Source organism: Lactuca serriola, chromosome 2 (genome assembly GCF_051521515.1).
Source record: "Lactuca serriola cultivar US96UC23 chromosome 2, Lser_US96UC23_V15, whole genome shotgun sequence".
NCBI lineage: Eukaryota > Viridiplantae > Streptophyta > Magnoliopsida > Asterales > Asteraceae > Lactuca > Lactuca serriola.
The window spans coordinates 76,579,417-76,651,505 of NC_136409.1; the positions used below are offsets into that span (position 1 = coordinate 76,579,417).

General features: G+C 38.8%; 1 protein-coding gene and 1 pseudogene across 5 annotated transcripts; one reads left to right on the forward strand and one right to left on the reverse strand.

Moving 5' to 3' along the window:
- Nucleotides 1–7,983: 7,983 nt before the first annotated feature.
- On the reverse strand, nucleotides 7,984–9,209 carry LOC145089346 (E3 ubiquitin-protein ligase AIP2-like; annotated as a pseudogene).
- A 2,266-nt stretch (nucleotides 9,210–11,475) lies between these two features.
- Nucleotides 11,476–39,416, forward strand: LOC145086426 (uncharacterized). Of its 5 annotated transcripts, none has more exons than XM_079024177.1 (5): nucleotides 11,476–11,875; nucleotides 11,999–12,083; nucleotides 12,233–12,340; nucleotides 12,951–13,020; nucleotides 17,886–18,656. In XM_079024177.1, exons 1-5 carry the CDS (start codon nucleotides 11,658–11,660, stop codon nucleotides 18,518–18,520), a joined length of 1,116 nt encoding a protein of 371 aa, XP_078880303.1. In that variant the 5' UTR covers nucleotides 11,476–11,657; the 3' UTR covers nucleotides 18,521–18,656. The 5 variants fall into 5 exon arrangements, 4 of the variants coding, with proteins under 4 accessions (XP_078880303.1, XP_078880305.1, XP_078880304.1 ...); XM_079024179.1 differs by lacking the exon at nucleotides 17,886–18,656 and adding an exon at nucleotides 39,314–39,416 and having other exon boundaries at nucleotides 11,486–11,875; XM_079024178.1 differs by lacking the exon at nucleotides 17,886–18,656 and adding an exon at nucleotides 24,650–24,810 and having other exon boundaries at nucleotides 11,486–11,875.
- Nucleotides 39,417–72,089: the final 32,673 nt, after the last annotated feature.

Consider the following 72,089-nt stretch of genomic DNA (forward strand, 5'->3'; position numbering starts at 1 on the left):
TCATGCCGCGATAGCACCGGTCGCTGCTACTCCGATAAAGCAGTGTGCGGGGAATTTGCCAAAGTGCAACAAATGTAGCTTCCACCACAATGGACCCTGCCGGGAATTGTTATGGATCTGGTGTGACCCAGTCTTATTATGGATGTGGCGAAGTGGGCCACTACAAAAGAGACTGCCCTAAGGCAGGAAATGTCGGTGGAGCGGGAAGAGTTTTGGCTATAGGCCACAAGGAAGCAGTTGCTGACCCAACAGTGGTGACTGGTATGTTTCTCCTTGAAAACACTTATGCATCCATACTGTTTGGTAGTGGACTGGAGAGAAGTTTCATGAACCATAAATTTGCACACTTACTTAAACAACAACCACGCACACTTAAACAACCATTCACTGTAGAAATGGCTAGTGGGAAGACTGGGAGCACTAGTAGTATATACATAGGACGTACCCTAACTCTAGATAGCCATTCATTTCCAATCGACCTCATGCCCATCTCGATTAAAAGTTTCAATGTCATCATCAGCATGGATTGGTTGAGTCTACACCGTGCCGACATTATGTGTTACAAAAAGGATGTTCGCCTTAATCTCTCGTCTAACGAAACTTTTATTATCTACGACGACAAACCCGACACAATCCTTAGCATCATCTCAAGTATTCAAGCTCAAAAGGACCTACGTAAGGAATATTGTGCATTCCTTGCACACGTTGTTGATACGAGCCAAGAACCCAAAGACCTAAAAAACATCCCCGTAGTATGCGACTTTCTTGACATCTTTCCAAAAGAACTACCAGGATTACCCCCGCAGCGACAAGTCGAGTTCAGAATTGACCTAGTTCCAGGAGCTACCCTAGTAGCCAAATCTCCCTATTTTCTAGCACCAGCTGAGATGCAGGAGCTATCCGGTCAACTTAACGAACTACTCAGCAACGGCTTTATTAGACCAAACTTCTCACCCTAGGGAGTATCAATCTTGTTCGTCAAGAAGAAAGACGGATCGTTTCGTATGTGCATCGACTACAGGGAGCTCAACAAGCTAACAGTTAAAAATCGTTACTCTTTGCCTCGAATAGACGATTTGTTTGACCAACTACAAGGGTTGTCGTACTTTTTAAAGATTGATCTGAGGTCTGGATATCACCAGTTGCGAGTGTTAGTGGAGGATGCTCAAAAGACAGCATTCCAAACTCGTTACGGACACTACGAGTTTGTGGTGATGCCATCCGGATTGACAAATGCTCCAAAAGTGTTTATGGACTTAATGAATCGAGTATGTCATCCTTACTTGGATCAGTTCGTCATCGTCTTCATCGATGACATGCTTATCTACTCTCGAAGTAAGGAGGAACATAGTGATCATCTGCGGCAAGTCCTAGGAACCCTGCGAACAGAGAAGCTTTACGCCAAGTTTTCTAAATGTGAATTGTGGATCCGGAGGGTTGAATTATTAGGACACGTGGTTGGTGAAGAAGGAATCCACGTGAACCCTTCCAAAATTAAGGCCATTGAGAATTGGTCAGCACCAAAGGCGCCTACCAAAATTCGTCAATTTCTAGGCCTCGTTGGCTACTACCACGGATTCATACAGAACTTCTCCCAAATTGTGAAACCTCTTACAACGTTGACCAGAAGGGTGTGGCCTTTGACAGGGAAGAGAAAAGTGAGAAGGCATTCCAAATGCTAAAACGAGCCTTGTGCACCGCGCCGATACTATCCCTCCCCAAAGGAATATAAGACTTCGTAGTCTACTGCGATGCGTCAAATCAAGGTCTCGGGTGTGTTCTGATGCAATGAGGTAAGGTCATCGCCTATACCTCAAGGCAGCTGAAGACATATGAAGTGAACTACACTACACACGATCTTGAGCTAGGAGGAGTTGTGTTTGCTCTAAAGATCTGGAGACACTTCCTGTACGGTACAAAAAGCACTATCTTTACAGACCACAAAAGCCTGCAACACATATTCAACCAGAAGGAACTCAATATGAGGCAACGACGGTGGGTCGAGCTACTCAATGACTATGAAATTCGTTATCATCTGGGTAAAGCCAATGTAGTAGCAAATGCCCTAAGTCGGAAAGAATATTCTGGCCGAAGAGTCAAATCACTGACTATGACTATCCATTCGCATCTATCCACACAAATTAAGGAGGCTCAGTTCGAAGCTTTGAAACCTGAAAATGTGCCGGGTATATCCCTGCGAGGGAAGGAGAAGAATCTGGAAGTCAAGGGTGGCGGAGCCTTATTTCTCATGAACTGGATCTGGACACTGAAACATGTTGGCTTCAGAGACTTGGTCGTGATCGAGGCGCACAACACTAGATATTCTGTCCACCCGGGTTCAAACAAGATGTATCTGGATCTTAAAGAGCTTTACTGGTGGCCTAACATGAAAGTAGAGATTGCTACCTTCGTGAGTAAATGCCTTACTTGCGCCAAGGTTAAGGTCAAATACCAGAAACCATCCAGTTTACTTCAACAACCAGAGATACCTGAGTGGAAATAGGAGCGGATTACTACGGACTTCATAACCAAGTTACCCAAGACAACAAGTGGATTTGATACCATTTGGGTCATCATCGATAGATTGACCAATCCGCGCATTTCCTACCAATCAAGGAGACTGACAAGATGGAGAAGCTTACAAGAACTTACATTAGGGAAATCGTACGATTTCATGGTGTCCCTATATCCATTATCTCTGATAGAGATAGTAAGTTCACTTCGAGGTTCTGGCAGTCGCTATAAAGTTCCATAGGGACAAGGCTGGACATGAGTACAACCTACCACCCACAAACCGACAGACAAAGTGAGAGAACTATCCAAACACTAGAGGATATGTTGCGAGCATGTGTGATCAACTTTGGGAAAGCATGTGATACCCATTTGCCCCTTATCGAGTTCTCCTATAACAATAGTTATCACACGAGCATAAAGGCTGCTCCATTTGAAGCTCTCTATGGCTGAAAATGTAGATCCCCTCTATGCTAGGCTGAGGTGGGTGACACACAGTTAGATAAAGGTCGAGTTCCTGACAACGCTCTCATAGGTCCGGAGATGATTCGGGAAACGACAAAAAAAGATCGTTCATATTCATGAACGATTGAAAATCTCTAGAGACCGACAGAAAAGCTACGCAGACAAGTGAAGGAAACCTTTGGAATTCCACATGGGAGACCACGTTCTTTTGAGAGTCTCACCCTGGAAGGGCTTGATACGCTTCAGAAAGCATGGAAAGCTAAATCCAAGATACATAGGGCCGTTCGAGATTCTTGCCCGAATCGGCCATGTAGCTTACAAAATCAATCTACTGCGCGAACTCAGTAACATACATTCTACATTCCATGTCTCAAACTTGAAAAAGTGTATGTCTGACGAGACTCTTGTAATTCCAGTCGACGAGATTGAGATCAATGAGAGCCTCAACTTCGTGGAAGAACCGGTAGAGATCATGGACCGTGAGGTCAAGCGAACGAAGCAAAGCCACATCCCGATAGTGAAGGTTCACTGGAACACCAAGTGAGGACCGGAATTCACTTGGGAGCGGGAGGATCAAATGAAATTGTAATTTCCTCATCTTTTGGCTTAGTTATTTGTAACTACTTTATTGCTTAAACTCTAATTTCAAGACAAAATTCCATCTAACGGGGGGATGATGTGACAACCCGAAATTTCCATTCGTACAAACCCTACAGTCAAGCACTTCAAATAAAATTCAAACACATTTCTGCTAATTTTTAGTCGGTTTAAACTCCGTTTTGGGTGTTTTATTAATATTTCTTCAAACGAATCAATAAAAGGAAGTACCTTCTAGGGTCTTGGAGTAGCAAACACACACATAACACCTTAAAAAGGAGTTCATGGCCAAACTTTTGGAGTTTGGGTCATAAACTCCCTTATGGCCGTAAACTCATGCATATAGCATGATTTTACTCTTCATTTCCTCATTTCTCAACTTTCAAACTCAAGAACATCAACTTCTCTCTCAAGTATCATAACACTTTTCTTCCAATCTTCCAAAATGTAAGTGTTTTCTTTCTTTGATTTGTTGTTATAAGCTTTCATCTAGTTGTTATACACCATTTCATCCATGAAATCTACACTTTTACATAGATCTTCAAGTCTTCTTCAAATCACCAAGAACACACATTAGTGTTCTTGGACCTTAAACACCCAAACAATCTTCTTTATTGTAAGTACTCTTGTCCTAGCTTGTTGTGTGCTTGAATGAACTTGTTTACACCTTAGAAACATCACAAAAAATGGAATGGATGAGAGTTTACGGCTAAGGCATATCCCAAGGCCGTAAACTCCATGAAGGGGTGCAATGTTGCCCTAACTTCCTTCCTAATGCTTAGAACTTGGAATAGAACCCTTCACCATTGAACTAGGGACCTTAAACTTCGATTTTATGGATTTTGCCATGGTTTTACGGCCGTAAAGCCACTAGGGCCATAAACATTAGGCCGTATACTCCATGGGGAGTGGTCCTTGGGCCGTAAACTCCATGGGAAGTGGTCCTTGGGCCATGAACTCAATAGCAATGCGTTCCATCCTCTTTTGATGTAACCCATTGGCCTTCTAACCCTTAAACCAAAGTGTTTTCCACACTTTAGGGTGTTTATACTTACTTAATTAGTGTTATAATGAGTAATTAGATGCATACATATGTCTTTATATGTTATTAGGATCATTGTGTGTGTTCAAGTCTTCACTTGACACCTAGCACCTTGTCCAACACTTACATACTATCTACTCACTACAAGTGAGTTCATACCCCTTAATCAACCTTTGAAATGTTTTTAAATGCTTTATGGGGGGGGGGGGAATACAAGTTGAATCAAACTAGTTATAATATCAATCACATGTGATTTATAATTTGCAAACAAATGGATTTACTATACTTTTAACTGTTTTGTCAACAAAACTATTTCAAAATGATTATCAAACACTTTTACATGTTAAACGATTTATAAAACTTAGTTTTAGTTACCAAATCTTTACTTTCAATTATTTAAACTTATATATTGCCAAATCATATCTAATGCATATATAGTTATATAAGTAAGGTTTGAAGGACTTAGGACTAATAACTCACTTTACTTCATGTTCCTTATTTGGTTGTAGACTTAGAGTACCTTTTTGCTTGTCCGAGTGTCGTTTGATCCTTAGTTACATATCATGTATATATGTATAGATATAAAGCTTTTACCTCAGTTCCAACACTTTGGGTAGCAAAGATGTATATACAAAGTCATTTATACAACATTACTAGTAAACTATAATAAGTATAGTTTAGAAGTATTCTACTTACTATTTCTAATACTATGGAACATACAAAGAGTCAGTTCATACATGAGTCAATACATACCGGAAACAATACATACGCTACACAATACAATTGAACATACTAAACACTAGAAAGAGAGAACATACACTATTACACACTATTCATACACACTAAATACTATACTAAAGAACATACTATGATGAGAATCAGGGAGGACATTCACTACACTAATACAAACAATACATACATACTATAACATATATATGAACCACTGTTTCGTGGCATGGCACCACCTGCCATGGCTCGATATGTATCCAGAATCTCCTGGAGGGAGAACATGAATTTGTGTATAGATCTATACTGGATTGACAATCCTACACCTTACTGCTAGCTACAGTGGGATCTGCAGATCTTCGGGTGACAAATGTCATTAATGTTCGATGTATTACAGCGTCGTGATTTCCCGTAGTCATTTAGTACGATTACAATTATATCACATTATACCTTAATTAACATTTGGTTTAAGGTAATAAGTACAACAACAATTACTATATCATAATACTAAAATACTTCGTTATTTCTCCATTACATCTACTTTGTGACCTTCTCACATAAATAGTAATGATAGAACTATATTTTAATAAATGATAGTCACATTGGGAGAAATACCTCTTTTACAATGAGCAAACGTACATCACTTGATGCCTTGGTAGAAGGCTACTTTTAATAGAAAATATAGGTTTTTGTAAGGGTTACAAGCAATTACTACAAACATTTTTACAAAATTACACACTCAATACTTATAATCATTTTCATTCAATCAACGACACTAAAATACTTATGAACTCACCAGCTTTAATGTTGATAAACTCTTTCAAAATAACTTGTATTCTCAGGTCGTCAGTAGACAGGTACCGAGATCAGCTTTTGAGAAGATGGAGCATAGTTCAAGATTCATCTTTTTATTTTGATTCATATTTTTGGTGTCTTATAAACTGTACAGAACACGCTTGTATTAAAATACATTATTAATGCAATGGATGATTTTGTTTGTTTGTTTACTATTATTCTGTGTTGTGATACTGTACATGACGTCCCTGCCCCAGAACGTTTCCGCCGTTCTGGTTTTGGGGTGTGACAGTGTGGAAGCCTCAAGTGGAATCATAAATCACCAAAACACCTTGGAAAAACTTGAGAGAATAGTAAGCACACTAGAAATTGGCCCACTCTTGTATCCTCACACACTAGTGCCATTTCATATGCCAAAGACCTCTTTATATATTATGGAGGATTAGGGTTTCATCCATGTAAACCCTAATACCCATGACCTTTCATTTCCATAGGATCCATGTGTTAAAAACTCCATGGACTATCCTTGCAAGCTTAGCCCAACCTAAATGAACTTGGCCCATACTATATATAAGAGTCCATATTTAATTAGTTTCTTTTGATCACTAAATTAATGCTAAATTAATTCTTGATCACACTAGTACAAAAATGACCTACGGTCACACTTTCCGAAAAACGGCCTGTCACAATTTTTATTAAAAGTGTGCCCAAAGGTCATTAAAAAAATTTACAAACTGTTTTTGGATACAATTAAATTAGTTTGTGTGGCCATTGTATAGATAATCAAAACTTTAACCACACTTAATTATACCAAAAGTGACAAATATTAGTCACACTCGAACATTGACGCCATAGGTCACAATTAGCCACAAGTATCGATTAAGATTGTCATACTTTTTTAATAAGAGACAATAGATAAATGTATTGTGACATGAGGCAGTTGTATGTGTGTCTATAACCTAGTGCCTTTTTAGACACATAATATTCAAAGTAGCTAAGATGTGATACATATGGTCACACTAAATATTTGTGTGTCCATAGGACGGTTTAGTACTAGTTCTACTTAGTTAACACATGAAAACAAAGCAAGTTAGTATTAGTTGTTTATGGTCATGTACCTTTTATTATGAGTGTCAAAATATGTTGAATTGGCTTTAAGAAGAAACAAATATTGTGAGTGTAGGTAGCATTTAGTTATGATTACAACTATTATATGTGTCTATATGTAAATATATTTATAAAAAAACAATAACGTATTATCAGTATAATTAGGGGTCGTTCATTGATTATGTTACTATAATTATGAAATGTTCATTTTGGGTGTACTATTGTATTTGTAAGTTTAAAGAATAGTCCTCATAAACTAAAAATTTGTTGCTATAAAACTGAAATTGTTTCCTAGTTAAGTTATATTGAATGGTGGAGTTTCAGTAACAACCATAATAAAGGTCCGAATTGCCCTTTTTTGCCATGTACTCTTTTAATTGCACCAGATCATACACCATTAAAAAAAAATACAACTTTCTTTAACAGAAAAGTATGACAAATAAATGAAAAGAATACAACTTTTTCTAACATTGCATAACGAAAGTACATTGCTATAATATGCAGTTTATGTTATAAAATGTCATCCAGAATTACAGTAAAAAACTAAAAAAAAATTAGCTTCGTGTTATAACAACATTACAACAGAAAATTTTGATGGTATAATATGGTAAAAAGAGATTAACGAAAGTATTTTGTCATTTGAGTACAAAATAATTTTTTATAACAATATCAAACATGAATTGACAGCAATGTGTGCTTGAAATAGTACAATTAAAAGAATAGAAACATTTACTAAAATATTATACGTACATATATCTAATAAACTCCAAACTGGCCAAGATCTCATTTGTAATAACAATATCTAGAAGCTTTGCAACCACCTCTTTACTTGTTGGTGGTGCTCTCGCTGTTGAATCCCCTTATGGAAATTGTATATAAACATCAATAAAAAATTACTATTATGCCCCTCCCCTGGACCAGACACAACATGAGAGTCGTATACTCCGTTTGTCATGCATTGGACTGGGACTAAGACCGATATCAACCGGACAATATTTGTAACTTTTTGTCCGACTGAAAAAGGTGGAACAAGGTGAGATAGGGACTCGCTCCCGGTATCTCATCTGTTGGGCATAAGCTCTTGAAGTCTATCCATGAGCTCTCGTGGGATATTGGTGTGCCCATCTGACATGTTGTTTTCAGATGTTTTAGCTTGATACATTGTAGCAGCAAGGGCAATCATCAGATTTGATTGAACCAACCACTGAGGCTGTGGAGGCTCTTGGTCCACAGTTAAATGTTCTTCAAAAAATACCCTGCAAAAAATGACCATTTTACCCTTTCTTAGAAGTGACCAATCTATATACAATTTATCAAGAACCAGTTAACTACGTAAGTCTTCAGATGTTGATTTTCAGAAGATTTAGCCACCGTTTGTTCAACTTCTAGAAAGAGCCCTAATCCAGCATTCCAAAATTCGGGTGAGGTGTATCTTGTCTTTAATATGGTTGCAACACGAGATATGATTGTGAAAAACTGTGGCATCCATAATTTTTTTATAAGTAATAAATCAAAAGCTATGAAAGATGAATTTTTTCAATCCATTGATTATATTCAATTAAAGGCCTAAAGTTCTTAAACCTTTGCCTAAGGGTAACTTGATCATCAACCCTTGATTACAACTAAAGCGGATTGAAGGTTCATGTAGTGATCATTAGTTCATAGTTCATACTAATGTCATGGAGCTTAATCATTATCGAACATCATAATACTATTTCATCATTGATTTGTGTAGATTTCAAACGTAAAGTCGTTAATTTGTTAAAACAACAAAAAAAAGGAAAACGATAAAGAGGAAGCCTGATCATTATATGTATATTATGTTAGCTAAAATCCACACAATTTTCAAAATAACCAGACAAAATTAAAATAACAATAATAGATAATGATCTACAAAAGAAATGTTTAATGTTTAACTTACCGATTTACGAAGAGAAGGGGAAGCAGAAGGGTAAAATTAATGGAGCAGTGATCACTTCTATCATTGTGGGTCGACCTCCACAGTAGAGTCGGTGGGCGTTGCCTCCTCCCCCCACCAATCTTGTTCTTTCTCTATTTAAATCTATATCTTTCTCTTTTGATTTCTATTTATTCCTCACCCTCTCTTATCTTAATCTCATATCTCCTATCTTTTTCCTACTGAATTTATCGAACACACACGCCCAATTAGTGGCGGTGTATGTTGTTGAATATAGCGGGAAAATGAATTTGGGGGTAGCTGATGCCTGATGCTTAAATTTTTGTTTGAATGTCTTTTAAATTAACCACCTAAAAAGGGTTAAATATGGTTTTATTATATATATATATATATATATATATATATATATATGTATATGTATGTATGTGTGTCTGTGTGTCATATGACTTATGGCTTAAGGATTATAGGTTATGGCTTTTGACTTATGACTTATGATGTATGGTTTAATACATATAAGTTAGGGATTATGGATTATATATTATGACTTATGTATTATGAATTATGATTTAGGTTAGCCTAGGGCAGCCCAAATGGATAATGAGTTATGACTTATGACTTAAGGCTTAAGGCTGATAACTTAGGTATTACGGCTTATGGCTTATGTATTAGGGCTTAGGCCTAGGCCTTATGACCTATAGCTTATGGATTAAGGCTTATGACGTATAGGGTAGTGCATACACCTTGGGTATTATGATTTATGGCTTGGATATTAGAAATTATGGCTTAAGGATTAAAGGCTTATGGCATGAGGATTATGATTAGGTCATATGAATTAAGGCTTATGTCTTATGGCTTAGCACTTAGGGATTAGGTCATAAGGATTTTATAGTATGACTTAGGGCTTAGGGCTTATGGGGTTCAACTTATGGTTTATAACTTATGATTTATGGTTTATTGCTTATAGATTATGCCTCATGGTTTATGTCTTTTGGCTTAAGTCTTAAGGCTTAGGTGTCAAAACTTAGGTCTTAAGGAGAATGGCTTATGACATAAGGAATAAGGCATACTTAGGGAATCAACTTATAAACAAAGGCTGACTTCCACCTCAACCACCTCCACATCCCATACCCCATACCCACCCAACCATCTACCAAACTCTATCCCCATCCACACCTACACCCATACCACCTACCTCACCCTACATTTGTAACCACACTCCCACACCCACAAGCCCACATTGTATCCTATCGGCTCACCTCACCTCCAACCCACTTATACCTCCATTCCACACACCCTAAATATCATATACCCACACCAACCTCTTGCCACCTTCCTATACTCATATTTGACCTTTCAAGTTTAAGTGTATATATATTTTGAGTGGATTTGGGTAAGGTGGGTGGATATAGGGATTTGGAATATGGTAGGGTATATGTGTTGGTTTATAGCTTATTGCCTAGAACCCATTCCTACATTCCCATACTAACGCCTACCCCACTCCACCTCAAGACCACACACACCACACACACCTACTCATCAACCCAACTCTACCCCCACCCACACCCATACCACCACATCACCCCATATCTACATCCATATCCATATTCCCATGCCCACACACCCTCACCCTATATTACCTACACCACCCATCCACATGCGTGACCTATACACCACCCACCTGCCCCACCTCTGACTCACCTCATACTTCTATAAGATAGATGAAACCCAAACCACTACCTACCACCCTCCGCACACATACCCATAACAACACCTACATTCCCACCCCACCCTTACACCAACCATAACCACACCTCACCCCTATTCTACCCATCCTAATATCCAAAACCACATACACATCACCCCATGAATTTAGACTCACCCACTCTACCTAACCCTTACACCTTGGGTCTTAAATGTGAGGTGTAGTTTTATATGTGAAGTTTTAAAGACTAACAAGACACATTTCAAATTGATTTTTAATCACAACAAAAGTATAATCTCCATTTATGTGTGTTGTGTGTGTGCGTGTGTGTGTGTGTATATATATATATATATATATATATATATATATATATATATATATGTGTGTGTGTGTGTGTGTGTGTATGTGTATATATATATCGATTAATTTATTTGAAATTTATTTAATAATATATATCAACATACACTTTGAGAGTTTAAGAATTTTATTTTTTGTATTAATTTTCAAAATTAAATACCATAACTTTAAGTTTGAGAGTTTGAAAATTTTAGGTTTTTATAAATATTCAAAATTAAACTTGATAATTTTAGGTTGCCGCTCTCATTTTAATTTCCACCTTCCCCGTTTCAATTTTCCCTATTTCTAGACCTAATTCCATTTTAAACACACCTGATACGCTCATCCCTCTCTTCCTTACCCTTTATCTTCTCTATAACCTACGCTGACAACACATATTTTCGGTCCACACACCGTGACCTCGCTTCTCACACATCTGATTGTCGATCGATCTTTGTATGAGTCAATTTCGACCTCTAAACGAGACAAGAAAAAACCCAAGGAAGATGAAGAGGATGAGAAAGAAGTTTCCTAGCCACCGGAAGAAGAAGAGGAAGAAGAAGTACCTGTGGAAGATGCGAAACCAATTGGTGACATTGTTAGAGTTTCAGGAAAGGGTAAAACAAGGAGGAATCATTATAAATCATTCAAATCTAATGGCCTTTTTAAAGAACTTGTGAGTACCTTTTCATGTAATAATTCAGATTCCTTTGCATTTGTTCCTAGTTATGTGGTTTTGCATGCTTGATGTTCTCTTACATAGTCTTCCAAACTTCTGAATTGGGTCGTCCGTCACTAGAAATTTGAGAGGAACTTGCTCTATCGATAATTTCTCGTCCAGCAGATCGGAGTATGATCCATCGATTTGGTGTTACACACTCAAGGTTGTTGGAACGAATTCAATAATCCCTTTCAATCCTTCATCACAAATTTAACCCTAGATCTTCTGATTCTTTAACAATCAAAGTTCAACTGATAGGGAAATGTCATTTAACTCTTCTTTTTTCCTGACTTTAGTTAATTTTGGAATTAGGTGCAACCTCTGTCTTGCGGAAACTTCTGCTTCCTTAACTTCAACGTGGTCGACACCTCCAAGAATTTGTCGTATGGCTGTTTCCAAGGTTTTAAAACCATTGATTTGGTATGGGTACTCATGGCTTTAACCCTGTGATGACGATGCAAGATTCACCAAGTCTTAGATTTCATGGTTTATAATATCGCACATAATCTTAATATATCTAATATGATTTAGGTGTTATTATATGTTGATTTCTGCCACTAAAAATCATAGGTCAGTATTCATTATGAAATTTTAATTATTTAATTTGTGATTTGGTAAAAGGAAATTAAAAGAGCAAGCGCTAGTTTCGTTTGATTTCCTGGAGATGTTTGTACAGGGATTTGGAGTTGTTTATTATATGGAATTGGACTTTATTATTTACTGCTGGTGATTCTTTTTGAAAACTAGTTGAAACACGATCTAACAAAACAATATTGGTCCCATTTTTTTTTCTTTTCTTTTTTTTTTCTATAAAACCCAGTTCAATAGGGATTAACCACTGTAGGTCTAGGTCCATGGAGTTAAAACTTGATGCAGTAGTAGATTGATAGGTTGGATGTATGATTATGTAAATTGGAAACTATATGTATGTGTTATATGTAACTTGGATGATACATTGATGTTGATGTTGGTGTTGTTAAACTAAACCAAGTGGAAATTGATATTAATATTTAATATTTCCAAATTTTAGGTTCATATTACACCCTCTAATGGAACACCGGCCAGAGCTAGAGACATACCGCCTACTGCTGCTTTAACAGGTATTATAGTGTGGTTTCTATTGGTATTATAGTGTGGTTTCGATTGGTTTCTTGATAGTATATGTTATGGATGTAGTATACTAATAAATAATTTATACAAAAACATGCTTCCTTATAGATTCTTTTTATAAGATCATGTATGATTGGACTTATAAATGGTTTATTTCTATTTTCTATTCACAAGCATATTAGCATATATGAAGCCCTAGAGTTAAGAAATGCAGATTATGAGTATCTACGAAAAGGAGTGATCTCATTTGATATTTTATATCACAATTTGCATTAATGAAATTTTTTAGAAGGATAAATGGTTATTAGATGTAGAAATTTCAATACTTTTGGCTTATGTTTTTTTTTTTTGTTTTCTTTACCATATTTTTAGACTTGTTATAAGTACAAGTTCTTTTCGCTATTTTAATTAGGAATCTTATGTATGAATTTGTATTTCAATTATTAATAATATTGATTTATTTTTATTGTTTCATATTGTTGATTTATGGTTACTTTCATTTATATTGTTTTGATGTGTATGAAATAAAGCTAAAGTAACAATAAAAAAATTGAATTAATGTCACCGAATGTTAAACAATAATCACACTTCAAATTTTTCTTGTGTCTATAATATAAATGTGGCCATGTTTTTAAGTTTTTCAGTGTCTCTAAAATTATACAATAGTTATTCTACATTATTTTTGACATGTGGCTAAATGGTTAATAATAACCATGATCTAAACTAAATATGTGTCTACATGTCTTTTAAGATCATGTTTTGTCGAGTTTTTGTGACGACAACTTAACCAATAACAACATTGAAAAAAATAATGTGTCAAATAAATCACATTTCACTAAATTCAATACTCTGTGACTAATAATTCCTATATCATCACGTTTAGATAATATTTGTGTGTCAGAATATAAACCAAACGACATGTTAATATACATATAACGTGACAATATGGAAGACAATAGTCATGTTCATCTATTGTTTCTATACGATAGGCAATAGTCACAATGAAAGATTATTTTTGTGACTAATTATTAGTAAATCGCCAATTATGAAATTAATTACATATGGCCATTTAGCGAACATTGTGATGTTCACCATAATTACATGTTTACAAAAGATACTGAATAGTCTTAATAAACTTTAAACTATGTGACAATATATTAGTAAAACAACATACTAAAACAATATGCATGTCGTAAGTTGGTGATATACAGTCATTACAATTACTAAATAAATGTGGCCGTTGATGGTTTAATGTCACAATATTGGATAAAATGATTGATTTTAGTAATAAAATTCCCTACCCATTAGCCATACTTTTATAATACGGTCACATTTTTTCATATCATACGGGAACTATATTTTAAAGTGACCATAACACCCATACGATGCGTCACCTTCTGTCAAACTTTTAGTGAAAAAATAAAATGTCACTATACGCATATGGTCACACTTTTATAGTGTGTCCGTATCTAATTTTTTTACTAGTGTCAATACTAATTAAATAACATGATTCCATATTAATATATTAGAACTAATAATATATTAATATAAATCATAAACATATGATTCTCAAAATACTATCCATATAAATAGTTCTGGTGAAGTGCAACCCAAACGTACCGTGCCAAGTCGGGTCGAATACATACCAATAATACTTATGGGCTTAGACGTATAATCCAACAGATTCTTAGTATAGATAAGATACAATCTCTTCAATAATGGGATATACTTGTATAGCCTAGTATATATTCAACATTAGGATGAAACCCTAATGTATTTATCTACGGATTGGTGTCATTGATCATCTTTTGACCGTCCTTTTGACAAACCTGTTTTCTTGTTGAAAACAAACTCTTTCTTGGTGAAAGACAATTTGTAGAATATCTTTTGTTTTATAATTTGTGTTCTTTTTTTTTAGATTAGTTTTCTTTTGCTCTTTATGCTTGAAGTGTACCCGATCGATACAAACCTTCAACGACACACTTTGTTCCATATAGGTAGTGCCTAAAAATTTTCAAAGCAAACACTACAACTCCCAGCTCTATGTCATGGGTCATGTTGTTTGTCTCGTTTGGTTTAAGTTGTCGGGATACTTATGCAATGACCTTATTCCTTTGCATTAGAATGCATCATAACCCTTGGTGTGAGACATATTAGAACACTACAAAGTCTTCAGTTCCCTCTGGTGTAGAGAAAATTGGTGCACTGCACAATAGTTGCCTCAAATTTTGGAAGGCAGACTCGTGGATGTCTCCCTAATTGAAATTTTGTGTTTCTGGTTTAGAGCGGTGAGAGGCTTGGGTATTTTAGAGAAGTTCTCGACGAATCTCTGATAGTAACCTGCAAGCCCTTGGAATTGGCGTATTTTTTTAGCGCCATTGGTGCTTTCGAATCCTTATCTGCTTTGATCTTTTTGGGATCGACTTGAATACCTTTACTGCTAACCACATGGCCAAGGAAATGCACTTCGTTAATCTAGAACTCACATTTAGGGAACTTTCCATAAAGTTTCTCTTTTCTTAATAGTTCTAGGATTAAAAGCAAGTGTTGGTCGTGTCCTTCCTTGGTTCGTGAATATATTAATATTCATCGATGAAAACGATCACAAATTTATCTAAGTATGGTTTGCATACCCGATTCATAAGGTCCATGAATACGGCCGGTATGCTAGTCAGTCCAAAATGCCAAAACTAGAAGCTACTAGTGATCGTACCAAGTCCTGAATGTTGTATTTAGGATATTTGCTTCTTGAAATATGAGTTGATGGTGGTCGAATCTTAGATCGATCTTTGAGTAGTAGCGGGATCCTTGTAGCTGGTTGAACAGGTGATCGATCCTTGGGAGTGGATTTCGGTTTTTGATGGTGAGCTTGTTCAATTCTCAATAGTCAGTGCATATTTTGGACGAACCATCCTTCTTTTTAACAAACAATATCGGAGCTCCCTGAGAAGAAAAGCTTGGCCGGATAAAGCCTTTGTCAAGAAACTCTTGTAGTTGACTGGATAGTTCTTGCATTTCCAATGGAGCCAGACAATAAGGAGATCTTTCCAATAGTGTTGCACCCTAGATTTGGCCGATTCAAAATTCGACTTGTCTGACTGCAGGTACTCTAAGTAGATCTTATGGAAATACGTTCGGGTAATCGCATTCTTGTGGTATGTCTTTGATTTCCTTACCCTTGCCTTGCATATCCACCACATGGGCCATGAAAGCGAAGCATCTCTTCTGCAAACACTTTCTCGCTTTCATGAAAGTGATGAATCTTAGGTTCTTCCCTGATTTATCTTCATAAATCACAAGGTCTTTGTTGTTGGGTAATGGTAATTGAACGACCATTTCGTAACATAAGATTTCCACTCGGTGCAGTGATAACCAATCCATTCCGATGATCATATCAAAACTTCCAATGTTCCTTCTTGGATTAGAAGCTGATATCTGGGCCCCTCGATGATTTTGTTTTGACCTATGTACCGGGCCCGGTCAGAACTAAGTTAATGTGTTCAATTAAGTTCTTTGTCAAACAAATCGGAAATCGAGAAACAAACTGCTGGACAATAAGTAAGACATTGTTCCATGTATTTGTCTGGCTGATATCTAGAATAGAGGATTATATGATCACTTATCTTAAATGGCGTATCAACATCTTCTCAGTTCCGAGAGACCTTGAAAGAGCTACGATTGCTGGTCGGTTCCTGAAGTACTGGAGTTATAGTTATTAGACTTATCCAAGTGGGAGACTGTTGGATAAGGTGTCTAAGTCCATAACTATTTCTGGTTAGTACTTGACCCGACCCGGCATGGTCCATTTGGGTTGCATGGCACCATGCAATTGGATAGACTAAATGAGAGGAATAACACTTGAAGATTATTAATATATTATAAGTTCTAATATATTAATAATATTATTTGATTAGTTTGATCAAAGAATTAATTTGGAATTAATTAAGTGATCAAAAGTTAACTAATTAAATATATGGGTTGATTATGTAAATCATTCATATCTTGTATAGTGGGCTAAGAGGCTCCATGGATTATCAAGTTGGGTTCTACCCATAGGATGCTCCATGGGAGTTACAAACCCATGGGTCATGGAAATGAAGAGTCATGACACATTAGGGTTTACATTGTGTAACCCTAGATGTGACAACACTATATAAGAATCCCATTCTCCACAAAATCGGTTACATATAAGAAACAAAAGGGCTAGGCCGATTTCAAGAAGTGTGTGTTCTCTCAAAAGTCTTTCCAAGAGCATTTGGTGTTGTGTGAAGCATTTGAGGCATCACACTTGGGGTGCTAGGCTCACAAGGTTTCAAGGAACATAAGTAACAACAAGGTAAGTTATTCTATCTTTCATTCAAGTTAGAAATTGTTCCCCATGTATGCTAGATAGGAATATAACCTTGGAATTCAACTTTGCATGATAATTAGACAAACATAGATCCAAGGTTATTAGGGTTGCATGTACACTTAGGAAGTGTTAGAATGCTCAAAACCCATCAAGAACAATAGAACATAAAACCTAAAATACTATAGGGGTATTTGGTGTTATTATAAGAACTTCATACTTCAGAACTAAACGGGATCTTCATTACTAAGTTGATAGTTGCTAAGTGGATACACTAAGGCTATATGTAACTAGGATGTTATAGACTTAGAATCTGTGAATTTTTTTGCTTTACCCCCATTCTTCGTGAATTTGGAGTTAAGGTCACTGATTCGAAGGCCTATCCTATTTCGATTACATATAACTGGTATACACTTCACAAATAGTGATGTAACTAATTAAGATTTTCTAATAAATTATCTAGATAGTTCGTCTAATAATTATTTTTTTACCCCAATTCTCGCGTAGATAACAAGGCTGGACTCCATCCCCACGACAATCCGTACCTTCCGAACGTAGACATTGCTGGATTGTTTGGAGAAGAACCAGAGAAGCATCATCTGATCCCTTTGAATGATCACCATGGTGAAGACCTTTCGGATGATGCTAACTCCGAACCCGGGGTTGAGAACCTACCCCAGGCAGCTCCCGTTCCAAATCCAAACTCTCGTCCGGCTTTTCATGGCCCGATGCCTCCGTGGGTGGAATGCTTGGAAACATGGAGCCAAGGACAAGACCAGCCCATGCGATTTAACGGTGACCGAAGCTTTTATGAACTGAGCAATGAGGGCTCAGCAGACAGAATCTTGCCAGTCCTGGTCCGCAGAGTAGCTCGAAATGAGATTCAAGGCAGGACAGCCCTACATCAGATCACCGAAGTTGTCGCCGATGCTAGAATGCATACCTTTCGCACCATTCGCTTGGAAGATGCTCGTGAAAGATCTAAGAGAGACCATGAAACCCTGCTGCAAGCACTGGTTGAATCACGAGCCGAAGTCATAGAACTCCGAGTATGCCAAAGGGTGTATGAAAGACACCTACTTGATGTGGAACGCCAACTGGCAGAACTGAGAGTTCACCAGATGGATGACCGTCGCCAGTAGTAGATGCTTTACATTATTTTCCTTGTTAAAAGGAATTGTTTTCTGTCTATGCCCGATGTGGCATTTTCTATCAAACTATCTTGTATTGTAAGTACTTTAGTTAGGCATGTATTCTGTCAAAAACTATCTTCTCTGGATATGATGTAAGACCTGTTACAAGGTCATTTTCCCGAACTCTCACGTCACAAATATCAATGATATTGACAGTCGGCTAACTTATGTGTCATTCTTTATTCAAATACTCTCATCATATTTTCATTAGAGTCTATCTGAAACATGCTTTAGCCAAGACATTGGACTATAGTAATTTAACTCCGGAGACATTTCCAAGTCTCTTTTAGTGGTTGGATCATGTTATTCACCAACCAACGATACCTCGGCTTGAACGAAAAATGTCTTGAGACCATTCTACGAACTTACTTCCACTCAGTATTAGGACTGCATCATAGGGATGTAGGTCAAACCTTCGCGGACATACTTCCAATCCGTAGTAGGACTACATCATAGGGATGTAGGTCAAACTTTCGAGATCATACTCTTACTCTTTACTTGAACAGTCGAAGTGCATCTAGGGTCAACAAAAATCGTTCACAAAGTCCTTTTCTTTCGTATTGCAGAATCATGCCTCCATCCGGAAATAGTCACCCGAACAACGAAACCCCTACCCATTATATTGATGCAGCTACCTTTCTAGTCGCAGTCTTTGCTGCCGTGACAGCTCATCTGACCCACCTTAACGCTAACAATGCAAATGGTAGCGGAATGGGTATCAACGATTCCAATCCAAGTGACAACTAAGTACACCCAGGAGCAACGAACTACCACAACACTCCGAATCTTAAGCCCAAGAATAGAAAACGAAAGTTCAGGGATGGAGTCAAGGGAAAATCACCCTAAGGAACGAGGAAAAGACAACAACCGGTGGCAGCCTTCACAGCCACGACATCTTTACCTCCCACTGCTATTCCTTCTGGTATCCCAGTTAACCCAGTCAGACCTTATGCTGGAAAACTCCCAAGTTGCATCAAATGCAATTATCACCACCATGGACTTTGTTGGGAAATGCAGTGCTTAAACTGCACCAAAAAGGGACACACCATCCGTTACTGCAATACTCCGATCCAACACATTACTTCAACCACAAATGTCGGAACTTCTCAGATATGCCATCTATGTAGTGTAATGGGACACTTCAAGAGGGACTGCCCATCAGAGAAGAACAACGGGGGAACAGGAGGAGTTTGAACCCCGAACCTTGCTATAGCATAGGTTCACTTCCTTTGGCAGTATTTAAGTATGCTTTCAAACTATTTAAAACTAGTGCAACTCGAGTCTTATCTTTTGCGAGATCCCGCCAGTAGAGGGATCCTCGTGCTGCGTATACTTGTCTTTTGTAGTATACCCTGTTTGCAGCAGTAGTCCTGTAATTAGCCTACGATACTGAAACTCTGTGAAAAGTTGCACGGTTGTGTTTTGTCTATAACGCCTTATGTTCAAATCTAATGTCTTTTAGTTTCGTTATGATTTCGACATTATCATACAACTAGATTCAAATTGATCCGCACAATACCAGCCTCATACGTACATCTGTTTCTTCGAAATCGCCTTTCAAGCGAAGCCGTCATATCAGAACACCGAAGTACTCGTGCAGGGAGTACCTCATAGTTCTTTTCCTTTCCGAAGAAATCCCCGAAGTACCACTCGTACAATACATCAAGTTCAATCCAAAGATCCATACGGTTGATCTGTCGCTGAGGAATGTATACATAGGGGTGATATATAATCAACGTTCTACAGGTTTAGAATTGATGATTCCACTTTAACTTCTTTTCCTAGTTGGGATGTAAGCTTAAAGAAGAATCAGTTATTCGACTACCTTTTCAATCTTAATTTTATACGCCTCGTATACACGAGACTGCAATTGATGAACCATGTATGACGTCTAATATGAACGTCAGGACGGAGACTACCCAAGACTACGAGTAATCGCACCGTCATGTGAACAAACTTAGAAACCAATACGACTTCTGTAAACAGATCGCCCTACGGTCTAACGCCCATGGAGATACAGGAACAATCCGGACAACTTAGCTAACTACTCAGCAATAGGATTCGAAGACTAGGCTTCTCACCTTGGAGAGCTCCGGCCTTATCCTTCCAGGAGTAGACGGAATTGTATCATATGTGCCTAGACTATCGGGGACTCCGTCAAGATTTCCAGTAGAAATCGTTATCTCAGTCTCGCATAGATGATTTGGTTGAGCAAACGCAAGGAACGATTTACCTTTCAGGAATGGACCGAGATCCGAATACCAGTAGTTTCGAGTGTTAGGGAAGGATGTCCCGAAGACTACCTTCCAAACTCGATGCGGACACTTCGATTCTGTGGTAATACCCCTCGGATAGGACCAATACGCCTATAATATTCATGAGCTTAATGAATAGGGTACGCCATTCTTACTTGGATCAGTTCGTCATCCTCCTTGTGATGATTTACTTATCTACCCTCGTAGTAAGAAGGAACTCATGGGAGCATTACCCTCAGAGAAACCCTTCGCTAAGCTCTCTAAACACGAGTTTTGGAATTTAAGAGTTAAATTCCTAAGACACACTACTAGTGATGGGAAATTCTTGAGTACTCTGTAAATTTATCAAAACCGTTGGGAATTTGTCGGCACCAAAGACGCCGACAAAAATTCGCCAAATTCTAGGTCTTGCAGACCTACTATAGTAGTCCATTCAGAACTCCTCGCAAATTACCGAAACCTCTTATGAATTTGACTCAGAAGGGAGTGGCCCTTGACTGGGAAGACAAGCAAGAGGAAGAAAACCTTGGAATTTCAAGTGAGAGGCCAAATCCTTTTGGAAATCTCACTCTGGGAATTGCTTAATACGCTTCGTAACGCGTGGTAAGCTAAATCCAAGATAGTCAGGACCTCCGAGATTCTTACCGGAATCGGTCCTGTATCTCACAGACTAGACCTACTCCGCGAGCTTAGTAACGTACATTCTAGCCTTCACGTCTCGAACTTGTAAAAAGTATCGATCTGACGAGACTCTTGAAATCCCACTCGAAGAGATCAAGTCCCACAGGAGCCTCACCTACGTGGAAGAACTGTAGTGACCATGGACCGAGAGGTCATGCAAACGATTCATAGTCGCTTCCCTTTAAGTGAAGGTTTGCTGTGATGCCAACCAGGGACCCGAATTCACTTCAGAGCATGAGAATCGATCGATTAGGAAGTATCCCCACTTCTTGGCTTGATAATTCATGCCTACTTCCTTACCTAAATTCTAATTTCGGGACGAAATTCCATCTAATGGGGGGATGATGTGACAACCCGAAATTTTCATTCGGTCAAACCCTAAAAGTCAATCACTTCATATTATAAGTTAATTTCATTTCTAATTGTTTTTAACAATTTTAAAGTTAGTTTGACTATTATAATAATTATTCTTTAAACGATCGGGTGAAAGGATGTGTCGTCTCGAGTCTTGAAATTTCAAAACCGTGAATACCACGTAGCTTAGAAGTTTACGGCCAAACTTTTATGTTTGGGCCTTAATTTACCCCAAAAACTGTACACTCATGCTTAAGCATGGGTTTACTCCCCAAAACACTTCATTTCTCATTTGCAACCTCAAGAGTAAACTCCAGAACTCTATCAAGTATCATCCAAGTTTTTATTCAATATCTTCAATCTAGTAAGTGTTTCTAGCCCTTTCAAGTTAGAATATCACTTAATATAGTGGTTGTACATCTTTTCATCCATCCATTTATATGTTTTGACTAGATTACCAAAACACCAAGAACACCAAGAACACACACTAGTGTTCTTGGGCCCTTAGCACCTTTTCGAGCTTCTAACTTGTAAGTGATTCTATCCTAGAGTCTTACAAGCTTTGTTACACTTATATACATCTAGAAATAGTCCAAGAACACCAAGATCAAAGGTGTTTACGGTCCAAGAACACCTTGGACCGTAAACCCTATTTAGGGTGCCAAAGTGTGCTTTATCTTATCCTAAGCCTTGGGTATTAACTTAAAATCCTTCCTTGATGTGTTTAGCACATGAAAACCATCAAAATCCCCCATTTATATTTGTTTACGGTTGGGGGATCTCCCAAAACCGTAAACACCACTAAGAGGTGTAAAAATGGCCCTAGTCCCTTCACAAGCTTAGGAAACAAGTCTAGATTTATTCCTTGTTATGCTTGGGACTTGAAAAAATCAAAATACATGAGTCCATAAGAGTTTATGGTAGTAAACTAATGGATAAATGGTTCATGGACTTTAAACTCCATTTAGGAGTGTATTGATGCCACAAAACATTTCCTAAGGCCTAAACATGAAGTAGGAATGCTTGGAATGGCTTAGAAGACTTCAAACCAACAAATGGTAAAAAGTTTATGAGCTTACAGCCGTAAACTCAAGAGTTTATGACCGTAAACTCAAGGGGTGATGGTCTTTAGGGAGTAAACTCATATTAGGGGTTCCCTTGAACCCTAAAACCCAATAACCTTGCCCTACAACACTTAGATGCACTCCTTAGCACTTATAACACTTATACAAAGTGTTTATCATGCCCTAGGATGTCTTACCTTTCTTTATTAGTAGTTTAGAGACTAATTGGGTACACATATGTGATATTATATGTTATCTAGGATCATAGAGTGTGTACAAGTCTTCACTTGACACCTAGCATCCTATTTCTGTCCGTTCATCCCAACCACTTGCTACAGGTGACTTCATACCCCCTTATTGAATGGTTTAAATGTTTTTAAATGATTTTATGGGGGGCGAGGGGATACAAGTTGAATACTTATGGTTATTATATCAATCACATGTGATTAATAACTAACAAAACCAGTGATTTTCTTACTGTTCAAACTGTTTATCAAACTGTTTTGCTTCAAACCGTTTTACAAATTCTTATACTTATCAAATACGTTTACTTAAGCTCTGTTATACTTATTATCAAATGCATGCCTATGTATGTATAGTTATATAAGCAATGTTTAAAAGGCTTAGGAAGGCCAGCTCGCTTTATTTCCTTTTCCCCATTGGGATGTGGTCTGGTAAGGTATCGGGTATCCGTTCGAAGGCCGTTTAAATATTAGTTATATATATCATGTGTACATATATAGTGATAAAGGTTCGTCGAGTCAGTTCAATACCCTTGGGTAGCAAGGGTATACTTCCATGTTCATACGTACAAGTTACATCACTAATAAGTTACCATAGGGGTAGCACAGGAGGATACTAATACTATTACTAGCACAAGGAAACATACAATGAGTCAGTTCATTCATGAGTTAGTACATTACTATACATGCTAGATAGAGAGAGAGAACATACATTACAGCTAGTACACGCAGAACATTACAGTACATACAGGCTAGACAGAGAAAGAGTACACTTTTAGTTAGCACATACATTACATGTACATTCATGCAGTTATGTGAACCATTAGACGGGTCATGGCACTTCCTGCCATGACCGTTTTTGTATCCCGAATCTCCTTAATTGGGGAGCGTATGAGTTTGCATATAGATCTATACTGGATTCACTATCCTACACCTTGCCGCTCGCTACAGTGGGACGTGCAAGTCTACGGGTGCCAAATGTCATTTCTTACGGCGTCTTCCATCGTCGTTTTACTAGAGTCAGTAGCAGGATACAGGTCAATCACATGTTACTTTAAATTACAATAGATTTAAAGTAGTTAGTACGGTCGTGGTTATTTGATACTGCACCATAGTACTATTTCATTTTCCCATTACATTCACTTCGTGAACATTCACACGATGCACGGTAATGTAGAAGCTATATTTTGGTTAATGATAATCGGGTTTGGGAAAATACACACTCTTACAAGAGACACACACAGATAAAAGATGCCTTGGTAGAAGGCTACTCTTAGTAGGGAGCATAGGGCTTTCTAGAATGTTCAAAACGTTTTCATACTTACACTTCATTCATGTACAAATACTTACTGTTCATATACATACAAATACTTACATTTCATATACATACAAATACTTACATACAAATTAAGACATTAAAATACTTATGATCTCACCACCTTTAAAGCTGATACTCGTTTTCAAAATAACTTGTATCCTCAGGTCAACGATAGACAGGTACAGATGCAAGGCTTAGAGAAGACGGAGCTCGTTCAAGACTCATATTTCATTTTGATTTATACTTTAGTGTCTATTAGACATATCAGAACACTTGTATTAAAATTTATATTATTAATGCAATGGATGACGTTGTTGCTTGTTTACTACTATTCGTTGTTGTGATACTATACATGACGTCCTCCGCCCCATAACATTTCCGCCGTTCATGGATAGAAGCGGAGCCGTTGGCATGTTTTTCATGGAGACAAATGATAAAGGTCATGTGGAAGAATATCGTGACAAGGTTTGGAATACCAAAGATACTCATCAGCGACAACGAATTGCAGTTCGCTGAAAATCTATTCCGAGATTGGTGCACCGACAAGGGGATCAAGCAGCGGTTCACGTCAGTAGCATACCCCTAGGCGAATGGCAAAACAGAAGTGTCCAACAGGACGCTAGTAAATCAAATCAAGAAGCGGCTAGGAAAAGAAAAGGGCAACTGGGTCGAGGAGCTACCAAACATGCTCTAGTCTTAAAAGACGACACCGACAGTAGCACGAAAGAAACTCCCTTCAGCCTAACCTACGACACGGAGGCAAGGCTGCCGGTAGAGTTGAAGATAGGATCGTTACGGACAACCCATTGTGAAGAAATAAACAACAATAAAGATTAGAGAGCAAACTTAGATCTCATTAAAGAAAAACATGAACGATCAAACATTCGTCAGGCAGCCTACAAACATGTTGTTGAAAGGTACTATAATCAAAGGGTCAACAAGAAAGCCTTCAAGGTAGGGGATTATGTTTTGAGATGAAACGAGGAAAGTCGAGCTCGGCCGCAAGGAATGTTGGGCCATGCTTGGGAATGACCATACAAGGTCCTTGAATTCAACTGCAGCGGCGCGTACATGTTAGAGAGGATGGAAGGCATGCAAGTTCCAAGAACCTGGAATACCAGGAACCTAAGGAAATTCCACTTCTGACACATTGTCCGGTCCGGCCAATCCAAGGACACCCGACGCCGAAGACTCAACGAACTTAGGTTCTATTTTTCCTTTCCACAAAGTAGTCAATGTATCGCAGGGCTAAGCATCCATATTCCTTAAAAATATTCAGTGTATTTGAATGTTTCTTCTATTATAATACTCAACGTATTAAACTTGAATACTTAGTGTATTCACAAGGCTCGGAACAAGCCGCAACACTTAAATACTTAGTGTATTTACAAGGCTCAGAATAGCCATGGAATTCACCTACTTAGTGAATTCAGAAGGCTCAGAACAAGCTGCAACACTTAAATACTTAGTGTATTTACAAGGCTCAGAATAGCCATAGAACCTAAATACTTAGTGTATTTAGAAGGATTAGAACAAACCATCACATTTAAATACTTAGTGTACTTACAAAAGCTCGAAATAGCTAAAAAACTCGGTGTGTTTATACGGCACAGAGCTGTGATCAAATCAAAATACTTAGAATATTTTCAAAATCAAACATATGCAAGAACATGCACCCAACAAAGGGAAATTAGGATCAAAAGCGAGAAAATGCACCCAAAAGAAAATAGTAAAACATAACAAGCGTCATTCAGATCGCAAAGAGTTATTACAGACAAGGCCTGAAAGGCCACCACTACCAAAAAACTGCCAAGACACATATCGAGTTACAAAAGCTTCAAGATTTTTTTCACACCCTCTAAGTGGTAGCACACGATACAAAGTACCCTAAGAACTAACTGGGCCAACACCACCAACATCGCTCCTCACCACAACACGATCATCATTACTTGCACCGCCAACATCGTTGCCCGCCACAATACCAACATCATCACCAATACCACCACCACCAATGCTCCTGCAACCACGACCAAATCCATCTATAAGCACACCCTCAGGAATCTCATCATCTTCCTTCAGAACACATAGATGCCGCATTCCCTCCATGTCCAAATTCCGCAAACCTAGAAGAGATGAATGATCCATAGTAGCAAATGCAAGAAGGGCATCATTAAGGCTCGTAGTATGGCTTCATCGGGAATGGCTAACATTAGGGTCATAGGAACCGGATTACACCTCAACTTTAAATCCACTATGCACAGAGTCTGTGACATCCCCAATTTCACGGCCAGAAAAGACCGATTTGTTTATGCTTTATTTTAAAATCAGAGTAATTGTTTAAAGAAAACGGTTGCGGAATTTGTTCCCAAAAATAGATATGATAAAAACTTATCAAAACATTTCTCAAAGAGAATGTATTTTCATTAAATAATAAAACCTTGGGATGTCATGATCCAGTACAGACACATAAGCATAAACAGAACATACATTCATTTACTCTAATGATTTACATCTCCTTTAATCTCTCAGTACAAAGCAGCTTCGTATCGATACATGTGATACAATTAAACTGAGTGGGTCAGGCTTTGGAGCCTGGTGAGCATATAGGGTTTTCAACCCACAATAATATAATTATTATATTTAATCATCAAACAATCAACCCAATTACCATCCCCATTATCTTATTTATTTATTGGGATTTTACCCTAAGAATTCAACTACCCGTCGTTCATTCATTCCTAAGGATTGACCTAAGGAATTGGCACAAAATCTATTGCTACAAAAGGCGCATCTACCAACATCATCCATTAAGCGAATCTACCAGTATTATCCTATAAGCGCATCTGCTAGTATTATCCTATAAGCGCATCTGCTAGTATTATGACATACTCTAATTGGTGCATCTGCCAATATTGTTCTTAAGCGCATCTGCTAGTATTATGACATACTCTAATTGGTGCATCTACCAATATTATTCTTAAGCGCATATGCTAGTATTATGATGTTCTCTATTAGGCGCAACTACCGATATTATGATGTTCTCTATTAGGCGCAGCTACCAATATTTACCTATATCATCTTTCATACCTCATCATTTATCTACCCATATTCTACCCAATATATGTGTAGATATAAAATACATATACAGTTTAACTCATTTAAAAACTATATAAAACGTCCATTCCACACTCTTCTCAAATAAGCAAACAATGTATAAACACATAACACATATTTCTTAGCAAATACTTCATATCTATGCGTTAGAAGAAAGTAACCACACACTCACACATATAAATAACTTTATATTACACACATAGCACATATTCCATAGCAAATACTTAATATTTATATGTTAGAAGAAGTGACCACACACTCACTCATATAAACAACAATATATATATATATATATATATACACATAGCACATATTTTATAAAATACTTCATATCTATGTGTAAGACGAAGGTGACTATACACTCACACCAAACATATACTTAATACATTCAAACAATACTTGTATTATAATCGTGTTTATGAAAGGGACTATACACTCACTTGATCAGAAGATGATCCGACAGCACTACGGCTCTTCAAGTAGATATTCTTCGGTGAAACCGGGATCACTTCACACACCGGGTTTCTCGCGGGTAGAGCTTCGGCTCGGAAACTCTTTTATTCTCGGGATCTTCGGTGCTTCGGGACTTGCTTCGGGTGGCCCTTCAAATCTATTTATAGGGAAAATTTGGCCCTTGCCACGTCGTGGGATCCTTTTTCCACGTCGTGGGCTTGGTCTTCATTGCATACGTCATTGCAAGTTGCATCTGGGGGACTCCCGGAGGTGTCAGGAGACCTGCCACGTCGTGGTCTTTGACAATTTTGGGGTTTCGTGCCCCGAACTTCAGAAATTCATAACTTTCGCATACGAACTCCGTTTTCGACGTTCTTTATATCAACGCGAAGGTGAGATTATGCTCTACAACTCTCGTTTAGACTCCATTGGCTAATTTTGACTTTATTTTTAATATATTATAATTATATTACTTATATATTATTTTTAGTAGGCCAGGACAGGAAAACTCCGTTATAAACTCATTACTCCTTCATCTGAACTCCGTTTTCGTCTGTCTTTTTATCGTTGGACTACTATCGATGATATCTTCAATTCTCATTTAGATTGTTTTGGATAAATGTCGATCTAATGTAAATTCACTATTTACGTCACGTTGTGTCGTGCTGGTTCTCTCGCGAAACTTCGACCGGTCATAACTTCTTCGTTATAAATCGGATTTTGGCGTTCTTTATATGCACAGAAACCTTGTGACATATACTACAACTTGGTTAAGATTAATCCTTCTAAATAATCTTCCATCAAAAAGTCGTTTTTGATGCTTATCGTCTCTAATTGGACTAGCCCGGATCTACGGGCGTTACAGAATCCTCCCTGGAAACAAACGACGCATGCCTAATCCGACTCACAGTACCAGTAAACTCCAAGCTCTCATTCTGAATCATGAGCCTTTCATTGTCCTAGGTCAGGTAATCCACCTTCGCCTCTAGGGTGGATCGAACCTCTTCTGCAGCAACCTTCACTGAAGCAAGAAGAGTGCACTTCTGCTCAAATCCTTGAACATCATTTTCAAGCTCAATAATCTGACGCCTCAGGTTGGATTCCTAGGAAGCACAACCTGAATGGGTAGCCTCCATCCCGCTGAGCAGTTGAACTCGGTGGGCACCAGCAACAAGGTAGAACATGGCTTGGGCAGTAGCGTAAGAAATATTATAGGATTAGGCAGGGCTACTCATAGCCTCCATCTCAGCAACTATGACAACCTGAAATTTTTTATTGTTTCAAAAGCTCAGTCAGTCAACTCAACATAGTGTCAGACTCATTCTTACTATCATTCAACACAATTTAGAGTTTGTTTGAGCGTTCTGAGCCTAGTACACTTAAGGGATAAGTGTTGGGGTTTATCTGTTGAACCTATAGTACAATGATCAAGCCTAAATCACCAGGACCATGAGTTCACGGCCACCACACTGGATTTTACATTCGTAAACTCCATGTGGGCCGTAAACTCACCCTATATATTCAACTATTTTCCATTTATTTCATTTCTTTCCTTCTTTGGCCGATTTTCCCTCATTCTCTCTCAACTATCATCCCGATCTTCACCTTAGATATTCAAAAATAGTAAGTATTCTTCCTTGACTTGTTGATACACCTCTTGATCTAGCATTCTCTCATGATTTCATCCATGAAAATCATGTTTTCATAGATCTTCAAGTTTCACCAAGAACACACACCAATGTTCATGGCCATAATCGGCCATTTCAAGCTCCTATATCGTAAGTACTCTTGTTCAAGGTTGTGATACACTAGAATGAACTTGTTTAGACTTAAGAAACATCAAGGATTCCAATTGGGAAGAGAGTTTACGTCCAAGGATATCCAAAGGCCGTAAACTCCATATAAGGGTGCAATGTTGCCCTAATTTCCTTCCTTATGCTTAGAACATGGACTAGAACCCTCCAACATTGAACTACAGACCTTAAACTTTGAGTTGGTACATAATACCATGAGTTTACAGCCGTAAACTCATGGAGAAATGGTCCTTAGGCCGTAAATTCCAATTAAGGTCAAGTCTTGGACCTTAAACTCATATAGACTTTTGTTTCACCTTGGAACACTTAAACCCTTGAGACTCCCTACCTTTAAGCTGCTAAATATGACCATTTAGAGAGTTTATGGCCAAGAGTAAACTCCCCTGAGCCATAAACTCCTCAACAATCTCCATTGAGTGGGTCTTTCACTTCCTTGGGTAAAGCAAAATTTCCTCAAGCTTCCTTAACCTTTCAAACCCATACTTATGCATCTATGACCATGAGTTTACGGCCGTGAGCTCCTTGGGGCCGTAAACCCATGGTATTAAACTCCATGGAGAGTGGTCCTTGGGCCATAAACTCAATAGCAATTCCTTACAACCCTTAGATGCAACCCTAAGTTCTTATAACACTTGAATCCAAGTGTTTTCCTGGTTCTAGGGTGTTTATACTTGTCTAATTAGTGTTATAATAACTAATTATATATATATATATATATATATATATCTTTATATGTTATTAGGATCATTGTGTGTCTTCGAGTCTTCACTTGACACCTAGCACCTTGTCCAACACTTCCATCCAATCCACTCACTATAGGTGACTTCTTACTCCTTAACCAACCTTTTAAATGTTTTTAAATGATTTTATGGGGGGGGGAATACAAGTTGAATCATTATAGTTATTATATCAATCACATGTGATTAATAACTATCAAACTGTGGATTTACTACACTTTTAGTTATTTTACCAAGCAAACACGTTTTTACATGTTAAACTCTTTACCAAACTTGTTTTCTATACTAAATCTTTCCTTTCAAATTTTGTTACAGTTGTGTGTCAAACAAAGAATTCCTAATACTTTAAACTGTTTATAACAAATAAACAGCTTTTAAATCGTTCCTCAAATGTTTTACAAAATTTCTTTTCAAACTTTTATATTGTCACATGCATGCCTATATATGTATAGTTATGTGGGTAATGTTTAAAGGACTTAGGACTGCTAACTCGCTTTAATTCCTTTTCCTTTTTTGGATGTGACCTTTTGGGTATCGGTTATTTTTCTAAATGTTGTCTAAATATCAGTTACATATTATTTATACATACGTAGACATAAAAGTTCTAGTAGTCAGTTCAATACCTTTGGGTAGAAAGGGCATACTTTCATTCAGTCATATACATACATTACTAGTAACTATAATAGGTATAGTTTAGGAGATACTTATTACTATTCTAGTACAAGGAATCACACAAGAGTCAGTTCATTCATGAGTTTATACAAATATATTACATACTATATGAAGAGATACTATTACATACTATATGAATAGATACTATTACATACTATACAAGGAGAATTACTACATACTCTATTGTATACTATACGAGGAGAGTTACTACATACTATACGGGACTGACCATCCTACACCCGGCTGTTAGCTATATTGGGAAATTGCACATCGACGGATGTCCTCGGTTGTACTGTTCGGCGAGTTTCCATGTCGTGTTTATCCTAAGACGAAAGGATACGATTTCAATGATTATATAATTTTCCCTATCACTTTTATCTTGTGACACATTCACATAAACGATGAGGTAGACTATATTTTTATAATAATAGTTGTACATGGGAAAAACCTTCATTCATACAGAAAAGCAAACCATCAAAACAGACGGGTCTTGGTAGAAGACTACATTTTATACTAGTAGGAAATATGGGATTTTCTACGGCTTGCATACTTATACAAACTTTTTCATCAAACATTTACAAGTCTTTTCATTACAATTTTACTAATCAATGACACTAAAATACCTATGAATTCACCAGATTAAATGGTGATCTACGCTTTCAAAATATCTTGTATTCTCATGTCACCAGTAGACAGGTACAACGACTAGGTTTTGAGAAGACGGAGCGGTCAAGACTCGTCTTTTATTTTGATTTCTTATTCTGTGAAAGAACACACTTGTATTAAAATTATACTATTAATGCAATGGATGATGTTGTTTCTTGTTTACTACTTTACACAATTGTGATACTTTACATGACGTCCTCCGCCCCAGAACGTTTCCACCGTTCTTGGTTTTGGGGTGTGACAGATTGGTATCAGAGCATTGTTTATAGTGAATTGAGTATATCAACCCATAAAAGATATACAGACTATAAATACAATGGGATTAAAATACTCTGACCAAGATTTTATACTTTTAAATAAAAAAATATTTAACTAAGTATACATGCCTACATTAATACTAAAGTCAGTGTCACAATGACAAAAACAAAAGTATTACGATTGTTGAATATCACAATTAAGCTCGGGGATGTATGGTCAGTCCAGGGAGTGGCATAGCCTAATAAACTATGCTGGTCCGAGGAGTGATTAGCATATGCCTAAGAATGGTTGTGATATGGCAACAAGTCTAAAAACTTACCAACACTACCACAATGAAGACATTAGGAGTATTTTGTGTTACTATAATTACTTAGTTGATAATTAAAGATCTTCATTAGTAGGTCAATAGTTGCTAAGTTGATACACTAAGGTTATATGTAACTGGGATGACATAGACTTAGAATCTGTGAATTTTGCTTTACCCCATGTTCCTAGTGAATTTGGAGTGAAGGTCACTTATTCAAAGGGCTATCCTATTTTGATTACATATAAATGGTATGCACTTTACAAAGGCAACGCTGGATGGTTTGGAGAAGAGCCAGAGGATGATTATCCAATCCCTTTGAATGATCACCATGCTGAAGGCTTTTCGGATGGTGCTAACTCTGAGCCCAAGGTTGAGAACCTACCCCCAGTAGCTCCCAACCCACATCCTAACCCTCGTCCGACTTTTCAAGGCCCGACGCCCCCTTGGGTAGAATGCTTGGAGACATGGAGCGAAGAGAAAGATCAGCCCATGCCATTTAACGGAGACCTAAGCTTCTATATCCTGAGCGAGGAAGCTCAACAGACCGGGTTCTACCAATCTTGGTCCACAGGGTTGCCCAAAATGAAATCCAGGGCATGACAACTCTCCATCGCATCATAGAGGTTGATGTCAATGCAAGAATGCATACCATCCGTACCACCCATCTTGAAGATGCTCGTGAGAGGTCTGGGAGAGACCACGAGGCCCTGCTACAACCACTATCTGAAACACGATCCGAAGTCATAGAGCTCCGAGTACGCCAGAGGGTGTACGAAAGACACATGCTTGATATTGAGCTCCAGCTGGCTGAATTGAGGGTTCACCAGAGGGATGACCATCACCAGTAGGAGATGCTTTAACCTTCCTTCCTTGTTATAAGGAATCGTTTTTCCTGTCTATGCCCTATGTAGCACTTTTCTATGTAACTACCCTAGTACCGTAAGTACTTTAGTTAGGCCTTTATGTTGTCAAAAATTTTCTACTCCGGATATGATGTAAGACCTTCTACAAGGTCATTTTTCCTAAACTTATTACATCATAAATATCAATGATATTGACAGTCGGCTAATTTCTGTGTCACTCTTTGTTCAAATACTTTCATCATACTATCGTTGGAGTCTATCTGCAACTCACTCTAGTCGAGTTATTGGACTATGGTAATTTAGCTCCGGGATCATTTCCAATTGTCTTTCAAAGGTTGGATCATGTTATCCACCAACCAATGGTACCCCGGTTTGGACGAAAAACGTATTGTGACCATTCTATGAACTTACTTCTACTATTTACTAGGACTGCATCATATGGATGTAGGTCAAACCCTCGAGAACATACTTCTACTCTTTGCATGAATGTTCGGAATACATCTAGGTTCAACCATAATCACTCACAAACTCCTTTTCTTTCGTATAGCAGAATCATGTCGTCATTTAGAAATAGTCAACCGAGCAACGAAACCCCTATCCATCATATCGACGCCGCTACATTCCAAGCCTCGGTAACAGCTGTCCTTGCAAACCTCAGCTCTGGCAACGCAAACAAGACCGGAAAAGGAGTTGACAATTTTAGATGTTGTATCCATCCGGGAAGCCAACAAATGATAACGGTCATAGACTTGCAAAGCCGTAAAACCAAGAATAGGAAACGAAGGCGTCAATCCCAAAAGGAGTGCAAGCGATCCCAAAGACTTCCCATGCAACAAAAACAAGTGGAAACCCCTGCCAATTTAGCACCGATCAAATCATATCAGGGAGTGCTCCCGAAATGTGACAAGTGTAGCTTTCATCATAATGGAGTTTTCCGTGAATTGCAATGCAGAAATTACAACTGAATGGGGCACATTACTCGTGTCCGTAGAGCGCCTGCTCGAACCACCTTCCAGACCACTAACATCAGGGTCAGCCCGGGATGTTATGGTTTCAGTGAAATCGGACACTTTAAAAGGAGTTGTCCAAAAGGGAAGAACAACGAAAACACTCGTGTCCACATAACTCTGACCCTACACATCACTTCAACCACCGATGCTGGAGCAAGCTAAATATGTCACCAATGCAGTGAGATAGCACACCTCGAGAAGGATTGTTCAACAACAAAGAACTCTGGCGCAGAGGGGCAGATACTAAGGATCACTGCTGCAGGAGAGACTACTCCAAAATACTATGGCGTTTGGTTTTAATAGACTTATAAACTGTTAAAAACTAGTGCAACTAGAGTCTTATCTTTTGCGAGATTCCGCCAGTCAAGGGGTCCTCGTGCTACGTATACTTGCTTTTGTAGTATACCTTGTTCGCAGCAATAGTCTTGTAGTTAATCTAAAGTACTGAAACTCTGTTACAAGTTGCACTGTTGTGTTGTTTGTAACATCGTTTATGATCAAAGTCTAATGCCTCTTATTCCGAGTAGTTCGATATTATCATACAACTTGAGTCAATTCGATCCTCACAATACTAGTCTCGTGCGTACATATCTTTCCTTGTAATCGCCTTTCTAGCGAAGCCGTCATTCTAGAACTCCGACGTACTCACGCATAGAGTACCTTATTATTCGTGTCCTTCCCGAAGAAACCTCAGCAAACCTTCCCGAAATACCACTCGTACAGTACGTCAAGTTCAATCCGAAGACCCATACGATTGATCTATCGTTGAGGAACGTATACACAAGGGTGCTATATAATCAAGGTTCTACAGGTTTAGAATTGATCATTCCGCATTAATTTCTTTTCCTTGTTTGGATGTGAGCTTAAAGAAGAATCATTTATTCGACTGCCTTTTCAATCTTAATTATATACGACTCGAATACACGAAGCTGCGATTGAGGAACCAAATATGACTTCTAATATGAACTTCAGGACAGAGACTGCTCAAGACTACGAGTGATCGTGCTGACATGCGAATAAACTTAGAATCCAATCAAAGGCTACCCCTGTAACCAAATCGCCCTATAGTGTAGCACCTACAGAGATGCAAGAATTGTCCGGTCAACTTAACGAACTGCTCAGCAATGGCTTTATAAGACCGATCTTCTCACCCTGGGGAAACCCTAGTCTAGTTCTTCAAGAAGAAAGACGGATTGGTTAGTATGTGCATCGACTATGGAGACCTCGACAAGATCTCCATTAGGAATCATTACCCTCTGCCTTGCATAAATGAATTGGTTCACCAACCGCAAGGAACGAATTACCTTTCGGAGATGGATCTGAGATCCAAGTATCACCAGTTACGAGTGATAGAGAAGGATGTTCCAAGGACGGCCTTCCAAACTCGATACGGACACTACGAGTCCGTAATGATACCTCTCGGATAAGACCAATGCGGCCGCAATATTCATGGACTTAATGAATAGGGTATGCCGTCCTTATTGGATCAGTTCGTCATTGTCCTTGTAAATGACCTACTTATCTACTCTTGCAGTAAGAAAGAGCATAGAAAGCATCTACAACAGACCTTGGAAAACATTTCAATCTGAGAAGCTATATGTGAAGTCCTCTAAATGCGAGTTTTGGATTCGAAGAACCAAATTCCTAAGGAACACTGTTAGTGAAGTGGGAATTCATGTGGACCCTTCCAAAAATCAAGGCGATGGAGAGCTGGTCAGCACCAAACACGCCTATGAAAATTCTCAAATTTCTAGGTCTCGTTGAATACTGTTGTAGGTTCATTCAGAATTTCTCTTGAATTAAGAAGCCTCTTACGACTTCGACCCAGAAGGAAGTGGCCCTTGACTGGGAAGAAAAACAAGAGAAAGAAACCTTGGGAATTCCAAGTGTGAGACCACATTCTTTTGAAATCTCACTCTGGAAAGGCTTGATACGCTTCGAAAATCATGGAAAGCTATCCCACGAACTCAGTAACGTTCATTCTACTTCCCACTCCTTAAAACTTGAAAAAGTACCTTCCGTCATGACTCTTGTAATCCCACTCGACAAGATTGAGTTCAACGAGAGCCTCACCTTCGTGGAAGAACCGTAGTGACCATGGACCAAAAGGGCAAGCGGGCGAAGCAAAGCCGCATCCCATTAGCGAAGGTTCACTGGAATGCCAAGCGAGGACCTAAATTCACTTAGGAGCGCCAGGATCAATCAAATAGGAAGTATCCTCATCTCTTTACTTGATTATCCATACCCACTCCTGTGCCTAAACTCTAATTTCGGGAATAAATTCCCTCTAACAAGGGGATGATATGACAACCCGAAATTTTCTATTGTTTTGAAAGCTCAGTCAGTCAACTCAACTTAGTGTTAGACTCATTCCTGCTATCATTTAGCATAATTTCGAGTCTGTTTGAGCGTTCTGAGCCTAGTACACTCAAGGGATAAGTGTTGGGGTTTATTTGTTGAACCTATAGTATAATGATCAAGCCTAAATCAGCAGGACCATGAGTTCATGGCTACCACACTGGAATTTATGGCTGTAAACTCCATGTGGGCCATTAACTCACCCTATATATTCAAGTGTTGGCCATTTCTTTCATTTCTTTCCTTTTTTGGCCGATTTTCCCTCATTCTCTCTCAACTATCATCCCAATCTTCACCTTAGATCTTCAAAACTAGTAAGTATTCTTCCATGACTTGTTGATACACCTCTTAATCTATCATTCTCTCATGATTTCATCCATGAAAATCATGTTTTCATAGATCTTCAAGTTTCACCAAGAACACACACTAGTGTTCTTGGCCATAATCGGCCATTTCAAGCTCCTATATCGTAAGTACTCTTGTCCTAGCTTGTTATATACTAAAATAAACGTGTTTAGACTTAAGAAACATCAAGGAATCCAAGTTGGAAGAGATTTTACGGCTAAGGATCTCCCAAGGCTGTAAACTCCATATAAGGGTGCAATGTTGCCCTAATTTCCTTCCTTATGCTTAGAACTTGGACTAGAACCCTCTACCATTGAACTAGGGACCTTTTACTTTGAGTTGGTACATAATACCATGAGTTTACGGCCGTAAACTCATGGAGAAATGGTCCTTAGGCCGTAAACTCCAATTAAGGTCAAGTCTTGGACCTTAAACTCATATAGACTCTTGTTTAACCTTGGAACACTTAAATCCTTGAGACTCCCTACCTTTAGGACCCTAAATATGACCATTTAGAGATTTTATGGCCATGAGTAAACTCCCCTGGGCCGTAAACTCCTCAACACTCTCCATTAAGTGGGTCTTTCACTTCCTTGGGTAAAGCAAAATTTCCTCAAGCTTCCTTAGCCTTTCAAACCCACACTTATGCATCTATGACCATGAGTGTACGGCCGTGAACTCCTTGGGGCCATAAACCCATGGTAGTAAACTCCTTGGAGAGTGGTCCTTGGGCATAAACTCAATAGCAATGCCTTACAACCCTTAGATGCAACCCTAAGTTCTTATAACACTTGAATCCATGTGTTTTCCTAGTTCTAGGGTGTTTATACTTATCTAATTAGTGTTATAATCACTAATTATATACATATATGTCTTTATTTGTTATTAGGATTGTTGTGTGTGTTCAAGTCTTCACTTGAAACCTAGCACCTTGTCCGACACTTCCATCCAATTCACTCACTACAAGTGAGTTCATACCACTTAACCAACCTTTTAAATGTTTTTAAATGCTTTTAAGGGGGGGGGGGAATAAAAGTTGAATCATTATAGTTATTATATCAATCACATGTGATTAATAACTATCAAACTGTGGATTTACTACACTTTTAGTTGTTTTACCAAGCAAACACGTTTTTACATGTTAAACTCTTTACCAAACTTGTTTTATATACTAAATATTTCCTTTCAAATTCTGTTAAAATTGTGTTTCAAACAAAGAACTCCTTATACTTTAAACTATTTATATCAAACAAACCTCTTTTAAATCGTTCCTGAAATGTTTTACAAATTAAACTTCTTTTCAAACTTTTATATTGTCAAATGCATGCCTATATATGTATAGTTATGTCAGTTATGTTTAAAGGACTTAGGACTGCTAACTTGCTTTAATTCGATTTCCTTGTTTGGAAGTGGCCTTAGGGTATTGGTTATTTGTCCGAATGTCGTCTAAATATTAGTTACATATTATTTATACATACATAGACATAAAAGTTCTAGTAGTCAGTTCAGTACCTTTGGGTAGCAAGGGCATACTTTCATTCAGTCATATACATACATTACTAGTAACTATAACAGGTATAGTTTAGGAGATACTACTTACTATTTCTAGTACAAGTAATCACACAAGAGTCAGTTCATTCATGAGTCTATACAAATATATTACATACTATATGAAGAGATACTATTACATACTATATGAAGAGATACTATTACAGACTATACAAGGAGAATTACTACATACTATATTGAATACTATACGAGGAGAGTTACTACATAATGTATTGGAGTGACCATCCTACACTCGGTTGTTAGCTACTGTGGGATACGATGTGCTCGGTTGTACTGTTCAACGAGTTTCCACGCCGTGTTTATCCTAAAACAAAAGGATATGATTTCAATGATTATATAATTTTCCCTATCACTTTTATCTTGTGACACATTCACATAAACGATGAGGTAGACTATATTTCAATAATAATAGTTGTACATGGGAAAAACCTTCATTCATACAGAGAAGCAAACCATCAAAATAGTCGCGTCTTGGTAGAAGACTACATTTTATACTAGTACGAAATATGGGATTTTCTAGGGCTTTCATACTTATACAAAATTTTTCATCAAACATTTACAAGTCTTTTCTTTACAGTTTTATTAATCAATGACACTAAAATACTTATGAATTCATCAGCTTAAATGCTGATCTACGCTTTCAAAATATCTTGTATTCTCAGGTCACCAGTAGACAAGTACAACGACCAGGCTTTGAGAAGATGGAGCGGTCAAGAATCATCTTTTATTTTGATTTCTTATTTTCATGTCTTATTCTATGAAAGAACACACTTGTATTAAAATTATACTATTAATGCAATGGATGATGTTGTTGCTTGTTTACTACTTTACATTGTTGTTATACTTTACATAACGTCCTCCGCCCCAGAACGTTTCCGCCGTTCTTGGTTTTGTGGTGTGACAGCAACAGCGGAAAGTGGGAACGCATGGCGAGCAAACTCCATGGCGTTGGTACGAACATACAATCGAGATTCATTTTGCAGATTCCAGCCAGGAACAAACACATTTGAAGCAACATTATCCTTGGGAACTCCCTCGTGTGATGGGGTCTGGTGCATCTCAGCACCCCGGGAGCCTCCAGAGGAAGAAAGATCAGAAGGAGACTCGGAAACTGATTGAACAGGAACTATGGGCTGATTAATTGCCCCTCGATCCCCATCGGACTATTGCATGTCGTCATCGGGGATCACAACAACGGCTTTTGGCATAGAAGCTATCGAGTTCAATAGAAGAGTGAAATTGCGTCTTGATTGGACCCGCCTCCCGATGTTAAAAGCATCGGTAAAGGTTTCTCCCATAGCTAAGAAGGATTTTTATTTTAGAAATGGCCCGCTGAACCGCTGATATAACTTCATCCTTGATGTGCTCAACCACTTCCATATGAACAGAGAAGCCAACAGCGGACACCGAAGATCCCTCCACACCGAAAGTACTGAAGTAGCAGTCAGGGCAAGTCGATCAGCCCGGCGGGGTGGGGGAAGTACCTCAACCAGATCATACTACCGGCGCTCCAACTTCCCCCGGTATCGCTTATGGAAAACCTCGTCCATCGATAGCGAGGATTCAAAACTGCGATGGCCTGGTTGTGAGGAAATAATTTAGGAGCGACGTCAGCAAAGTTGTTTTCCCAGTAATGCCCACTGCAAATCAGATCGCGATTAACCCACAACCATTTATCCTTCCAGTTCTTGGGGGTTTTATCTTCAGGAACTAAAGGATCCCCCCTCACCGGATAGAAAAGGTATACTTGTCTATGGTGGCGTAAAACCTGAAGACGTACTTGCAAATGAAGTAATCAGGAAGCAACCTGTTGGCTCGGCAGATCATCTCGAATGCTACCACCTTATTAACAACATTCGAAGTTAGCATTTTGGATGATGTACCCATTCTTCTGCAGAATCTCTTCCTGCAAGTCAAAAAGAGGAAGACCCAAACCAACGTCAAGGGTTTTCAAGTAGATACCCACCTTACCTAGTGGAGGAGATCAGACCATCGACTTCTGCGATGGAGACTTAGCTACATCCGCCAAGGAGAGGCCATAAGCATCTCCAACAAGCTTGAAGCCGACCTTAGATGGAATAGCAGCAGATTGAGCGACCATAAGATGAAAGAGGAAAAAGAAAAACCTTGAAGAAGGTGGAAAGGAAAAGAAAAAAAAGTGGCGTAAGCACCGAACATCCTTGACCTTATAAAGAATAAGGAAAGCCAGGATATTCAAAATCCCTGATGTAATGATGCAACTGACTGCCATAAATGGCAGTCACATCGTCGTAAATATCGAAGCGACAGTTTGATTTGAAGCTTGATGCGTGTACCAAACAGATAAGTCCACAACGTCATAGCTAGTCTAACAACGCTACGACTACTGGACTAGGGGACTTGATGATGTTCCCTAGCACGCACGAAGGAGTCGTGCCCGATCGCGCCAGAGAATGCCCCAAGGCATGACAAACCCGGCAGGCTAAGCCCGACGGAAGCTCACGCCCGTCAGCGTTCCTTAGAGCAGCGCACCCGCGGAGGAAGGCTTAGCCCCGCCCAGGGCGCCTCCCACTTCGAGACAAACATAACGGTCAGGCGACAAGGAAGATACTCAGAGCATTACTGCTTGAACCAATTGTTGGCTCTAACAGATTAAGGAGTATGATCCACCAATCAATGTCCTCGATCTTGTCGGGTCTGAAGCCCTTGTCCCGTACAGAATAGCAGAAGGATTTAGTATAAAAGCCTACTCCAGGTTCCTTCGGAAGTAATTGATTCTCTCTCTACCTTACCTACAATACTACCCTAAGTCAATCCACTAACTTGAGCGTCAGTGCGTTTTCCCGGAGAACGGCTGACGGCCCTTTCTTTCTATGACCTCACAGGTTCATCAGAACTACTAAGAACGAAGAACGTCAAGGAGAAGGAACCAGGTCAGATCATAGGGTTTGGATGGTATTTAAGCATCCTTATGGCCTCGTTTCCTTTCACTTTATCAACCTCCACCCTCTAATTCGTGGTGTAACCCTATAACCTCCTTGAGAAGCCATTTCTTGCCTAAAATGTGTGTTTGTGTACTTACAAGAAGAAGGAAGGGAGCTAAGATCATGTTTTGAGAGTGAAGCACTTTGGATCTGGGATTTACTCTTCATTTGCAAACCTTCAAAGGTATAAAGCTTGCAACTTGATTTTTCAATCATGTAGATCTAGAAATGGGTTATTAGGTGATACTTTTTGGTCCCAAATGTCTTATCTTAAGCATGGCATGTTCTGGATAATTTAAGTTGTCCTTTCAGGCCCTAGGAGGGGTCCAAAGTCCTAAAAAGGAACTTTGAATGGTTAGTTTTGCTTCATGTATCTTGTAGAAGGTCTTAATGTTTTATGACCTTGAGTTAGGAGCTTAATGGGCATGTAAAGTCATAAAGTTGGAAACTTTATGACTCTAGAGTGTATTTGAGCCTTGGATCTGAAATATGGACATAAGTTCTTAAGCCCTTAAGCACTTATTGAGTTTTGATGGATGCGAAAGTAAGCCTCGTGTACTCGGAGTACGTCGTGTGTACAATGTCAACCACCCCGATGGTGGACAACTACGAGGGTTTGGAGTATGCTATACGTACCTCCGAAGTACGCCCCGCGTACTCGCACTAGGTCAGCTCGGATGTTGACTCGGCTGGGTTGACTCAGTTGACTTTGACTTTGAACAAGTTTGACAAAGTCTGACCTTGAGGGTATTTTGCGATTTTGATGGAAATTGGTCATTTGGTGGGAATAGGTGTTGGTTAGAGAGCTGAGATTCAGAGTCAGGATCTTATCAGCTTCTATTTAGTTTTCGGGGTGAGTTTTCGTCACTGTATATGCGGTTCGAAAGCACCAATGCCGGCCCTATCTATTTGAGATGATGTTATATATGCAATTGTGTTGTAGTGATCTGTTAGATTTGTATCCTTGTATATAGGATGTTGTTATGCTTAGTGATCAATTGATCTGTCTTTTGTCTGTTGGCTGACTATATGTTTATCTATTATCTATATGTGCACATATTTGGTTGATGGTTGAGGCTTTACTGCTTTGTTTGTAAGCCAACAGACCGGGGGCATTCCAACCTGATGGTTGAGTGGACCCGAGGGTATTCCATCCTGAGGATGACAGGACCCGTTGTGTGTTGGCATTCCAACCCGATGGTAGAGAGGCCTAGTGTATTCCAACCTGATGGTTGATTGGACCCATAGTGTATTGGCATTACAACCCGATGGTTGAGGGGCTTGGAGTATTCCATTAACACCCGAAATCAGAAAGGTCAAGAAAGGAAAGGAAAACCATAAGTTAAAGAGGGTCGACTCGTCGAGTCCACGAAGGAACTCGGCGAGTCGGAGCGGGATCCGGGTGTAAAGTGACCGACTCGGCGAGTCGGCAAGTGGACTCGGCGAGTCTGGTCCGGGTTGGGAAACCCTAATTCTAGGACATGGTACCATATTTAAGCATGTTATTCTCTTCCCTAGGGTTCATTTGCGGCCCCTATAGTCCATAACCTCAAACCCTAGCCACCATAACTGTTTTTGGAGCAACATCTACCCTTGGTGAAGTAATTTGGAGCTTGGAAGAGAAGAGATTCATAGTGGTGCAAGAGGAGGCCTTGGATCTAGAGTTGGTCGAACTTTTTAGAGCATTTGGAGGTAATGAATCATTATCCTTGGCTCTCTCCTTTCTAGATCCATCTTTCATGGAGTTTTAGGGTTTCTTTGAGAGTATGTGATGAGAAGTGGGTGCACAAGTTAGATCTGGAGTTGAAACTCCAGATCTGAGCTCTATTTGGACCAAAGATGTAGAAAGCCTTGTTAGTTGCTATGCAAAAGCCATTCCCCGTGAGTTAAGTTCCTTTCTAGCTTGGTTTTGGTATTATGAGACAAGAAGCACGTAAAGGTAGCAAATTTATGTTGCTAATGGACTATAGGAACCCAGATCTATTGTTTGGAGCAAAGGAGTAGATCTGTGACTCGAGATCATGAGAATACACGAAAGGACTCGGCGAGTCTGGGATATAACTCGGCGAGTCGGGATAGATACCAGGCTTAAATCGCGTAGCAACTCGGTGAGTCACATGGGCGGACTCGGCGAGTTGGATGAAGATAGGCAGGAACTCGACGAGTTGGAAGAACAACTCGGCGAGTCTGTTAAAGATTGCCTTGGACTCGGTGAGCCTGTTCTTGGACTCGGCGAGTCAAGTTGCGAAATCCCAAACCCTTCTAATTAAGATTCAGATCAGTGAGTTGAGTGAAGACTTAGTGAGTTGGACAGGACCGAACTCGGAAATCAGTAGACTCGGCGAGTCGAGTCGCGAATGAAAGGGGTTTCTGAGCTTATGAACTCGGCGAGTCAGTAGGCTTACTCGACGAGTATGGTCAACCTGGAAGGTTGACTATCACCAGGACTTTGACTTTGACCAGAGTTGACTTATTTGACTTTTGGAGGACTGTCAGAGTAAGTGTCATATTGATATTGGTAGCTCGAAGAGCTAGAGGAGCAGTGACTCAGAGGGTTGTCGGTTAGCAGCCAGAGGGTTATCAGCAGAGCTCAGCAGTTCAGGTGAGTTTCCTTCCAGTAGGAACGTTTCTAAGGCCACAATGCCAGCCCGTCTAGCTAGCAGTAGTTTCCGGACTTCGGTCTGATGCAGTAGTTAGTATGTTTGATGCCTTCGTGGCTTAGACATAATTTATGTGTTATGTGTTCCGGGCTACGGCCCAATGCAGTATGCAGTTTATGTGTTCATGCTAGTGGATATGTTTATGATATGCTATGTTCAGTCAGTTTCCGGATTTTGGTCCGATGTAGGGGGCAAGGCCCCGGTTAGTCCGGACTTCGGTCCGATGCAGGGGACAAGGTCCCAGTTAGTTTCCGGACTTCGGTCCGATGCAGGGGGCAAGGCCCCAGTTAGTCCGGACTTCGGTCCGATGCAGGGGACAAGGTCCCAGTCAGTTTCCGGACTTCAGTCCGATGCAGGGGGCAAGGCCCCAGTTAGTCCGGACATCGGCCTGATGTAGTGGGCAAGGCCCACTATGTGCTTTATATGTTTGTATGGTATATGGTAGTTTGGGGGAGCTCACTAAGCTTCGTGCTTACGGTTTTCAGTTTTTGATTTCAGGTACTCAGTTTTCAAAAGAGGAGCTCGGAGAGGTTGCAGTGCACACACCATAGTCAGTTAGCCTGGGAATGTTTTACTCTGATAATAAGATTATGTTTTGAATTGATACTCGGAAACTATGTTATGAATTATCAAACGGTTTTTATAAATATAGTTTTAGTAATGTTTTAAAAGAAATTTTTTTAGTCGTGATTTTGGGTCGTTACAAGTTGGAATCAGAGCCTTGGTTTGAGGGATTCGGACATACTTGAGAGTGTGTCTGGCCTCAAACTAAGGAAACGGTAAAAAGGTTTTCAAAAGAAAAACATTTTCGGAAGGAATTTTTGGTAAATAGGAGTTCGAGAAAAGAAAAGAGTTTTAGAAAAAGAGAAAAGAATATTTAGAAAGAAAGTAACTTGAAAAGAGAAAAAGGGTGTGATGCTTGCAATCAGCCGAGCTCAAGTAGGTACTCCCAAATTACCCATACAAGTTTATGATTATCAGTTTCAGTTTCAGTTTTAGTTCTCGTTTCAGTTCAGTTTCAGTTTCAGTAGAACAACATGCTAGTATAGGACTAAGGATCTAGGAGGATGCCTTATGTTCCTGCTTATGTGCTTCAGCCTTATGAGAATTGCATGCTAGTAGTGAGTAGACAGTTGTAGGATAGCCGGTGTAGGGTATGCCTGATAGTATGAGCTTAGCATTGTATGCTAGTACAGTTTATTGTTATGAGAATAGTTTTGCATGAGTATGTTTCCTTTAGCCGAATGTTGTTTGCTTTGTGCTTGTGGGACTCTGAGTGATGGGAGTTAGCCATTAGGTGAATAACTCACATCACATGCGATCAGGATTGAATACTATCAGAGTGTTGGATTTGGCCCTACTGCGCAGCTCTCGTTTGAGTCTAACCGTTGTATGGACGAGTCTTTTACTCGAAGGATTATCCGAGCTTCATTGCATGTGATGGTATTCAGGTGGTGGCTAATTGGCATTATGAAGAGACCTTCAGCAGCTGAGGACTGATTGGGTGGAGTCAGAGGTTCCCTAGGGCAAGGCTAGGAAGGTAGTAGCAGTAGAGTGACTTGGTGGAGTTGAGGTAACTCTTGAGGAAAGTACGGATAGATGTGGAAGGTAGTATGGGCCCGTACTACTGAAAGCAGAGGATCCATACTCGAATCAAGAGGGGCCGAGACAAGACTAGGGAACTTTTAGAGTGTGTGAGAGATCCCTCAGCAGCGGTGTGTATAGTGATCAGGAAGTGTTATATTTTCAGCATGGTGACATTGCGCGAGTTACCAGTTAGCAGTTCAGGTACCGGGGAGGGATGTGGCTCGGGCTCTGGAGGCGGGCAGCTTGATGATCAGATGAGGGATATCATTTCCGCAGAGATTATGCACAAAATCATTGATCAGACTCCAGTAATTTTCGGCTCAGTTAGAGAGGCCATCGTAGAGCTTATGGACAGTCATCTTGAGGCCTTTAGCATCGGGATAGTTTCAGGACAGATTGGGGCTCGTCTAGATCCTGATTTTTATGGAGTTTAGGGATCCATTAGGGAGGGAGATCCCATTTCTAGTTTTTGCCATCAGGGGACAGGAGTGAGTGGGGCACCCTATCTCCCAGGGAGACCTCTGCATGATTGGATAGTTGAGGAGGTTTCGCGAGCCATTCGCGAGGATCTGCCCGACATGGTCGTGAGGATCACTGATAGGTTGACCTCAAAGCTCCAGGATCAGATAGCTGTTGTTCAGACGACGGATGGGGTCGACGAGGTAACGCAGGAGCGAGAGACGGGCTGGGAGTCGGAAAGGAAGAGGAAAACGGATGAGACTCAGGTAGCCACAGGTTCGGGCAAGAGGCCCAAGGGGTCGGATTTGAGATCGAGGGACTATCAGAGCCGCAGTCGATGCGGGAAGTGTGGTAGGGCGCACAAGTGTGCGTGCAGACGTAGAAGTGGTGGCGATGCTGGATGTTTCAAGTGCGACTGGATTGGCCATTTTAGTAGAGATTGTACTATTACCATCGCCCAGGAACTTGACCCGATATGTTTCCATTGCAGTCCGAGGGGCCACAAGAAGGCCCACTGTGTGAGTTTGTATATAGCAGAGCAGGTGATAGCTCCTGCCCCTATGACTTCGAGTACCACCAGCGGTTGCCGGGGCCGGGCAAGGGCACCCACGGCTCGGAGCAGAGTATTCCGGATGATTTCAACAAGGATTCGTGCAGCACTGGATGTTGGGGGTATGTATCTTTTACCTTCCTGTAAATTATTATTCATGATATTATTGTTATGTTGCTGCATTAATATCAATAAGCATATGTGTTGGGGTATTATATTACCTTCTTGTGACGGATTTTTATGCCATCTGCATACCTTGGAATTAGAATGGCAAATTAGAGGTCATCCCCTCTAGATCAGGTTACTTCATATGCGATGACTGTAGCATGTATGTGTAAGATTCAGTAGTGCCTCACTACTTTCGAAAGGTGTCATTCGGGATTGATCAGTTAAATCTTTACTAGTGACAATTTAGAGCTTCTAGTGGAGTAGCTAGCGGTCGGTAAGGAAATGGGTTAGAGATGTTCACCCTAAACGCAGGCTCTCGGGATGCAGTCATTAAAACAAGTGCAATTAAGGATTGAAGGGTGCTCATTTAGATAGCAAGAATGGTTCGGATCTGGTAAAAGTTAGTTGGAGCGCCGATAGAGGTAAACGTTGGCGGAAAACAGATCGCCCTTTTAATGGAAGGAAGGTTGGGGAATCCTTTCGACCAGTGAGCAGTAAGGAGTTAGTCGAATCCAAGTGGGGGAGAACCCTCCGAGTATACAAGGGTAAGAGCACGCAGACCCATAATGAGTACACGACCTCGGAGAAGAAAAGATAGTAGTGCAGCGATTGATGGACTGAGGAGTTCAGGATTGGGAGTTTGAGGAACTTCCCAATAGTTATTTCATGTGATCGAGATGGGTAGTAGCTGGTTGGGAATCCAGGATTGGAGGAACGCCTGTAGGACTCTAGTGAGTCGGAATGAGGATCTTGAGAAAGGTTAGCAAGAGATGCTTTCGTGTTAGTAGTCAGTGGAAGAGACAACATGCAGGGTTGTGTGGATTTAGGAGTTGGGGGTTTCAAAACTTCCCAATGATAGTTTCATGTATCCAGATTAGTAGACGGTTGGTTTCGGAACCAAGCCGAAGAATTCCTCGACGGAACGCTAAGTGTATCAAGGATATAAGATGTCGAGGTTGATGCAGAATTCGATGACTGAGGGCTGGTTTTGAGAAATCAGGATGAGGAATCACTAGCAGGACTAGGGATAGTCAGGATGTCCTCGGAATAGTAGTTAGTGAAGCAGTCAGATAGTAGTAGAGTGTTGTAAGTCTGCAGGGGTAGCCATAGTATTCACTAGCAGTCAGATAGTATTAGTGTTGTAAGTCTGCAGGGGTAGCCATAGCATTCACTAGCAGTCATATAGTAGTAGTGTTGTAAGTCTGTGGGGGTAGCCGTAGCATTCACTAGCAGTCAGATAGTAGTAGTGTTGTAAGTCTGCGGGGGTAGCTGTAGCATTCACTAGCAGTCAGATAGTAGTAGTGTTGTATGTCTGCGGGAGTAGCCGTAGCATTCACTAGCAGTCAGATAGTAGTAGTGTTGTAAGTCTGCAGGGGTAGCCGTAGCATTCACTAGCAGTCATATAGTAGTAGAGTGTTGTAAGTCTGCGGATGTATCTATAGCATTCGTCAGGTTAGTAGATAGCATGCGCGCGTTGTTTCGACGCGGGGGAAACACTAGTACCCACCAGTTCGGGTGCATCAGTGAAGATATGCGAAACCACGGGTTAGATTTCGGATTTCCCAAATGGTTCAGTTATGAGATCACGGTAGCAGTGGACCGTTTAGGTTCGTGTATGTTAAGGGCTACCGTTAGTCTGGGACCCATCATGTTTTTAGTCGTGGAATTGATGATGTCAGGATGTGACGTTTGGACCTGATCGGTGGATCAGGAGGTTGTTAGAGCCACTGTGACAACATAACTAGTGGAAACTAGTTCCAGAGAAAGATTTCGTTTAGAAGTCGTGGGAGTGAGTAAGTGAGGAGTCCTTGGACTTCACAGTTGAGTTGGAACTCAATGTTGCAGACAACCGACGAATGCTTGGAGACCAGGAAGGTCTTGAGATATTTTGGGAAGCAATCATATAGGCAGTTCGGTGCTTCAGTCAGTTCAGTGTTTCAGGCAGTTCAATGTTTCAGGCATGTTCAGTGTTTCATGCAGTTCAGTGTTTCATGCAGTTTAGTGTTTTAGGCAGTTCAGTGTTTCAGGCAGTTCAGTGTTTGTGGGTAGTTCAGTGTTTTGGATAGTTTCAGAGTTATGGACAGTATTAGTATTTGTGTTGGAATGCAAGTGCTGGCGGTATAGTTGGTTCATTTGGAAATGGCAAGTCCCTCTCAGCAGGATCAGTCGAGTCTTCTGCCAAGTATAAGTGATATGCAAGGGTAATTAGGCAGGTAGCCTTTCTATCAGGATAGAAGACTCAAGTTATTAGAAGTTGAGTAGTCAGATGAGAGATAAGTAGGTTCGTTCCAGCAGCATCGATTCAGTATGAGTGGTAGAATGGATAGAACAGTTATAGATAGTCGAAGTTGTTGGAATAGTGTCTAAGGCTGCAACTATATTAGGCAAGTATTTGACCCGGTTGTGCATGGTCCTTTTGGGTTGCCTTCACCATAGCAACTTGATAGGATGATTTATTAAGAGAGAGTAAATATTATTAGTATATTATGAGAATAATATAAAGAATAATATATTGTTATTTGATTAATATAAGTCATAGAATTAATTGGAATTAATTTGGTGATTTAAAGAGATTAATTAAATAAGAGGGTATAAACTGTCAATTGTTTGATAGTTAAACTTTAGACTGTAAATCCATATTGATATGGATTGGACGGATTCTAGAAGCTAAGGATTGCTTCAAATCGTCCAAGAGTTATCTAAGAAATGGATTTGGATAGCCTTAGGAGAAGATTATCCAATTAGGGTTTAGGTTGTAACTCTTAAGGAGTCTACAAGTATAAATAGACCCTATGGCAAAGGGAAATCGGCACTTCATCAAGAGTATAGAAACCCTGGCCGATTTCCTCCCCTCTCCTCTCTCCCAAATCATCCTCCTTTCTATTTGGTGTTTGTAAGCCATTAGAGGAGTGACAATTGTGACTCTAGAAGCTCCAAGACAACAAGATCAACAAGGAATTCAAAGGTATGATTCTACATCTATTTCAATATTGTTATTACACCTAAATAGTTGTTAGAAGTCTTGGATTCAAAGCATGTTTAATTAGAAAGCCTAGATCCAAGCATTAGGGTTTTGCATGCGCACATAGGAAAGTTCTTATGGCTAAAACCCATCAGTGGTATCAGAGACTAGCTTGGTTTTCATTAAATTAATGCTTAATTGTCTGAAACTAAACTGCAAAATTCGATTTTTATGTTTCTGAGTCATGGACTCGGCGAGTTGGCCTGACTCGGCGAGTCACTTGGTGCACTCGGCGAGTCCAAGCGTCAGGAATGGCCAGATTCGGGATTTCTTCATGATTATCTTATGGAAACTTACCTTAATCATATTAGATCAACCCTAATCCGATTTTTTGATATATATGACTATTATCTTGATCTAATTAAAGATATTTATCAACTAATAAAATACTTAATTTCCTTATATGATAATTAATTAATTATTTTGATTATTTTGGTAATTATCTTGAAAGAAATCTTGAATAAATCAAATATAGATAATTAGGAAATTAATTGTTAATTAAAATTATTTGTTATTTGATCCCTCATGTTTTAAATGTTTAAAACTTGTCCTCAAGTTTTGAAATTTATATTTTGTGATTAAAAGTTTTAATTTAGACAATTTAAATTTCAAACCCTAGATTTTAAAAGGTTTAAAATACAACCCTATACTAATATCATATTACAAGATTAATACATATATATATATATATATATATATATATATATATGTATAAGTAAAATGCTAGTCTTACTGTTAGTAGGCCTCATTCACGAAGCCGATCTATAAGGTGGGTATAAGGTTGCGGCCTATAAAATGGCACTTAATGGGTGTACACTCACACCCACCGCTTGCTTTATCGATGGAGGGTTGTTAGCCGAACGGGTAGGATAGGGCAACCTCATCCTCTCATTAAAAGTATAATAGGAAATACAAAGTAACTACACATATTTTAAAATTTCCCAATCTTAGTTACTTTAGGAAAAGTGAATTGATGCAATCCCATGAAATTACACTCTGCACCCTTGCTAAGAAGTTAGTGGAGCGTGTGTGGTTTACCGGCACACTAATTGGTTCTAAGCAAAGGTGGCAAAGGGTGATTCACTGTTTATCAAAGTTCGATGGAGCGTGTGTGGTTTACCGGCACATCGAATAGGCGATCGTTACAATGAAGGCACCATGTGAATTTGCATGGTAATTCACACCCGCTTTGTGATCCTCGGTATCCCAGTCACAAACTAGAGGGGCATATCGAGATTTAAACATGCCATTGAATAGTTTCAATGAATCTCATCCGATCCTAGGAATTCTCAATACATTTAGGACTAATAGTTAGGTTTTATGGTGGAGAATTAGTGAATCTTCATTCACTTACCTTCAATTTATTTGCATATTAGATTACGCATCCCTTTTCTAATATGTAAATGTTGTTGTTGGATCCTAGCCCTAGTTTTTCTTATTGGGTGATAATTAGGGATTCATATTCTAATCTATCTTTGTCCTTTCTATTTGTAGATGTCGAACGCCAACAACGCTGCTGCTAGTTCTTTCACGTTGATGAGCCTTTGCCAAAAGGTCACCTTCGATGGAACGAACTTTAGCGAATGGATAAGATACATTCGCACCATTGCTCGCTATGAGGATAAGGAGTATGTCCTCGATGAGAAGCTCGAGAAAATCAACCCTGAAATTGCTACTCCGGCTGAAATTACCACTTTCGAAACTCATGAGCGAGATGCAACGAAGGTACATTGCATCATGATAGCCACCATGAACTCCGAATTCCAAAAGTCCTACGAGGACATGTACCCATACGAGATGCATCAAGACTTATTGGAGAGATACCACCAAAACGCGAGACAAGAGCATTATGAGATTTTCACTAACATGATTTCCGCTAAGATGGGTCATGGAGAGTCTCTTGCCGTGCACCTGCAAAAGATGCAAAGGTATGTCGACCGCCTTCGCAAGTTAAATGTTGACTTTGGGGAAGACTTGGCGATCGACATGGTGCTTCACTCTTTGCCTCCGATTTACAATCAATTTAGGATGACCTACCACATGAACAAAGAGGAGGTCACCCTAAGCAAACTCCAAGGTCTCTTGAGGGTCGCTGAGAGCAACTTCAAAGACAAGTCTGTTGCACCAACTCCCAATCCACCCGCTGCTCCTGTCTTGGCTATTGGTCAAGGAAAGGGAAAGAAGAGGAAGGCTTCGTCTAAGAACTATCGCAAGGTTAAAGCCCGAGATGGTCCTTCTTCTAGTGGGACCAAAGTTGATCCCGCTAAGCCCTGCCCTAACCCGAAGGAGGCAGAGTGCCACCACTGCCACAAGATAGGACATTGGAAGAGAAGCTGCCCGGAATACCTACAAGCCATCAAGGAAGGAAAGATCAAGCCATCTTTCGCAGGTATATATACAATTAAATCTAACGATTCTAATCATGCTATTTCTTGGGTTCTTGATACCGGTTGTGGTTACCACATTTGTTCTACTATGCAGGGACTAAGAAGAAGTAGGGATGTGGAGCAAGGAAGGATTAATCTAATCATGGGGGACAGAAGATCGTCGCCTGTGACCAAGATTGGAGAATATTCTTTAGTGCTTAGGAATAATTTATGTTTAGATTTGAACAATTGTTGCTATTCGCCAGAAATGGCTAGAAACATCATTTCATTTCATGGTTTATATAGACAAGGTTTTAGATTTTCTTTTAATAATGAGAATGGTTCTATTTTGGCTTATCTAAATGGTGTCTTTTACTTTGAAGCTATACCATGTAATGGAATTTATGAAACTGTTATGATTGTTGATAACTTAGGAAATGATGTTTTGAACATAGATTCTTCCACTAGTATGGATAAAGCATCCTTATGGCATTGTTGTCTTGGACATGTCAACAAGAAACGCATAGCCCAACTCCAAAAGAATGGAGTGTTGGAGTCATTCGACCTTAGGGAGGATGACACGTGCGAGTCTTGTTTACTTGGAAAGATGACTAAATCACCCTTCACAAGTATGTGTGAAAGGGGTGAGGGTCTATTGGACTTAATACATACCGATGTATGTGGACCGTTTAGATCAACCATGAAGGATGGGAACCGCTTCTACGTGACTTTTACCGATGATTATTGTAGATATGGGTATATCTATTTAATCAAGAAAAAGTCAGAAACTTTTGAAAAGTTCAAAGAGTTCAAGAATGAAGTGGAGAATCAATTGGGCAGGAAAATCAAGATGCTTCGATCCGATCGAGGAGGAGAGTACCTAAGTCTTGAATTCCACGATTATCTCAAGGAGTGTGGAATAGTTTTGCAATTGACGCCTCCTAGGACACCGCAGTTGAATGGTGTGGCAGAAAGGCGTAATCGAACCTTATTGGATATGGTTCGCTCTATGCTGAGTCGTGCTTCACTATCAATCTCTTTTTGGGGGTATACCTTAGAGACTGCCGCCCATATCCTTAACCGAGTCCCTACTAAGAAGGTTGCCAAAACACCTCACGAGATGTGGACAGGGAAAGCTCCCTCGTTGGAACATATCAAGGTATGGGGTTGCGAGGCTTTCGTAAGACGAGATACTCACGACAAGCTCGAACCTCTAAGTGAGCGATGTATTTTCGTCGGCTACCCGCAGACATCCTTTGGATATCTCTTCTATAGACCGAAGGACAATGTTGTCTTTGTTGCGAGGAGAGGAGTTTTCCAAGAGCGAGAACTCATAGGCCAAGGAGACAGTGGGAGGCAAATCGAGCTTGAAGAGATTCAAGAGTCGATAGATGAAGGAATCTCTACCGCTGGCACTCAACCCGAGGAGGAAACTCTGGTTGAACCGATTGACGAATCCTTACCTCTTAGACGTTCCGATAGAGTTAGAGTTCTACCCCAGTTTTATGGTTTTCATATTACTACCGAAGGGGACACGTATATTAGTGATGGTACACTAATAAATCTTGATGAACCTAATAGCTATAAGGAAGCCATGACAGGCCCGGAGTCTGCGAAATGGAAAGAGGCAATGGACAGCGAGATCCAATCCATGTATGATAACCAAGTTTGGAATTTGGTTGATTATGTGCCCGGACGTAAGACCGTTGGGTGCAAATGGATCTTCAAGAAGAAGATCGGCGTGGATGGAAACGTACACACGTATAAAGCGCGATTGGTTGCGAAGGGCTTTACTCAAACTCCCAGAGTTGACTATGATGAGACCTTCTCACCAGTTGCGAAGATAAAATCTATTAGAGGGATGCTAGCGATTGCCGCATTTCATGATTCTGAGATTTGGCAAATGGATGTCAAGACCGCTTTCCTTAACGGAAAGTTGGCTGAGGACGTTTACATGGCTCAGCCAGAGGGGTTTGTGGATCCGAAGCATCCAAATAGAGTGTGTAAGCTTGAGAAGTCCATTTATGGACTTAAGCAAGCGTCTCGCAGATGGAATCTTTGCTTCGATGAGAAAGTCAAAGAGTTTGGATTTGTACGAAGTGAAGATGAGTCTTGTGTATATGTCAAAGCCAGTGGGAGTATAGTAAGCTTCCTCGTTCTATATGTCGATGACATATTACTCATAAGAAACGACATCCCGACTCTGCAGGAGGTTAAGTCCTGGCTCGGGAAGTGCTTCGCTATGAAGGACCTCGGAGAGGCTTCTTACATTTTGGAAATAAGGATAGTAAGAGAAAGAAGTAAGAGACTAATTGGACTTAGTCAGAACACTTACTTGGAGAAGGTACTAAAACGTTTTAGTATGGAAAACTCGAAGAAGGGAGAATTACCGATACAAAGTAATGCCAAGTTGAGTAAGACTCAAAGTCCGCGTACTGAAGCTGAGATAGCAGAAATGAGCCGAGTTCCATACGCTTCCGCAGTTGGCTCAATCATGTACGCTATGACTTGTACTCGCCCTGATGTAGCCTTCGCTTTGAGCATGGTTAGCAGATATCAAGGGAATCCTGGCAGAGCACATTGGATTGCGGTGAAAAATATCCTTAAGTACCTTCGGAGGACGAAGGAATGGTTCTTAGTCCTCGGAGGAAGTGATGACTTGAAGGTGCGTGGGTATAGTGACACCAGCTTTCAGACCAACAGGGACAACTACCGTTCGCAGTCGGGCTGGGTCTTTACCCTAAATGAAGGAGCAGTGACATGGAAAAGTTCCAAGCAGGAAACCGTAGCTGATTCAACGTGCGAATCAGAGTACATTGCAGCGAGCGAAGCGTCGAAGGAGGCAATATGGATAAAGAACTTCATCGGTGATCTTGGAGTTGTAGCTGCCATAAAGGAGCCCATGGAGATTTTCTGTGATAACGAAGGAGCGGTTTCCTTGACCAAGGAACCGAGGGATCATGGTAGATCACGACCTATCGACAGAAAATATCACTTCATTAGACATCGTGTAGAAGAAGGAAAACTCGTAGTGAAGAGGATATCATCAGAAGATAACCCAGTAGATCCACTTACGAAGGGACTGAGTAGGGTTAAGCACTTGCAACATGCTAGGAGTATTGGGCTGAAGGATGATATTAGCATAGATTAGATAGTATTAGAAATGTGTAATAGATAAATGTAATTAACATTTGATGATTAAATAAAGGAGTTTTATTTATGAGTAATGTTATTATCTTATGTTAATTGTTTAGCTATTGTTTCACTTTGCATGTTTTGACTTCTAGAATAATTGAGTTTATTAGGAATAATCGAATTGTTCAAATTGTCCACAATCGTTCATATGTTGGAAGTAGATATGAATGAAGATTGTCATGAATCGGTGCATAGATTGTCTAAATGGTATTAGACCTAGCAAAGGGTTGATGCGACATTCATGAGTGCTTATGAACTGGTTTTGAGCATTGGAACAAACCCGCGCTTGCTCGAATCACCTTATGGAATATGATATAAAAGGGTGATCGCAAGACGATAATATCATGTAGTCTTAAAACCTAGATATATGGTTTGTTATTTGCTAATTGATTGTACATTGATAAAGCGAAAACGCATTGGTAACTCAATGTTATAAAACGCATTGTTTTGTATAGTTGATTATTGAATAAGTAAATGCATATAAGTCGAAGTTTATCTGTAGCTTTTATCTAAGAAGGTAAAAGCGATATCTCGACTGCTTGATGATTTCATTTGACTTATGTGTCGGGCCTGGTCAGAACTGAATTGATGTGTTCGATTAAGTTCTATGTCGAATAAATCAGATATCGAGAAACCTAAATGCTTGACTAATCATTCCATAGAATTGTCAGCATGATATCTAACAGAGGAATGTACGATCCCTTATCTAAAGGACAAGATTGATTAGATCAGAGTTTGACAACGTCTTTGAGAGCTACGATTGCAAACCGAATTGTACTTGTGCATATAGTTACTAGACTTATCCAAGTGGGAGACTGTTGGAATAGTGTCTAAGGCTGTAACTATATTAGGCAAGTATTTGACCCGGTTGTGCATGGTCCTTTTGGGTTACCTTCACCATAGCAACTTGATAGGATGATTTATTAAGAGAGAGTAAATATTATTAGTATATTATGAGAATAATATATTGTTATTTGATTAATATAAGTCATTGAATTAATTGGAATTAATTTGGTGACTTAAAGAGATTAATTAAATAAGAGGGTATAAACTGTCAATTGTTTGATAGTTAAACTTTAGACTATAAATCCATATTGATATGGATTGGACGGATTCTAGAAGCTAAGGATTGCTTCAAATCGTCCAAGAGTTATCTAAGGAATGGATTTGGATAGCCTTAATAGAAGATTATCCAATTAGGGTTTAGGTTGTAACCCTTAAGGAGTCTACAAGTATAAGTAGACCCTATGGCAAAGGGAAATCGGCACTTCATCAAGAGTATAGAAACCCTGGCCGATTTCCTCCCCTCTCCTCTCTCCCAAATCATCCTCCTTGCTATTTGATGTTTGTAAACCATTAGAGGAGTGACAATTGTGACTCTAGAAGCTCCAAGACAACAAGATCAACAAGGAATTCAAAGGTATGATTCTAGATCTGTTTCAATATTGTTATTACACCTAAATAGTTGTTAGAAGTCTTGGATCCAAAGCATGTTGAATTAGAAAGCCTAGATCTAAGCATTAGGGTTTTGCATGCGCACATAGGAAAGTTCTTATGGCTAAAACCCATCAGAAGTATCTTCAAAAGTCGCTGGAAGCGACTAGGAGATTGCGATGGGGTGTAGTGACCGGTGGGAGTCCGGTAACCCAGATATCGGCAGATTAGTTGGACCAGGGTGGTCTCAGTGCATCCGGTAGGCGGATGAGGGGCAACAGAAATTTCAGTCAGAGGCAGTAACGACAAGGGAAGTATGGTAAGAGGCAGACAAAGGGTGCTATGCCTCTCACGGTAGGGTTGGATAATCTCAGAGGGGAGGGTTTGACCTTGTTGCGCAGCTCTCACATGAGTCTTAACCGTTGCAGGGATGAATCTTTCACTCCAAGGATTATCTGATCCATTCGCTGGGGCGGGTACTCACCACCAAGTTATGGAAATAAGAAGCATTCAATATGTACCAGCACTAGTGACCAGCACTGAGAGTGGCTGGAGTGAAGGACAAAAGGGTTAAAGTCACCAGGAAGGGTGTTTGAGGTGGATTGCAGGTCAGTTGACCATAGAGAATTTCGAGGAAGAAGTTTAGTTTAAGTGGGGGAGAGTTGTAACACCCAAAATCAGAAAGGTCAAGAAAGGAAAGGAAAACCATAAGTTAAAGAGGGTTGACTCGGCGAGTCAGAGCGGGATCCGGGTGTAAAGTAAGTGACCGACTCGGCGAGTCGGCAAGTAGACTCGGCGAGTCTGGTCTGGGTTGGGAAACCATAATTCTGGGACTTGGTACCCTATTTAAGCATGTTATTCTCTTCCCTAGGGCTCATTTGCGACCCCTATAGTCTAAAACCTCAAACCCTAGCCACCATAACTGTTTTTGGAGCAAGATCTACCCTTGGTGAAGTAATTTGGAGCTTGGAAGAGAAGAAATTCATAGTGGTGCAAGAGGAGGCCTTGGATCTAGAGTTGGTGGAACTTTTTATAGCATTTGGAGGTAATGAATCATTATCCTTGGCTCTCTCTCCTTTCTAGATCCATCTTTCATGGAGTTTTAGGGTTTCTTTGAGAGTATGTGATGAGAAACGGGTACATAAGTTAGATCTGGAGTTCAAACTCCAGATCTAAGCTCTATTTGGACCAAAGTTGTAGAAAGCCCTGTTAGTTGCTATGCAAAATCCATTCCCCATGAGTTAAGTTCCTTTGTAGCTTGGTTTTGGTATTATGAGACAAGAAGCGCGTAAAGGTAGCAACTTTATGTCGCTAATGGACTATAGGAACCCAGATCTATTGTTTGGAGCAAAGGAGTAGCTCCGTGACTCGAGATCATGAGAATACACCAAAGGACTCAGTGGGTCTGGGAGATGACTCGGCGAGTCGGGCTAGATACCAGGCTTAAATCGCGTAGCAACTCGGCGAGTCACATGGGCGGACTCGCCGAGTCGGTCACTTACTTTACACCCGGATCCCGTTCCGACTCGCCGAGTTCCTCCCTGGACTTGACGAGTCAACCCTCTTTAACTTATGGTTTTCCTTTCCTTTCTTGACCTTTCTGATTTCGGGTGTTACAATTCTAACCCGATGGTTGATTAGAACCCGGCACGTTGTTATTGTAACATCCATAAAAATCAGGCCAAATTTAAACTTTTAAAAACATTTAGAAACCAACAGTTATTACAAATTTGTTTTCAAAACAGTTCTATATCAGAGTATCCCAGAAACATAGTCATAAAATGTGAGGAGCTGTAAAATGACGTCTTTGCCTTCCCGCGATCATCTGAGGTACCTGAAACGAAAACTGAAACTGTAAGCCCAAATCTTAGTGAGTTCCCCCAAAATACCAATACATAGCAAATAGCACATATACAAATAAAAGCATGTAATGGGTCCACAACTTTACAAACTGGATTACCCCTGGGTCCACTCTGTGAGTGTGGCTTGCCTTCCGGGCCCACAACCAACATTCGTTTGCCATTGAGCCCACAATATGAGTCTGGCATGCCCTGCCCGGCCCTAAGATCATATCTGGAATGCTCCTGAGTACTCAGTATGAGTCTTGCATGCCTTGCCCGACCCTCAGCTCATATCTAAAATACTCTAGGGTTTGTTGGCTACCGCACGGAGCAGTACAACCTCAAACCACCCCACATAACATGTCGACATAAAACATAACTAATGCACATACAGATAATTAGATAGTAACACAGGTAGTCCTACAGATCTACCAATTGGCATAGCAACTAGCTGTTGGATTTTGGTATAATACAACATCGTATGTGGCTGGAGGTCTTGATGTATTTGGCCATAAGAACTTAGCCCCAATAGTGTGGAAGACTCAAATGAAGTGACAACATATCAAGGACAAAGGTAGGACTTGAGAGAGAATCTCCATGCTCTCTAAAACCTTCATGAACTCCAAGAACATGCACACACACTAAAAAGTTGCAGTTTTTAGGTCATAACATATGTATTTGTATGTGTTGAATTCTAAGAGTCATGGGTATAACCCAAACCCATATCCATGGATTTTATGATCCATGGTTCATGTGGCCCAACTCTTTATGTATCCATACATAAACTTGGTCCAACATGGATCATAAGCCCAACACATATAAATATAACTAATTACCATAATTAGTCCCCATAGTTTCAATTAGTCTCTTTTGATCACTAAATTAATTCCAAATTAATTCTTGATCAATACTAATTAAAACATATGATTTCATATTAATATATTAGAACTTATAATATATTAATAAATCATATATAACCTCTTCTCTCAAAAGTCCATCCTAACAAATTGTCCTGATGATATGCAACCCAAATGGACCATGCTACTCTCAGGTCGAATACATAACAATAATAGTTATGGGCTTAGATACCTAATCCAACAGTCTCCCACTTGGATAAGTCTAAAACAGATATTGAGTATGACTCCAAAACCCGACTAGCAATCATAGCTCTTAAAGCCGTTATCGAACTCTAAACAAATCAATGACATGTCCATTAGATAAGGGATCATATATTCCTCCATTCTAGATATCATATGGACTGAGACATGGATTATAATCATTCTCTCTGTCGATTTGTTGTTTCCCGATTTCCGATTGATGACAAATAACTAATTGAACAAATCAAATCAGTCCAGTCCCGGCCGAGCTTTTACGTTTGTCATCACCAAATCGTCGAGGGGCCCACAGATATCTCTTTTACCCTTTTAAGGGTAAAAGGAATGGATAAACTTCGACTCATATGCTTGTTCTACTACTTGTTGAATCATACACAAAGGAACGTTTTATAACATCGAGTTACCAAATGCGTTTACGTGCAATCAATGTATAACCAACTCATAGGCAACAAGTCATATCTCTAGGTTTGAAGAATATAAGATATTATCGTCTCATGATCACTCATGATAAAATCCATGAAGTGATTCAAATGAGCGTGGGTTGAATCTAATACCTGAATCCCTATTCCAGGAGTACTCATGATTGTTGTAGTAACTCTTACTATGTCCACTACCTTGGACATCTACAAACCTGATTCATGACACTCTTGCCTTAATACCTACTTCCAATGTATTATCGATTGTGGATGCTTTGAATAACTTAGTCATTCGGAAAGAATAACCTAGTTATTCTGGAAGTCAAAACATGAAAAGTGAAACACAAGAATAATACTAATCCTCTATGGTCCCAAACACCTTTGAGAGTAAATAGAACACCTTTTATTAAACACCATATTGATTACTCATTATTCATTGTGTAATGTTTCAAATAATCAACTTTATACTTGAATTAAAACAATAGTCATGCATTGATCCAAACATGCATACTATGTTTGTCTATGATCCTTACTTTATGAAATAGATCAATTGAACATGGTCACAACGATGCTCATTTCACAATCCCAAATCTTTATCGTAAATGTAAGAATTCCAAATTCCTACCATTTAACGAAATTTGTTAGATTCTAAACTTATATACATTGATCCTATCGTAATGACTATGCACAAAGTCACAAAGATTTGTCAACAGACATTACAGAGTATTCCAATGGAGATCAATTCCATGGAAACGAAGTCTCAAATTCAAAGTACATTACTTTGAACATCCTTCTTGCATTAAGCTTTCTAATCTTACAAAGATTTGAAAGAACAACTTCCACCTATGGAAAAAATTCCATATTCCCATTTTGACCATCACTTTTAAACAAGAGTTGTCTCTTTTCAAAATATGTCAATATGTTCCTTACTCTATACTTCCAAATGTCCATGAGTAACCAATCTTTGGTAAACCTCTGATTGTGCTCGACAATTGCTTAACCATTTCAGTCATATCGAGTTCTAATCCCTTTTCTGTTGGATTAATGTCTAAGTCCATAACTATAATTGGTAAGACTTGACCCGACCCGGCATGGTCCATTTGGGTTGCATACCATCATGCACTTGGATAGACTAGAATGAGAGAAATAAGACACTTATGGTTATTAATATATTATAAGTTCTAGTATATTAATAATAAGAATAATAAGATTATTTAATTAGTATTGATCAAGAATTAATCTAGGATTAATTAAGTGATCAAAAGAAGACTAATTAAATATATGGGTTGATTGTGTAAATCATCCATACTTGTATAGTGGGCTAATGCTCTATGGATAATCAAGTTGGGCTAAAACCCATAGGATGGTCCATGGATGCTCCATGGTGTATTTGTACCCATGGATCCAAGGAAATGGAAAGCCATGACAATTAAGAGTTTACCCTAATTGTAACACTATATAAAGATATTATTCTTGGCAAAATCGGACACTTGTGTGTATGAAGTGAAAGGGCTAGCCGATTTTGATGAGTGTAGAATTCTCTCAAGTCATTCCAAGTGTTTTGATGATTGTGATTCCATTTGAGGTGTCACACTTGGGGCACTAGGCACTCTAGCTGCATGAAGACTTTCTTCTCCAAAGAGGTATGTATTCTATCTTGCTATAGTCATTGTGTTTGTATGCTAGATTAGGATAATACCTTGGAAGTTCTTATTTGCATGTATAATAGAGAAAACATAGATCCAAGGTATTTAGGGTTGCATGTACACTTAGGAGTGTTAGAATGCTCAAAACCCAACAGTGGTATCAGAGCCTAGGCTTGCTTTCTCTTATACTTGATGCAAATTGCTGAAAAATGCTGAAAAACTCGATTTTCTGGCTTTCTGGGCACTGTACTCGCCGAGTCCACTGATGAACTCGCCGAGTACATGAGTAAAATCATCCTACTCGCCGAGTAGGTTGATGCCACTCGCCGAGTAGGAGCCCTAGACAGCATATATTCGAGGTTTTTGGCTAGAAATGGACTAGGAACATTACCCTAAGTTGTTTTTGAACTTATAAACTTGTTTTTGGTGTGGTAATGTTCATGCTAATCCATTTTCAAAGATAATTGTCAATAGATTCATGTTTTGTATTAGTTTAAGGTTTAGACTAATTACATGAAAAAGTTTGATTTGATTATCTTGTTCTTATGAGTTGCTTAGATTAATAGAAATGTTGAGTGAAATAGTTGTTTTCAATCCATTTTAATCTAAGAGTTGAGTATAAAATGTGTTTGTGTAACTTGTCCTCAAGTTACATGAAGAGTCACATTAAAGACTCATAAAACTGATAAAAGTTGGCAATGGTTACAAAATGAAGAGTCTTGTGTCATTGAATAATTTTTTTATGACTCCATAACTTGTCCTCAAGTTATGGAAGTTCAAGAGTCACTTCATTAAAGAAAAATATGTAACCATAATTAAATCCATAAGTTATAAAATAAAGAAAAAGTTAGTTCTTTTATTAGTTTAAAGTCTTCCATAACTTGTCCTCAAGTTATGGAACTTGAAGAGTTTTTGGATTAAAACTACTTTAAACACATAAGTTATGGAATTAATTAGTTTTGAATAGTTTCAAAACTTGCCCTCAAGTTTTGGAATTTGAAAAGTTTTCAAGTATGAATACTTTAATTCCAAGTTAGCCCTTAGAATTTTAAAAGTTAAAATTCAACCCTTATACTTTATAATATTATAAGTTAATAATATATATATATATGTATAAGAGTAAAGTCAGTCTTACCGCTAGTACGCCTCATTCACGAAGCCGGTCTATAAGGTGGGTATAAGGGTGTTGCCTATAAAATGGCAACTTAATGGGTGTCCACTCTCACCCACCGCTTGCTTGACTGGTGGAGGGTCGTTAGCTGAACGGGTTTGACAGGACTAGAATTCTCCCTTCATTAAAAGTATTAATGATAATACTAAGTAACTAAACTCTTAATAATACCCAATCTTAGTTACTTAGGAAAAATGTGAATAAGGTGCTAATCCATGAAATTACACTTTACACTTTGTCTAAGTCGTTAGTGGAGCGTGTGTGGTTAACCGGCACACTAACTTGGACTTAACAAGGTAGGTAAAGGGTGAATTAATATTTATCATAGTATCGATGGAGCGTGTGTGGTTAACCAGCACATCGATTGAGGGGTAATTTATTAAGGGTACCAAGTGATTTGCATGGTTACTTCACACCTCGTTTTGTGATCCTCGGCATCCCAGTCACAAAACTTGGAGGGCACACTCGAGATTGAAACATGCCTTTGAAAAGTTCAATGAATCTCAAAGATCTAGGAGTTTCAAAACCAATTAAAACCTAATAATACATTTCGTTTATCTTGGTGGAAATTGGTGAATCGTCATTCACCTACCTTCAAATATTTTATAGCTTGGATTATGGCATACCTCTTCTAAGTTATAAAATAGTTTGTTGGGTCCTAGCCTTAATATTTCATATTGGGTGTCATATTAAGGACTTTAAATCAACTATCTTGAATATCTCCCAAAAGATGTCTGTAATAGACACCTATGATCTTCCCAAATCTAGTGAAACAAGGTTTCCTAAATGAAGATGATGTCCTTTGGAAATCATACTTCTTTCACCTCCTCCAATTATTCTCCCCAACCCACAAGTTCTTGAAAAGTTTAAGGTCACTCAAGCCCTATTGGCAAGGCAAGGTCTAGGTGTGAGCACATCTTGGAGATGTAGTCACATATTGACAAGCCGGGAGAGTTGGGTGTCAAAGTCTTGAGAAAGTTGGTGGTTCAATCACTTTCTAAGTCACATAGTGAGTTCCTTTGGGACACCTATGAAACAGACTATGACAAGACCCTTAACGATCTTATCTATTTGCTAAGATCAACTTCCTAAAACTTTATGGACATTGACAATGATGACATTGGATATCCAGTAAAGCATTCTCTTCCCAATGGAAAGGGATCGGCCATAGTCAACTCGGTTGACCAAATGGTAAAGAGAAAAGCTAAGTCTGTGATAGTCTCGTGTACCATTATCAAAGGGTCCATATGTTTATATTGCCAAAGGAAGGGGCATTGGTCACGAAGCTGCCAAATTTACCTAAGGATGTTAAAGTCAATAAGTTTGACTCTACTTCAGGTAAAGTCCACTATCTAACTCTGTTAAGTTTGTATTCTGAGATTCTTGATACATGATGTGACTAGGTCACATGGTGATGTTTTAAGAATCAAAGAAAAGTGAAGAAACTTAAAGAAAGAATATGCTGAATCTGATGGCGTAGATGGATTTCTATCGCATAGTTTGAAGATCGGATTCTTGAGCTACTTCTTAGGAGTTATGAGATATTGCTTAGGAATAGATAACAACAAGTTTTCATATGGATTGTAAGGATAGTTTTTCCGCAAAGTTTTAAAATAAAAGAAAATTTTTGATTTTATTTATTTTAGAATATCCTTACAATGGCATTTGAGGAAAAATTGTTGCTTATATGATTCCATTAAGAGCAAGAGTGGAAATATGAAATTGATTCTTTCATTTGTGGTAATGTCTAGATTTACCAAATAAGGAAAGATTCTCATCACCTAAGTTTCAATTGGACCGGAACTTGGAATCATGCAAGTTGTAAAGCATGATGGATGACAACTTTCAAGTTTTGGAAAATTAAGACTAATTGCTTGTTCACATGGATGTGTGAGCCAAGTAAAGGACTAAGGGATCGAGTACACATTCTTGTGCACTGATTAAGTCCACCACAAAAGACTGATAAGACTATTCGTCATGATTTACTTAAGTTCAGTAAATATGATTATACTTACAAGGTTAAGTGTAACTCTGAGACATTGGAAAAGGTTCCAATGTAAGGCAGAGCGAATAAGAAGAATCAAATTAGGCAGAAGGATAAAAGTTTCTCAAATCTGAAAAGATGGGAGAGTACTTTAGTATCAGTTTTTGTGATCATCTTAATGATTAAGAAACCATATCACAATTATTTCTCTAAGGGAATCTTAGTGCATGCTTATGACTAAGAAGAGGGATCTTGAATTGTTGAAATGGTTAAATCAAGAAGATGAGTCATACTTCGAGTCATACTCCAAGATTGTAACTTGAGTGACATGTCTTAAAGAAGGTTTAAAACACTTGTCAAATGTAAGAGTAAAAGTTTTCTACTCTTGTACATTTGAAATTGGTAAGTTGTGATGTTTTGGATAAAACAAAGACCAACTTAGGCCAATTGTGTGAAGTGTTTGTCTTGATTAGAATCCGCACTATCTCTTGGATGTTTGACAAGGGAGTCTTATAGGTCAAGAGGACAGTGGGAGTCTTAAAGGTCTTGAAAGTCTCAAGAACTAATCAAGAAGAGAACCTGAAGTTCTTCACTAGCACACGACTTGAGGTTTATAACCTATCGTGTTGACATATTCTGTGCCCATTCCAGTTAAAGGTGGCTTTGCATATGAGTTCTTAGAGTTCTCAGTTTGTTGCACAACAACTTGGAAGCAATGGCAGGCCCTTGAGCTGCCAGGTGGCAAGAAATTAAGATTGAGTTCAGTCCATATGAGTTTGGGTTTGTCATTATCCTTGTCTTGTGACTATGATTTTGAGCATTCACATGGATAAGAACACATACACCAGTAAATCTAAGTGTCATAAGTTTTCTCTCTGATTCATGAGAATGATGGTGAGGAAACACTTTCACTAAGCAGATTTTAGCTAGATAGCAATTGTGATATTTGCATTCTCAAAGTCGTTAGTGGAGCGCGTGTGGTTAACCAGCACACTAACATGGACTTGTGAGAAGTGGCAAAAAGGTCTAAACATTATGATTACGGCATCCCTCTTCATAATTGTTTAGATACACAAGTGTGCTATCTAAGGAAGGTGTATGATTTTGATAAAGTCTTATCAAAACAATCTAGTATCAGAAATCTGAACTTTGGTAAGAAAGTCAGCTGATTTCTGAGTACATGTCAAAGCTAGTGGGAGCATAAGTGTTATGCTAATAATCATCATGTTAGTGGGAGCATGATAATTATGATAAGTATTGCAAGTTAGCAATGTTAATTATAGAAAACAAAAGTTTCAATTGGGAAAGAGTTGTTTTGCTATAATTAAGGGAGAGGAAATTATACTTCATCTCAAATCTATAAGCTTAGATCGTGAGGTTTTAATCATTTAGTCAAGGATATATATATGAATTTCATGTTGGAATGGCTCAACATAAGGAAATTCTGTATATGGGTCCATTATTTGCGTTCTAAAATTCGATTATGATTACGACATCCCTTTTCATAATCTGAATTATGAGAACTTGGCAAATTGAAATGGAAATATTATAGCAAAAGACTGGTTTAGTCTTTATGTAAGACATCATGAATCGTGTCCCATATGCTTCGGATATAGGATCGATTACATGTGCTATAATCATCCGTTCTAAAATTTTCCAAATGCCTAGGGCATTAAGAAGGGAAAAGGTTTAGAACTGGATATGACTAAAAGGATTAAAAAATTGTCGAGGACAATCTAAGGTTTACCAAAGATTGCTTGCTCAAGGACAGTTGGAAGTATAGTGATAATTCTGGAAGGACCATATTGACATAATCTGTAAGGAGGCAACTCTTGGTCAGAAGTGATAGTCAAAATGGAATCTGGAAATGTTTCAAAGTTAGAATTTTCAATCTGTGTAAGATTAAGGAAACTTAATGCAAGGAGCTGATCTCCTTTGGAATACTCTGTAATGGTTGTTTTCAAGTCTTTATGACTTTGTACATAATCATTACAAGAGGATCAATGCATATAAGTTTAGAATCTAACAGATTTCAGTAAATGGCATGAATTTGGAATTCTTGCATTTGCAGTAAGGATTTGGGAGTGTGAAAAGAGAATCATTGAAGTTATGTTCAATTGATCTAGTTCACAAAGTAAGGATCATAGACAAACATAGTATGCATACTTGGTGTGTGGCATGACTAGTGTTTAAGAAAACATAGTGTACATGCTTGGAGCATGGGACAACTATTGTTTTAAATTCAAGATTAAAAGTTGATAGCTGAAACAGTATACAATGAATAATGTGTAATCATATGGTGATAAATATAAGGTGTTTTATTTATATTCATAAGTTCTGAGACCATATTGGATTCGATTATTATTGTGTTTTATTTTGCATGTTTTGACTTCCCGAATAAACTGGGTTATTCTTCCGGAATGACTAAGTTATTCAAACCATCCACAGTCGGTCATATGTTGGAAGTAGATATGAATTAAGACTGTCATGATGGGTTGTAGAGGTCTAAGGTGTTGGACAAGGCTACAGCAATCATGAGTGCTCATAAGTTCTGAGTATTGGATTCAACCCGTGCTCATTGGAATCACTTCATGGATTTTATCACGAGTGATCATGAGACGATAATATCTTATATTCTTCAAACCTAGAGATATGAGTTGTTACTATGAGTTGATAGTACATTGATAGCACGAAAACGCATTTGGTAACTCGGTGCTATAAAACGTGCCTTTGTGTATGATTCAACAAGTAGTAGAACAAGCCATATGAGTCGAAGTTTATCCATTCCTTTTACCTTCGGGATAAAAGTGATATCTGTGGGCCCCTCGATGATTTGATGATGACAAATGGAAGTGCTCGGCCGGGCCAGGACTGATTTGATTTGTTCAATTAGTCAGTCGTCATAAATCGGAAATCGGGAAACAACAAATGGACAGAGAGAATGATTATAATCCATGTCTCAGTCCATATGATATCTAGAATGGAGGAATATATGATCCCTTATCTAATGGACAAGTCACTGACAAAGGTCAGAGTTCATCTACAAGGTTAGAGTTCGACAGAAGCTTTTGAGAGCTACGATTGCCAGTTGGTTCCTGAAGACATACGCAATAATAGTTTTAGACTTATCCAAGTGGGAGACTGTTGGCTTAATGTCTAAGTCCATAACTATAATTGGTAAGACTTGACCCGACCCGACATGGTCCATTTGGGTTGCATACCATCATGCACTTGGATAGACTAGAATGAGAGAAATAAGACACTTATGGTTATTAATATATTATAAGTTCTAGTATATTAATAATAAGAATAATAATATTATTTAATTAGTATTGATCAAGAATTAATCTAGGATTAATTAAGTGATCAAAAGAAGACTAATTAAATATATGGGTTGATTGTGTAAATCATCCATACTTGTATAGTGGGCTAATGCTCTATGGATAATCAAGTTGGGCTAAAACCCATAGGATGGTCCATGGATGCTCCATGGTGTATTTGTACCCATGGATCCAAGGAAATGGAAAGCCATGACAATTAAGAGTTTACCCTAATTGTAACACTATATAAAGATATTATTCTTGGCAAAATCGGACACTTGTGTGTATGAAGTGAAAGGGCTAGCCGATTTTGATGAGTGTAGAATTCTCTCAAGTCATTCCAAGTGTTTTGATGATTGTGATTCCATTTGAGGTGTCACACTTGGGGCACTAGGCACTCTAGCTTCATGAAGACTTTCTTCTCCAAAGAGGTATGTATTCTATCTTGCTATAGTCATTGTGTTTGTATGCTAGATTAGGATAATACCTTGGAAGTTCTTATTTGCATGTATAATAGAGAAAACATAGATCCAAGGTATTTAGGGTTGCATGTACACTTAGGAGTGTTAGAATGCTCAAAACCCAACATTTTCCCCTCTTAATGCCCTAAGCATTAGGAAAATTTAGAATGGATAAATATTATAGCACATGCAATCGATCCTATATCCGAAGCATATGGGACACGATTCATGCTATAAAAGTTTTTATTTGCCATGTTCTCATAATTCGAACTATGAAGAGGTATGTCGTAATCATAATCGAATTTTAAGAACACAACATATATAGAATTTCCTTAGGTTGAACCATTCTAACATAAAATTCATATATATATATATATATATATATATATATATATATATATATATATATTGACTAAAGATGATTAAAATCTCATTCTAAGCTTTTAGAATTGAAGCGAAATATAATTTCCTCTCCCTTAATTATAGCAAAACAACTTTTCCCAATTGAAATCATATTGTTTTCTATAATTAACATAATAACTTGCAACACTGAACTTAATAATCATGCTCCCACTAACATGATGATTATTAGCATAACACTTATGCTCCCACTAGCTTTGACATGTACTCAGAAATTAGCTGGACTTCTAGAAATCAATACTTTATTGACTCTCTTACCAAATTTCAGATTTCTGATACAAGATGCTTTGATAAGACTTTATCAAAATCATACACATTTCCTTAGATAGCTCACATGTGAGTCTAAGCAATTTTAGAACTATGAAAAGGGATGCCGTAATCATAGTCTCAATTGTTTAGACCTTTTCCATTTCTCACAAGTTTATGTTAGTGTTTTGGTTACCCACACACGCTCCACTAACGACTTTGAGAATGCAAATGTCACAATTGCTATCTACTAAAAAAACTACTTAGCGAAAGTGTTTCCTCACCAACATTTTCATGAATCCGAGACAAACTATATGACACTTAGATTTTATGGTGTATGAGTTCCTATCCATATGAATTTTGTCAAAACCATAATCACAAGACAAGGTTAGTGACACTTCCAAATTCATATGGATTGAACTTGTGTAGTCTTAACTTCTTGCCTCCTGGCAGCGCAAGGGCCTACCACTGCTTCCAAGTTGTTATGCAATCAATTGAGAACTCTCAGAACTCCTATGCAAAGCCAACTTTAACTGGAATGGGCACAGAAATTTCAACATGATAGGTTATAAACCTCAAGTCGTATGCTAGTGAAGAACTATAGGTTTTATCCTTGATTAGTTCTTGAAACTTTCAAATACCTTTAAGACTCCCACTGTCCTATTGACATATAAGATTCTCTTGTCAAGAACCATTGCTTGACAAAACAAATATTCAAGGGGTAGTGCGGATTCTTATCAAGACTAACACTTCATGCAATTGGCCTAAGTTGATCTTTGTTTTATCCAAAACATCACAACTTACCAATTTCAAATGTACAATAATAAGAAACATCTCATTCTACATTTGACATGTGTTTTAAACCTTATTAAGATTTTGTCACTAAAATTACAATCTTAGAGTATGACTCTAAGACTTTGTTTTTGGAACGAAGTATAACTCATCTTCTTGATTTAACCATTCCAAAAATTCATGAATCCTCTTCTTAGCCATAAGAATACACTATGATGTCCTTTAGAGGATCAATTGTGATATGGTATCTTAATCATTAAGATGATCATAAAACATGATACTAAAGTACTCTCCCATCTTTTTAGATTTGAGAAACTTTTATCTTTCTACCTAATTTGATTCTTCATATTTACTAAACTTTAGTAAATCATGACGAATAGTCTTATCGATCTTTATGGTGGACTTGAACAGTGCACACGAATGTGTACTCGATCCCCTAGTCCTTTCACTTGACTTAATTTTCCAAAGATGAAAATTCTCATTCATCATACAACTTGTATGATTCCAAGTTTCGGTACAAATGAAACTTGGGTGGTGAGAATCTTTCCTTATTTGGTAAATTATGACACTACCACAACCGAAAGAATCAAATCCACTTTCCAATATTGCTATCAATGGAATCATATAAACAACTATTTTTTCACAAATGTCACTGTAAGGATATTTAAAATAATTAAAATTCTCTTTTATTTTAAAAACTTGCAGAAAAACTTATCCTTACAATGCAAATACATATTAAAATTATGTTATTATGCATTCCTAAGAAATCTGTTACAACTCAACACCTTAAAATTCTGATCACCGAACCATGCGATCGAAATCCATATTCGCGATCAAAATTAGTGTAACGCCCGTAGATCCGGGCTAGTCAATTTAGAGATAATAGGGGTCGAAAATGACTTTTCGGCAAAAGATTATTTAAAATAAATAGTCTTAACGAAGTTGTAGAATATGTCTCAAGGTTTCCATACATATAAAGAACGCCGAAATCCGAGTTATAACGAATAAGTTATGACCCGCCGAAGTTTTACGGCAAAACTGGCACGGCACCGGGAGGCGCAAATAGTGAATTTACAATGGAGGACTTTTTAGCCTTATTGATCTAAATGAAAGTAGTAGAATATGTTAAACCGAGAAAATCCATAAAAAGAACGCCCAAATCTGATTTCGTATGAAGAAGTTATGATTTTTCTAAGATTCGGGTTAGCAGTGCACGGCCCGAAATTCGAATTTTAGTTCGAGCATTTTTTGGCTTATGCGACCTAAATGAGAGTTTAAGATCTCATTATTAGAACCCAACGGTAAAAAGATAGACGAAAACGGAGTCCATATGAAAGAGTTATGAATTCTTCGCGGTCATTTAGCAGTCTAATCACCTCCTACTGTTAAATTTAAAATCGGTCGAGAATTAGCCGACGGAGTCTAAACGAAAGTTGTAGATCTTGTTTTTACCTACGCGTGGATATAAAGAACGTCAAAAACGGAGCTCGTATGCGAAAGTTACGGGGTATAGAAGTCAGCAGGGTGCTGCTGCAAAAAGGGTGACGTGGCTCAATATGGGCCAAGGCTTTCTCCCCACGGAAAGCCATCAGGTGATGACACGTGGCACTGACTCGGCGAGT

Coding starts and splice junctions, on each gene's coding strand:
- LOC145086426 (XM_079024177.1), top strand. CDS start 11,658: ATGAGTCAATTTCGACCTCTAAACGAGACAAGAAAAAACCCAAGGAAG. Junction 12,084..12,232: donor TTTGGTGTTACACACTCAAG/GTTGTTGGAACG, acceptor TTTTGGAATTAG/GTGCAACCTCTGTCTTGCGG. Junction 12,341..12,950: donor GTTTTAAAACCATTGATTTG/GTATGGGTACTC, acceptor TCCAAATTTTAG/GTTCATATTACACCCTCTAA.